Source organism: Malus domestica, chromosome 03 (genome assembly GCF_042453785.1).
Source record: "Malus domestica chromosome 03, GDT2T_hap1".
NCBI lineage: Eukaryota > Viridiplantae > Streptophyta > Magnoliopsida > Rosales > Rosaceae > Malus > Malus domestica.
In genome coordinates, this window is record NC_091663.1 from 27,723,889 (window position 1) to 27,795,977 (window position 72,089).

Consider the following 72,089-nt stretch of genomic DNA (forward strand, 5'->3'; position numbering starts at 1 on the left):
CGCCCTAGCTTTAGCGCGATTTTGTTCTGGATTCATTTTCATAAGGATTCGACGTGATCATGGAGTGCCGGCTGTCGACTACCTGACGCCCTCCCCCTCCTCCTTTATCCGGGCTTGGGACCGGCCATGTAAGACATAGGCGGAGTTAACCAAACCATATCAATGATTCTTAATAATTAACAGAGAAAACCAAACTGTTTATCCAGGTGCCTCAAAATAAAATATAAATTCCTAGCAGTCTTAAGCTCTTCATCCGCTGAAAGGATGAAATAAATAACCACCAATAATTCAATGACCAAAACTAAGAGTCATATACTACTCTGAAAATTGCATTGTCCAATCAAGTATTTAACATCAGCATCTAACAATGCCATGGAAAAATATAGAGCCACTTAGAAGTTTTAGAACTCTAATTATCTACACAAACTTAGGCTACAACACATTCAAATTCAGCAATGTTCTTCAAGTGTAGGACAAATGTGGCATACAAAATATTCAAATGTATCTGGCCTCGATTAGGGAATAACATTGATACTTATAAAACAAACCCAACTCTTACATTTCTAAAGAGAACCAAATTGAGGTTAGGATTTCAAGGTTCTTCCCTAAATATGCAACTAATCCTTCTTGCCCAGTTCCGATTCAACTCCTAAACAATACAATGAGTATTATCTTAAATATTCATGCAGAATACCAAATTAAAATTCAAAATCAATAACTAATCCCAAAACTGAAAGTTAACACCTTGGAAAAAGAACTTACGCTAGAGGAGAGCCCACGGTGAAAGAATCATTACTTTCACTTGGGTCGAGGCCAGGTTCCAACGGGGTTGGCTGAAATCGGGGGAGAGTCGCCGGAAAACGTCAATATGTTTGGACCTTCTTTTCTTTGTGCACCAGTTTTCAAAGTGTGGGTATGGTATCAGATTGAAGACGGCTTTGCTACGAAAGTATAGCTTCCAGCCTCATGTGATTTCATTATCGTATAAGGAAGTTAAGTTGAAAATAGTTTGCAAGGGGTGAAGTGGGTAAAAGAGGAAGAGGAAAATGGCCTCTCCCTCTCATTTTCCCAAGCCCAAAATCCCCCTTTCTCCCGTTTCCCTTTCTTTTTCTCGATGGTTCTCCGCCCTTCCTCTCTTTCTTATTTTATTATTATTTTATTCTATCATTAATATTTTATATCTAGTGATATTTTCTTTTCCCTCTACTTTGAATAAAATGATTGATACTTGTTTTGTAAAATCTTTCTTGTTCCAAGTTCCAATTTTTACTATGCCTGTACTCAATCGTTTGTAATAACGAGATATGTAATGAATAGTGAAATTTCGAGGACGAGATTTCACACTAGACCAACAGGTTAAGATCGAGGGCAGCCAAGAGCTTCGTTACCTTAACAAAGACAAATTTAGGAAGAAGTAGAGAGGTTATTGACTGAGCGGTTATATGATTTCCAACGCAATGAGTTCACTGATAAGGCGTTATGACGGGACATGACCAACATGATTAGGTCACCTTTCACGGATGAGATCGAGCAGGCAGAGCCTCCACACAAGTTCAGCATGCCACATTTCACATCCTTCAAAGGAAATGCAGATCCGGAGAGACACTTAAAGCACTACCGGAGCACAATGGTCCTTTATTGGAACAACGACGCTCTTATGTGCAAGATATTCGCCACCACTTTGCAAGGCAAGACACCTTCCCGCCACGATCCATCCAGAGTTTCGATGATCTTTCTTTGGTTTTCACCAAGGATATTCATCCTATCGCTCGATCAAAAAGAAGTTCGACCATTTGTTTAATGTGAAGAAAAATCCAAATGAGTCGCTCCGTGACTATGTAAAGAGGTTCAAAGTAGAGAAGGCAAAGATAGAATGCGATGACTCGATAGCAAGTGCAGCCTTCCAAAAATGACTCCCAGCAGACCACCCGCTGTTTGGAGAATTGATCATGAAAGAAGATCTAACTTTGGCAAACTCTTTCGTAGTGGCTCAAAAGAAGGAAGACGGGAAGCAGTACAACAAAAACAGGCAGGAGGCCAAACATAGGGATCAACCTACGACCAAAGAAGGCCTAACGTCCAAGAACTACCACCAAATCCTTTGCAACATCAAGAACGAACCATTCTTCAAGCTGTCGAAACAATCAAATGGACATATTTCCAAGTTGGACCATACTAAGTACTGCGCATTCCATCGAGGTTCTGGTCACACGACTGACGGCTGTTACACTTGGAAGAACTACCTAGAAGAGCTCGTGAAAGAAGGCAAGGTTGATAGATACTTGGACAAGCTAGTTGCACAGCCTAGGAGGAACGTAGATGTCTACAAAGAGCCACCGATTAAGACGATTAGGATTAATGGTATCTTCGTCGAATTCAAACACTTGGGGGCCACCAACAATTTTAAGAAAATGAATATCCAGCTGACCCAATTAATCTCACAAGTCCAGGCAGTTAACACTCAACCTGGACCCATCGTTGGCTTCACCGAGCAGGATGTTGAAGGCGTCGATTTCCCACACAACGACGCACTAGTGGTATCTGTTAAATTAGTCAATGCCATAGTCGACAGAATGATGGTTGACAATGGAAGTGCGGTTAACCTACTTCAACTCTCAGTAATTCAGAAGATGTGCTTGGAAAGCATAATAGTACGTGAAATAGAGGTATTCACCGGATTCAACGGACACACCTCGACTGCCATTGACAACATCACACTTGACGTGAGAACACCACCAGTTGTCTCAAAATAAACATTCACGATAGTAAACGACCCGTCTCCCTACAATGGGATTCTAGGGTAACCTTGGCTGATAAAGATGGACGTCATATCCTCTGTCAAGTATCAAGAAATCTGATTCTGCATCCCCTGAAAGAGAAGTTGGAGAAATCAAGTTTGACTAGGCCACATCTCGACTATGCACTGTGCAAGTATTAAAGGAATCAAAGAAGAAAACCTTTACCCCCCGTAAAGACTACTGAGGTCTAAAGGGACGAAGAAGCTGCCAAATAGCAATTACAGCAGACAGATCAAGAAGATGATGTCCAAATCAACACGACAGCAAACGAAACATGATGGAAACCTGAAAAGGACGCTGAGCACATTATTCTTGATCCTCAGTAGCCGGAGAAGACTGCTAGAATCGGCTCACACCTTAGCCCAAAAGACAAGGAGGAACTCACGTCTTTCCTTATGGTTGTGACGTTTTCGCATGGTCACTTTTTGACATACCCGGCATCGACCCCAAGATAACTTGCCACAAGTTGCATGTCGACCCTGCTACTAAATCAGTGATCTAAAAGAGAAGACATTTCGCACCTGAGCGAGTGAGGATCATTGAAGCGAAAATTGACAAGCAATTGAAGGCTAGATTTATAGAAGATGTAGTACACTCTGTATGGCTTGCTAACGTCGTGCTAGTGATGAAGAAAGAGAATGACAAATAGAGGGTTTGGGTAGACTACACCAACCTCAACAAAGCATGCCCACAAGATCTTTATCCAATTCCCTGAATCGATCTATTAGTAGATTCAACTTCTGGAAACCAGCTGCTCAGTTTCTTGGACGCATACTCCGGCTACAACCAAATAGCCATGTATGAGCTCGACAAGGAGAAAACTGCATTCGTGATCGAGCGAGGCACATACTACTACAAGGTCATGCCCTTTAGCCTCAAGAATGTGGGAGCCATTTACCAACGATTGGTAAACATGATGTTCAAGAAGCAAATCAGAGTAACCATGGAGGTCTACATCGACAACATTATGGTGAAAGCCAAGCATCGATCAAACCACATTGGCTACTTGGCGGAAACTTTCGATATCCTTAGAAAGTACAAGATAAAGCTTAATCCTGCCAAATGCACATTTGGAGTATCTTCAGGTAGATTCTTAGAGTACCAAGTAACCAAACAAGGAATCGAAGCACATCCCAAGCAAATCCGAGCAATCTTAGAGATGAAATCTCCAACTACCTTGAAGGAGATCCAAAGCTTGATCGAACGAGAAGCTACCCTCAACCGTTTTCTCTCACGGTCCATTGATTGATGCAAGTTTTTTTTCAACGTGATCAAGAGGGCACAACGAGACAAATGGGATGACGAGTGTGAAAGAGTTTTCCAAGACCTGAAGAAGTATCTTACATCACCTCACTTACTATCCAAGCCGGAAGCTGTAGAGGATTTATACATCTACTTGGCAGTCTCGGAAGTAGCAATGAGCTCTGCTCTCATACGAGAAAAGTTAGGGGCCTAATTACCGGTATTCTACACTTCTAAAGCTCTTCTCAATGAGGAAACTAGATATCCAAAGATCGAGAAATTAATTTTGGCGCTAGTTGCTGCGGCTCGGAAGCTCAGACCATATTTTTAATCTCATACAATCATCGTCATGACTCAATATCCTCTATATTCAATCTTACATGGTCTAGATGCTTCTCAACGAGTGATGAAATGGGCGTTGAAACTTGGCCAACACAATTTAGTTTTTCGAGCCCGCACGGCTATAAAGGCCTAAACATTGGCGAACTTCATATCAGAATTCACGCCTAGCCTAGGCAACATAACAGAGTGGCCCAACGACTCCTCAGAGACAGCAGGCTATGCGCGCCTGCTCCACCCGATGGAGACTTCTAGCATTTGCATGTCGATGCCGTATCCAACTACAAAGGCTCGAGAGCAGGCTTGGTCTTTGTCACCCCAGAAGGCTCAATGCTCGAGCAGGCGATCACTCTAAGCTTCAAAGCATCCAACAACGAAGCAGAGTATGAGGCCCTACTAGTAGGCTTCTAAATGGCAAAAGACTTGGCAATGAAAAAGCTCGCAATTCATTCTGACTCCCAGCTAATCACTAGCCAGACTACTGGGGAGTACACGGTAAAACATCCGAGGATGATGTAATACCTAGAGAAGGTACGAAAGCAACTTGAGGCATTTCGGACTTACATCCCCACTCAAGTTTCACGGGCAGACAATGCTCGCGCACTAGCCGGCCTAGGCTTCGCCCTTAACCACCAACTCAAATGCTCTATTTCGGTGGAGTATCTAGACAAGCCAAGCATAGAGGCAAAGCCAGCAATCAAGGTGTCACAGGTTAGTACAACTCTAAACTGGTAAGATTCCATTATAGACTACCTGGTCAATGACACAGTCCCCATAGAAAGATTAGAGTCTAGAAAGCTCTAAACATAGGCAGCACACTATTACATATGGAACGACATTTTCGTCCGAAGATCCTACACTGGACCACATCTCCGCTACCTAGCACCTCCCGACGAACTAAAGGTTCTAAGTTCAATCCATAAAGGTGTCTGTGGACAGTTGTTAGATTTCCATTAAGCCTGTTTCCGAGAAGGCTACTGAGATTTATGCGCTATTGAAACCAGATCTGCTTGAAGACATGAACGCGTGTGCCAAACTTGTTGATGGCGTTGAATGGGTTGTCTGCCTAAGTTCCTTTGTGAAGCATACGAACTAGTATAGGAGGACTGATGTGCTCACTATGATGCAGAAAACGACGATTCTGGCAGCCGAGTCTATGTTTCTTGACCAAGAGGATACCAAGGCTACCAAGGAGGTGGCAAAGACTATGGCAGCTGAAGCTTACTCTTTGGCCGAGAAAGTCAAAAGGTTGGAGTTTGAGCTCATCGCTTTGAAGGGGTCTAACATCTTTACCCCTAGTTCTCTGCAACTTGAGATCATTCGTCAAAAGATCATTGACTTTAAGACTAGGCTTAACGCGATCCAAGTTAAGTATGAAAGTATAGAGAAGGAGATTGGATGTTACATACCTCAGATTTACGACCTTGAACGTGTCGTCTCTAAGCTTCGTTCTGCTGCTTTTGCGAAGGATGAAGAGTTGATTGCTGCTTATAATTAAGTGATCCACTTCAAGAAGGTCATTGATAGGCTTGAACCCCAAGTGTTGGAGCTCTAAGGTGCACTATAGATCAACAAAAATATGAAGAAGGAAGTGGATGAGCTGCAGCGCGTCCGTGTTGGTTTGATCAAAGAAAACAAGCAGCTGAAAGGTGAGAAGCTAGGCTCGAGATTTCACTTGTTCAGAGTCAGGCTGATTTCTACAAGCTGGGTCATGTAGATCATCTTTTTGGGAGGCCGTCTAACTTTGAATTTGCTGGGAAAGACTTCAAGACCTTTTTTATTTGTTAGGAAGACTTGCTTGTCTTTACTTTTGAGGCTTCCCTTGGTGAAGTAGTCAAAGAAGTTGGTGCCCAGGTTAGAGCAGCCGGGGGTGAAGCGTTGGATGATGCTATTGCTAAGAGCATCGCGGCAGCTGAAGGTGTGACAACCAAGTAGCCGTGGGATGTTCAAGCTGCTGAAGAGTAGTATTCTAGGTAGCCTTTAAGATTTCTTTGTTTTCCTTGATGCTTTTTGCTTTGCTTAAACTCCTTTAGCCTTTGCTAGTTGTTTATCAATTTTGCTAGAAAATTTAATAAATTTGCTTCCTTCGTTTTGCTTCATCTTTGCTTTTTTTGTTCACACCCAACCTTTGACTTTTAGACTAGTGGCAGGCGTGCTACTTTTTTTTATAAGTAGACAGGCCCGCGTAACTTATGCAACCGTGGGTGTTGGTGTAGAACTTTGCAACTTAGCCATAGGGTCGGCAGTCGGATGCCTTACTTACAGAAGCAGACGAGTCCGCGTGACCACCTGGCTGTTAACATTAACTTTCTTCAATCCTTTGAGCTATGTGGCCTACATCACAAAGTACTAAAGATTTTTGGGTTATGAAATTTGCTAACCTTTCATATCAAAAGTATGCAGTTGTATGGAATTTTGTAACAAAGGTTTTAGAGAACTCCTTGCTTTTATGTAACCAATTTTGTGGGTTGCGTAGCAAGTAGATCGTATGCGATCATTCTGCGCTTTGACAGAGGTGAAGCTTATTGGCTGCATAGCATGTCAGCAGCAAATAAAGCTTCGTATGTGCACGCTAACTTGTTTAACCTTTCACAAAACGTGCAGTTGTATAAGTTTAACGAGGCCCCCTGCCCGGCGGGTAAGTCGTAGGTAGTTTTTTGAAAACCGTAAGCTACCTTAGTGTAATCGGTAGCAGCTTTAAGGTTCCAAGGTAGCCGTCCATAGGGGTAATGTGCCTCATCCGTCTCTGAGGCCCGGTTCCTTACGGATTAAGCCAAGAAACCCAAAATCCTTCAGTTAGCTAAGGCTTGAAAAAGACCATTATGGTTACTTCTAGGAATCTTGGCGCAAGCCATCGTGCACCTAGTTATACCAGGGCAGCCTGGATATTCACAGTGTACAGTTTATCCTCTCTCATTGGAGAACAGACCCTTGCGGATGTCAGTGAATTGGCTTATCCACTCGCATTGAAGAGCATGGTTGGTCTCCAGGGAAGAGCGCAGTATTCTTTTGAAATGCAGGAGTGATCAGTTATTGTAAACATGTAGTCGAGCCAAGTTGTAAATTACTTACTTGTGAATTCCTCATTGAAAAACAAGTGAAGTGAACGAAATAGTTCTCGGCTAGCGGGGTGGTGCCCATTTAGCTGCTCGAGTCTTCGGGCTTTGATGTAGCGAGAGGTCACACGTCGTACTTCCTCATATTGTAGGAGTTCCACTGCTTTTCGATTTCTTTATCGTTCATGGTGGTGAGGATGTAGCTACCTTTGCCGCCTACTTTGCTGATCTTGTATGGACCGTCCCAGATGGGATCCATCTTTTTGGAGCCTTCTCTTAGGAAAATGACGAAAGCTTTTCTTAGGACTAGATCTTCGGGCTGGAATTGCCGGATCTTAGCCTTTTTGTTGTAGCTGGAGAAAAGTTGCTACTAATAGGCTGCGAAACTAAAACACCACATTACTTCTGGATCCATACTGGTTATCAAACAGAGACAAAAAACTATACTATTTATCAAACTATAATGTTTGTTGAATGTACAAATTATTAACAGAGAATCACACTAGTTCGTGTAATAGCATAATATATTTTGTACTAGTTCATGAATGCATCCCAGATTATACTATTTCCGTACATTTCAATTCTATTTACAAATGAAGCAAATTGTAAACTATTTCGTAAACACTTTTTATTAAACTTAAAATTGTGAATTATTTCGTAAACACTGTTTATTAAACTAAAAACCATTGGAATGGAATGTTGATTATATTTAAGTTATTTAAGCAAAGCAACCAACATATGAGGGCAAGAAAATACTATTTAAAGGTTATAGCAGTTATCAAAGTGAAGTAAAAATATACCATTTTGCAGAAACATTGCTCATTCAACAAATTCGAAGCATGCAAACTTACATATTACTGTAAAATCACCGAGAATATCAAAAATTTTGTGGTACGTACCTTTGTTTCTTCTTTGTTGCTTTTATTTCCCAATTTTTTTTGTGCGTTTTCGTCTAAATGCAAATTAGAATTAGAATACTCTGAACTGGAAACATAATTCATTTTTTAGAATCTCAAACATGCAAATGTACATATTTAGTAAATTAAAGTAAGAAATCATCAAGAATAACAAAATTTTATAGGTTCGTACTTGTGTTTGTTCGATTTCGACTCTGCAACTATCCAGTTCGAATTTTCAGTTTTTCGTCTTCAAATGGAGTTTTTGGGTTGAGAAATTCCGGATTTGATGTGTAGATTATTGTTTAAAAACTTGAATCGAACTTGAAAATGCTTTGAGATCTTGACGTTTTGAGCAATGGAGGTTTCGATTTTTTGGTACGGTGTGAAGGGGTTGGTGAACATTAATGGCGTTGGAGGGATGATGAATTTTAGTAACTGCAACTTTGGCTAACGAGCCTGGTTTAGGCTCCGTTAGGGGCAATTTTGGAATATTAATTGTTATGCGGTTTGGCTTTTTGTTGAGCCCGTGTGCCTTAGTTTTTGTAGATCCTGAGATAAAAGTTTTATGTCCTTATGATTAAAATTTAAGCCCTTTTTATTAAATAATAGTTTAGGGTGATTTTTCATTAAATAAAACTTAACCCAAGCCCTTTTCGTTAAAGCTCCCTAGTTTTGAATGGGCAAGTACTCAACAGCCTTTTGAGCAGCCCAATGTGCCACAAAGTTCAAAGGACGGTTGGGCTATTAGTACATTAGAATGTGTGGAGAGCTCTAATAACATGATATATTGAGATTGAAGAGCCATCAATGTTTGACTAATGCACAACAGAGGAAATAGATCATGCTGATCCTAACATATCCCCATAACCCATTCCTACCCAGACCTATACGCCACACATACAATATCCCGAGGCTACAATGCAACCAACAAAGTTGCATGAAGGCATTGAAACTGACATGTTCGAAGGGGTTATTCATACAAATTCAAAATCTGATCCAACACATGACCAGCACTTGACAAATCTACCAGATTTCGATACAGGGCAAATAGCTAAAGATAAAATAATTTTATTGCTATAACAGACAGTACACCTGCATAGCAAATCAAACTCAAAGAAATTGAAGATGAGTCCTACCAACAGGATAAGTTCTATGTGGGAATGAAAAGAAAAAAATTAATTCCAACCCTATTCTTCGTCAAGAAACTCAGCCAGTGCAAAAATTGTGGGTGCTAAATACAAGGTTTAAGTCAGTTCAACAGAGACACAACCCTCGCTTGAAGGGACTCTCTTTGGTTACAAGAATTCATTCACATAGCAGAGCAGACATTAAGGACTCAACCACAACATTTAAATACTCGGCCAATAAACATCAAGTCACTCATTACCTAATAGTGTTTGATGATGCTATTAAAGATTGGTTGACTCTACAAGAACAGGTGACATGATCACCAACCTTCCACTCCGTCTAGCTATAGACATTAACTAAAACGCTAATTGGGAGGCAACCCAATTTTTTCTTAACTCTTTTCTTTTTAATTTTGTTCAATTTAATTTTCTTGCTTTTATTTCAATAACAAAAATCACAACAAAAAAAATGAAAAATGAAAAACACAAAAACAGCCATATTTTTAGTTAATCAGTGTTTTATTTTGGGTTTATTCTAATTAGATTTTTATTGTGTGATCATTGCAAGTTGCATTTGGAAACAATTCAGCCCAAAATATCCAATAAATCCACACATTCGACTGAATCATGCATTCAGCAGCATTCAACATACATTCACTCAGAGAATTCATCGTAAATTCATCAACATTAATGAGATCCAGCATTACAGAAACCAAAGGAATGCAGAAAGATGCACGGGCAGAGTTCCGGACATACTCACAGTGGGGTTGGTGATGAAGCCCCTTGCATTGCTTGGCACCCCCTCTCACTCAATCACTCCCTTGCATTTTATTTAAAAGATCACTACATACAAGTTTGGGGGTGGGATCCAAGCAACACAGAAGGGAGCACATTCATCAAACCAATACGCGGATTGATCTAATGCACAGATTTTTGGGCTCATGCGTTCATCAACGAAGACATGCAAAATACATAACACATTCATGAGCTTGCAGATAGTAGACTAAAACCATTGATACATGAATGGACTAAAATCAGAAAGCACTACTTTACACAGATTTATGCGACATATCCCAAGTCATATTTTAGGCATGCACAAGCAGCACATTTATAGATCTGGCAAGTTCAGGCTCAAATAATTGCAGTGATGAACTTTACCTTCGAGGGCGTGAGGATCTATGAATTTTTGGGCCTCTGCATCACTTCTGGGTTGAACTTTCAAGCACAGCATACACAAATATCAGATCAGAGAATTTTGTCATATCAATGAGCCCATGCATCAAGATCAGAATGGAGTTTATATGACTTTTGGTCATGAAATCCGTAAGAAAAAGGGAGGTATTTACCTTGGTGTGCACTGGGAAATTGACTTGACGGAGTGGAGCTTCGATTTGCAAAGACATGGAGATTTAGGAAGAAACGACAGATATCCAGCTATGGAGGCACGGCTGGGTATTTGCTTTGGGTTTGACAAATCCAGGACCATTGGAAGATTTTGAATGACTAGAGAGCTAGGTGGAGATGGTTTTGGCTTTTGGTTACAGATGAAAGGAGAGACATAAGACCAGCGACTCTATATTTTTTTTTACATAAGGGCTGAGGGTTTCGAAGCTTAAAATAAGAAATGGGAATGATAACCAAGTGTGCTCTAGGTTTTTTATGGTGCACGTGTGCACTTGCAGCCAAAGCCCGTTGGGTTAATCCATCTTTCGCTGGATTGAGCTCATTCATAGCCGACTGCATTACCTCAAATTGTTAAGCACATGGGCTCCATGATTTCCATGCATCAGTACACCATGTCCAACCAAGGTACCATCTTTCCTTTTAAGTTCTGTTTTATTAAGACTTGTATCTGCTGTCTTTATATTATCTTCTTAATTTCAGTTTTTATTTAATAGCTAGTTGTTAGTTTTTTTATGAGTTTATTTTCACGTTTTTTGTTTATTTTTCCACACCTTGAGGACAATGCGTGATTTAAATTTGGAGGTGGGAAATAAGAAATTTTAGAATTTTAATTTGTGAGTCAAATAAAAATTTTCATTCTTTTGAAGTTAATATCCATAGTTTATATTAAACGTTAGAACAAATGGACATCATGAAGGTTAATTCCATAATAGAGTATTTTCTATTTATCATTGCTTAGACACTAATTCATGAGTTATATTTTGAAAATTTGCACATTCACACCAACATGGTTTGTGGGGAGTGAGATTGAAACACTTGCTTTTCGCCTGGCTAATTTTTAATTTTTTATGTTCTAAATAAAGTAAAGTTTAGTATGTGTTACAAATAAAATAACAATTGTTCCACCCAAGGCTTTACTTAGTAACCGGATCAGTCATGCCTAATCAGCAGTGATTCTCGCATCAAACGTTAGAGTTTTGGCATGGGGCATGGTGGTTAGTTGGTTATGTAGCCTTTTCAGCTTGAGTTAGTTAGTACTTAGGGGTGTTCTACACCTAGTGCCCTAAAGCCTTTATGGTTTGGGAGTCACTGACCTAAAGCTCGTTACATGGGTTGGATTGAAAGCTTAAGGGAACTGGCATTGCACGACCAACACTGTTACTAGGAAGAGAAGAAAAAAAAGAGAAAAATCGAAAAGAGAAAAAAAAAACATATATAAAGTTAGTATGTGTGTAATAAAAAGGACGAGAGGTAAGGGTTTTAGTCGAGTTTCTTTAACCATGTTGGTTCACTTTACACCAAAGGAAGTTCATGAATTCTTTTCTAATTGATTCTAAATGGCTTAGACTTTGTGGTGGGTTTAGTTAGAACTTTTGGAAAGATATTCTAATTTTTAATGTTTTCTATGGATTGCAACTTGCAAATGAAAATTTTGGCTTAGTTAAGTTCTATTTAAGTTCATAGTCTGTCAGTTATTTTTGTTTTTGAGTTTTGTTTTGCTCTAGGACACGCCAAAAGTTAAGTTTGGGGGTATTTGATGACTCGATATTATATCATATATTTTACCCTATTCTTAGTATTAGTTTATTAGTTATTTTGTTATGTATTTTCAATGTAGGACATTCGACTTCCTCTGGAGCAAAAAGTGATCAAATGCATGAATTTTGGAGTGATTCCAATTGGATGATGTTTGTGACTGTTTCAAGATAATTGTTTCAAAATTCCAGATATTTCTACGAAGCCGTTTGACCACGGCGAAGAAATAAAGGCCCAGCGCGCAACTTTCCCAGATTGACGTTTCTAGATGTTTTAGGTATTTTGAAGGTCAAGGTGGCATATTTTGAGGAAGAATCCTTATAAGGATTTGTAGGGGACGTCTTCAGTTTTCAAAAGTGATATTTTGGGACCAAATCGGAGTTGATTTAGTCAGTCAAAAGTTTGATTTTCTGAGAAGTCCGAATTTCAATTTAAATAGGAAACCTTTTATTTTCTGTTTTATTATTCTATTATGTTTCCTAGTTTTTAGAAGACATTTTCTAGTAAGGATTTTATTTTGTAGTAGTATAGATTAGGCTTGGCAAACGGGTCGTGTCTGTCGTGTTCGTATAACACCTATTATCTTAACGGGTTGTGTCATGTCACACCTGTTATCTTAACGGGTCCTTAACAGGTCGGGTCACTTTACCCAATGGGTAAAGTGACCCGACCCGTTATGACCCGTTATGACCTGTTAAGAAAAATATTTTTTTTCTTAAATTTGCACATACCACATTGCCACATAAATATTACTTCAAAACATTAAAATACATTTGTCGTTTAAGTACTACATCGACACTCGAAAATAAGAGCCTAAAAAAATACATCCATACACTATTAGTCTATTACAAAATATTAAATGTGCAAGGATATGCAAAATGAAAGAGTTTTTGTTTTCAATGTTGTGAAGCCTTTCTCAAAAGTTTAAACCTTGCCAATGGAACTCAAAGTTTGCATGTTATTCCTTTTACAAAATCCTCAATTTTCATCGATCATCATGGAGAAATATTTACCTAATCCCCCATGCTGAATTGTAATCATTTAACTACTTTGATTCATGCATATGTGCTGCAATAAGAGAAATTCATGTAATATTTGTTCAATTCAATATAAATTCCCCACAATAAATCTGAGGCGTCATTGTATTAATCTTTATAATAATGACTACAAGAGTTATGCACATGTATAATATTAAAACGACAATCCTACACCCCATAATAAACAGTGTTTGTGTCAGTTTTTTTTTTTTTTTTTTTTTTGAAGCTCATCAGAAAAACCGAGCTAAGAAGCGAGTCAGCCATGGCGATGGAGGTGAGTTCATAGTACGATGATGATTCCCATGTCGTTTTTTGATACGAAGAAGAAATGGGTTGGTGTTAAATTGCTAATTTTAATTAAGTTAAATGGATTAATGGAAGCTGTTGCAGCATATCCCCTAACATAGAATAAATATGAGGGAATTCATACTTGAAAGAGGGTGAGGAGGAAGGTTGTGAAGTTCACAGAGTGAGACCAAGAGGCTACAACTGCTACACATAACCACAATCAGGCACTATAAAATACAAAATACAGATCGAACCTTGAACGGAGATGCATAGCTGAAGTTCACAGAGAGGGCCGCTACACGGAAGAGGATGAGGAGGAAGGTTGCGACTTGCGAAGGCGAGGGAGATTCAGACCTGAGCGGCAGAGATTCGAGAAGTCTGTTTAAGAAGAGAAGAGGATCCAAAGTCCAACCTAATGCCCCATGGACAGTTGAGATTAAATCTCAGCCAATCCAATGGTCACCAATTTTTTAAATTTAATTTAATATATAAATTCACTAACACTTTTCATATAACATAAGATTTTGTGGTATCCACTAGTGTAAATATTTTAAATGGAAGATTGAGTTCATTCATTGTATTCATATAAGGTCAAGGAGTCTAACTGTAAAAAATCATCAAAATCGGAGTTAAAATAACCGTTAAATCGTGATTTTTCATTTATAACCGTCGAAAAGTATTGTCCCATTACTTGATCTCTGAATGTTTGTTTTTTGCGATTTTTGGCGTATGTGATCTCGAAGCATATACAAACAAGTTTGACGGTTTGGACCATTGAAATTAGTTTCGTAGGATGCGTATCCCGTAAAAACGATAGATTCGCTAACACTTAGAGTTTATTTGTACTTTCATTAAGTATAACATAAGATTTTGTGGTATCCACTAGTGTAAATATTTTAAATTGAAGATCGAATTCATTCATTGTATTCATATAAGGTTAAGGAGTGTAGCTGTAAAAAATCATAAAAATCAGAGTTAAAATAACCGTTAAATTGTTATTTTCATTTATAACCGTCGAAAAGTTTTGTCCCGTTACTTGATCTCTGAATTTTTTTTTTTTTGCAATTTTTTTGCTGATGAGATCTCGAAGCATATACAAACAAGTTTGACGGTTAGATCATTGAAATTAGTTTCATATAATTCATATCTCATCTAGTTCAATGGTATATAACTATATATATATATATATATATATATATATATATATATATATATATATATATTAAGTAGATTTAAATCTATTTATTTTGTACGTATAATTGACCGATACACGAAGTAGTACATCACGTGTCATTATAAAAATAGTGGGATATGTGTGATAAAAAGTTAATAACTTAAAAAATAAAATTTCTCACCGCTTCTATTAAAACACATGGTGTACTATTTGTGTTCCCATTACAATGAAAAATTTCTCAAGAAAAAAAAGGAGAGATAGAAAGAGGTAAATGATGTACACGTGTCAGGAACACAGTTGTCGAATCTTATCCTAACAAGTGAACACTTGAGAGACCACGGTGGAAAAACCCACCCTACTAGTAGCAAGCAAAATACCACTACACCCATCTTTCCCTCTCTTTTTTATTTCCTTTTCTTATAATTTTCTATTTTCCCTCCCTTTTTTTTTTTTTGGAAACTTTTTCCCTCCCTTTTTCTTCAAAGGGCGGATACATATTAACTATTATAGTTTTTAGGGGTATAAAATTTAATTTAAAATTTAATATATATATATATATATATATATAATTATTATAGTTAATATGTTGGGGGTATAATTATTATAGTTTTTAGGGGTATAAAATTGTTAAATTAATATATATATATATAATTATTATAGTATTTTTTTATGGTTATAAAATTATAAAATTAATATTTTGCTTATCGTGTATCGTGTTACCTACATGTATACCTGAACCAACTCGTTATCTTAACATGTGCTTATTGGGTTACCCGATAACGACCCGATTCGCTATCGTGTCGACCCGAACACCTGTTAATTTCGTGTCATGTCGTGTCGGGTTATTGGGTCGTGTCAGGAATTGCCAGGCCTAGTATAAATAAGGCCTTTTAGCAATTTGTGTTAAAAAGGAGGGGAGAACGCATAAAATTTAGGGACGCACTACTTCGGAGCTTTTGATGATTCAAGTTTATTTTCAAGGTGTTTTCTATCCATGTTCTTAATAATATTTTTTTTTATGATTGTTAGTAACTAGTTTCGTTTGCTAGGGCGAGGCCACGAGCCTTAATAAGAGTATGTAGTTTCTTTTTAATTTACTTATGATATTATGCATGCAAGTTTTGAATTATTAATCATCGGTTTAACCTATCTAATTGTCTTGATGATTGGCCACCATTAGGATATTTAGAAAAGTAATTTGATGCAATTTTGGCGAAGGGCTGTCCCTGGAATTGACTAATGCTTCTTGTGGTTATTATGTATAACTTCTTAGAATGGACGACACATCTTAAGGGTTATATGGTTTTTTTTCAAAAGGATTTCACAAAACTTAATGAGTCTTGCATGTTCACATTCGATCTAGATACCACGGATGGGTTGCATGTTAGATATACATTCTATGTTGGAGGTTCCAAGTAAGGCATACTTTAGGAAAATCTAACCTTCAAATATGCATGTGTAAGTCTTAAGTAATTGGAAGAACTACATAGAATTGTTAAGGTGACGGGGGAACCTTAGTGCTCAAATTTATTTTCACAACTATTTTTTTTTTTTTTATACTTTGTCAATTTATTTAATTGTTTTTAATAAAATTCGTTTTTAATATTTGAGGTCATAAAATCAACATCTTCCAAACTTTGTTTTCAAATAATTAATTAAGATTTGGTATTTATATAAGGCTTTTTATATTAGCACCCCACAAAATGTTGAATGCACCCCACATTAAAATTTAATATTAAATAACTTATTTATCCTACTATGCAATGGCAATTTTGACCTTATAGGTTCAAAAAAATTAAAAAATTCTATATACACCCCAAATCACTTTTAAGGTATTATTTATCTTCTTCAACTATCAAAATCCCTCCGACCCTCCATTGTTGAACAAAACCCTAACCAATAAAACTACAAATATGTTGATTGAGAAAAATTATTTTTGATGAATGAAACACGAAATCGATGTTTCGAAAGTTTCACATGAGGTAAGGCTTCATATTATTTATTGTTTTAGTGACTTTGACGACATCGATAATTATTTAATCTTTATTTTGATGCATTATTCAAGCTTCTATGTTCGTATTCATCTTTTAGGGATCACAAAGATTACATGAAGAATTAAACATCTAAAATTACCACCAAATATTAAAAACAGACAACATGGGTTTTAATGGTGGAATTGAAAACAACCCACATATGCTTTAAATCCCAAGCGGCATTTTTTGTCAAAATTTTAGTCGGTATTATTTGTCCAAATTAAAAGCTTTATAAGATTTGAGAAATGTTGGTGTATAGAAAATATGGGGTGCATATAGAAAATGTAAGGTGTATATTAAGAATATGGGGTATGAGGGTATAGGGAAGTATGTGGGGTGTATTAAGATAATTTTTAATTGAAAAAAAACAAATGTGGGGTGTATTAAGTTTGTGGGGTTTATTCAACAATTTGTGGGGTGTTAATATAATAAGCCTTTACATAAATTATTCATTCAATCCGTGTGGAGAACGACCTTACTTGAGTTGCTATACTACGACAACCTTGTACTCTTGGAAATATTTTTAAGTATTTGTATCCCTACTTTTGTAGGCGGTAAAAATCTCTATCAGGAGGCTTAATACAGGTCCACCAGATATTTTGGGGTACTACAGGTACGAGCCCAGTGCCCATTGCCACCACACCTATGGCAAACTCCTTCAGGATTTCTAGGAGTCTTATTCATGTGAGTTTTTCCTTTGTGGCGATTTACATTTTTAAAGCTCAGGCCTGAATTATGCCTTGGAACCTGGTTGTGAAACTGGACACCATGATTCTTGGCTTTCCCGTTCCATCAGCCTCGATTGTGGCCACATCTTTGTTTGTAATTATTGCCATGAGAAGATGTGGTGTTCACTTCGAGGGAAGTAACATTCCCTTCTGAGAATGATGCCTATCCAGTAGGTTGAGATTGATGATTCTTCATCATAAGCGTATTGTTTTGTTCAGCCATAAGGAGCACATATATCAGCTGGTTGTACTCAATAAAGCCTCGCTCTCTATACTGCTGCTGCAAGAGCACGTTGGAGGCGTGAAAGGTGCTGAAAGTCTTTTGCAGCATATCTTCCTTAGTGATGATTTCCCCACAAAGCTTCATTTGGGAGTTAATTATGAACATTGCAGAATTGTACGCAGCCATTGAAATCCTAGATCCATAGGTGTGTCCACTCATAACGAGCCCTTAGAAGAATCATCGTTTTCTAGTGATTATATCTATTTCTCAGTGCCTTCCAGAGGTCTAATGGATCATCAACCATTAAGTACTCGCTCTTCAGTCCTTCGTCAAGGTGGCGACAGATAAAGATCATGGCCTTCGCCCAGTCTTGAGAGGATGCATTGTTTTCCTCCTTAATGGTTTCTTTAAGATTCCCTGCCTCTAGATGGATCTTGGTATCCACTACCTAGGTAAGGTAGTTTTTCCCAGTAATGTCTAAGGCAACAAAATCAAGATTTGCCAAGTTTCGCCATTTTCTTTTTTGAAAGAAAAATGAGATGTGTAAGAACTTGCAATAATATGTATTTTGGAGGAATGTATTGTTAGAACTTATGGTTCTTATGAATTTTTCATTTTGATCTTCAAGCCAAAATGATAAGCACTCGAAACTTTAGGCTCGAGACTTACATGATTAATGAGGAGGGCGATTGTACTGTAACACTCTCATTGAAACATAATAGCATAGGATGGACGATTATACCGCACCACTCAAGCAGCAGGAAAATTTAAATATGCAGAGCAGGGTGGGTGATTATACCGCACCACCTAAAATTGTAGTAAAATTAAATCTGCAGCTCAAGATGGGTGATGATACCACATCGATCATAGTAAAATTAACATAAATAAACAATGGGTTAGTAATTAGGAACTACACCAAACAAGAAATCAAAGATATAAGTAATTGTTATGTTGAGAACTAGAAGCAAGCATGGTGCAAGTAGTTCTTCGCGAAGGTACATCAGACAGGTGTGGCAGAAGAGGAAGAAGAATAGGAAAATCCTTGGAGGAAGCATTTTTCGATGAAGGGAGATGAGAACTGGTTGAGGTTAGAGCGTCGTGCTGATAGGCAAAAGTTAGAGAGATAACCCTTGCTAGGGACATGAGCGAAGAAAGTACAAAATATCACACTGTTTAGTTTCGTAACATAAAAGGATTGCAGGTAAAAAGAGGAAGGGAGGGATACTTATATTATTGCTTTCAGTTCTTTTCTTTCGCAGTGTTATGTGTATTGTGATCACACAGAGTGCTCTTTATATAGAGCAACAACCGTGACTAACCAAACAGACAAAATGATTACACTTTTGAAAGCACCACACAACAACTATTCCCTACTATTCCCAAGTCTCCTTCATTGTGGGCATTCATTCATCCTCACAATTTTACAACATGCAAGATATTATTTGACATAATATCTTGCAATAAGAGCAAAAATTCCACCATAAGTGGCCGGTCCCTATTTTTCCAAATAGGGCCGGCCACACCCCTATATATAGCCCCACATTTCTCTAAAAACCTAAGTTCATTTTCCTCCTAATATTCTCTAAACATTTTCTCTCCCAAATTCTAATTTTGGATGTTATTATTTTAGGTGTTATTATTTTACTGGTGCATTTTCGTCAAAGAAGACGGAAATTTGCATCCACAATTACTAACTTGTTTCACATGTTTAACACGCTTTTAGCATGTCCATCCCATCAGGAGACAATTTTGAGTCCACACTGAAAATCATTGTACTCAATCTACTTTTAGCATGTTCTCATTTCTGTTTCTCAATGCATAGTTCAAATCAAGGATGACCCCCCACGCACATGACGGGTTCTACCATCAACGAACCTAATTATGAGAATGTCTGGACATATGCATCACGATGAACATTGATAAATTTTATCCACCGCCAACCTTTCTGATATTATTGTTTCAATTTAATCATTTCTTATAAGATGAGATTTTATCACAAAATGTTTCGGTGATATTAGAGGTAAAAATTTCTAAAGATTAATTATATATTATTTTATCATATGATCCATGTGGAAAAACAAAATAAAACCAAATTACTATAGGATGGTGCTCTCGACACATATTCATTTATTACCTCTCACACACCCTTTTAAATTTTCGACCATCAAAGAAAATTAATGAATTAAAAAAGATTAGTGGACAGTTCGACTAAACCCCGGGTTGATCTTATATATGGAGCACCCTAGCACCAAAAAAAAAAAAAAAGCATGGCATAAGGAAGAAGAAGAAAAAAAATGTTTAATCTCCTGAGTAAAATCTTGTCAAGCTTGTTGGAAAATTTTTCCTTCAAGTACTTAGTATTTTTGTCCATATTCCTCATACTGATATACAGATGGTTCTCCATATCCACAAACTCATCACCACCTTCTCCACCAAAGCTCCCTGTCATTGGAAACCTCCACCAACTAGGCCCGCACATTCATCGCTCACTGAACACCTTAGCTCAACGCCATGGACCTATTATGCTGCTGCATTTCGGAAGCATGCCAGTCCTTGTTGTCTCTTCGGATGATACTGCCTGCGAGATCATGAAAACCCATGACATCACATTCGCCAACAGACCCAAGAGCATTTTCTTTAAGAAGGTTTGCTACAATTTCAAAGACGTGGCCTCGGCACCTTATGGTGAGTATTGGAGGCAGGTGAAAAGTATATGTGTTTTAAATCTCTTAAGTAACAAAAGGGTTCGTTCTTTTCGTGCTGTGAGAGAAGAAGAAACCGAATCCTTGATCACCAGGATAAGGCAGTCGTCAACATCAACATCATCAGTTGTGAATTTAAGCGAAATGCTTGAGACGCTTACTAATGATGTGTTGTGTAGAGTAGCACTGGGGGCGAAGAACAGTGATCGAGGCGAAGGTGGAAAGATGTTTAAGGAGTTTTCTGGGGAGATAGTGGCCTTGATGTCATGCATCCACATTGGAGACTATATCCCATGGCTTAGTTGGGTTGGCCGTCTCAATGGTTTGGAAGCAAAGTTTGACAATCTGGCTAAACGGGTCAATGAATTTCTAGAAATGGTTGTTCAAGAACATATGGATGATGCTCTTATCAAGAACGAGGACCAAAAGGATCTTGTGGACGTTTTACTTTGCCTTCAGAAAGAAGGAGTGCACATAGCTGATTCTCCTATTGATGGAGTTAGCATAAAGGCTATTATCTTGGTAGTTATTTCTTACTCTTTAGTTACATATGCGTAGTTTTTTATTGAATATATACATTATATATTGTCATTAACATAATGCTAGAATTACAAAGCTTTCTGGGGCTGATATTATAGAACGTTTGCTGTGATCATATATTATTTTCTAGAAGTTAGTAAAATAAGATCGAATCATATTTATGTCAATCAAAAGTTTAAGAAAATAAGTCAATATCGAATTTTCACCTGCTCTACTCTGGTAAGAAAATATGATAAACATTGTTTTATTGCTTCATCCGCACCCTTAGTAAATTAGCACATGAGGAAAAAGATCATCCTCACTATAAATACTTATTTGAACACTTTTAAATGTTAATTCAATCACATGAGATTGACACGTAAATTTTAATTTAATCGACTTTGGATTATTAACATTCTTGTAGGATATGTTTGTTGCTGGCACCGATACCTCATTTACACTCCTAGAATGGACGATGTCTGAGTTGTTCAGACATCCAATGATCATGGAAAAACTGCAGAATGAGGTAAGGGGAATAGTCGGCAACAAAAGGGACATAATTAAAGAGGATGATTTGGTAGGGATGCACTACTTGAAAGCCGTGATCAAGGAAACTCTTCGTCTGCATCCTCCAGTACCATTACTAGTTCCCAGGATGTCGTCTCAAGATGCAACGATAAACGGTTACATCATTAAAGCCAACACACAAGTTATAGTGAATGCCTGGCAGATTGGAAGAGACCCAAAGTCATACAACAACCCGGAGGCGTACGAACCAGAAAGGTTCTTGAATAGTACACTAGATTATAAAGGGAATGACTTCCAGTACATTCCATTTGGAGCTGGCCGACGGGGTTGCCCAGGAATTCAGTTTGCCATGGCCGTCCAAGAGATTGCTTTGGCAAATTTAATGCACAAGTTTGATTGGGCACTGCCTAATGGTGCAGGAGGGGAGGACTTAGACATGACTGAGTCCACTGGAGCAAGCGTTCGTAGAGCATATCCTCTTAAAGTCGCCGCTATTCCATATTCGGGTTAATGTAGTATTGAAGGAACCAACACTATCATATGTACTGGAATATTCCATATTTCATTTAATAATATATCATCTCTCGTTTTCGTATTTCATTGAAACCTCATTCATTTTCAATTTTTAATCAAGTGTTCTTTCTTTTTTATCCACGTAGTTATTTCTATAATAAAAAATTTACACGTTAGTATATTTAAATTTTATAATGAGTTGTTTTATTAACACCCAACAATTTGGAGAGCTACTAGACTCATTCCAAAATCCTATTTCTCCACCCACCTTATTTTCCCACCCCACTCAAAAAGTTAAAAAGAAAGAATGCTCTTTTCCTGAGACTTGATATTCTGTACTTAAAATGGGTGTGGTCTCTTTGTAGCCCCAATAAGTGTTTGACACGTATTAAATTTATAACAACGAAATTAAGATAAGATAACATAATAAATACATGTTAGTCACTTATTGGGACCACAGAGAGGTCACATCCATTTTGGGTGAAGAAGATCTAGTCTTTCTTTTCCCACCCATTGGTATTCCTAAACTATCCCTTACAAAGAAAATTAGCCACCCCCACACATCCACCCACCCAACCCCATAACCACTCGACGGCAAGCAACCCACTTCTCACCGTCAGCCAACTTTGTCTCTAATTTTATCAAGACTATGAGGATGAGCGAGATCCTCGGTCGACCTCGTAGTCGCTCCATGCAATTATAACTCAAGTAGAGGATTAATTGAAGAAGAGGGGCATCAAAACCATGTCAATTAGATGACCTGAGCACAATTCCACGCGGATTGCCGAAACTATTAATGGGTATGAGAGAAAAAGAAAAAGAGTAAGGTTTCTTAAGGTAATTGAAATTGGTCTATGGTGTCTGATGAAGAGTTGGAATGGGTAGGAAGGAATTGACATAAGAGATGAGGAAAATGATTTCAACTTGGTTGGTGCCATTGCAATGGTTTCAACTTGCTGGGCTCATGTTTTCGTTCATTTTATTTAATCGAAAGTTAAAGTTTACATTGTTTTAATTTTCAGAATAAATCTAAATAATCAGAAGAATTTAACACAAAAACAAAAACGAAAGAATAAAAGGTTAAAGATGGTCTTATTAGTCATTTTGCAAAAGGTTAGAGAGGTCATTAAAATTATGGTTAAAAAGTGGGTGGAGAAATAGTGTTGGTGGGTGGGTATACAATGGCGTAGTTAGGATTTTCAAATAATGGGGTCATCATATCAACCAAAAAAGCTTCATTGAGCCATTTCGTCGAGCATCTAGTAGGCATATGCCAATTCTTATCGATATATGCCGAAAGTTTATGCTAACATATGTCGACAACTACTATTATTTATATAGCCTTGTCGAGGGTGAATGCAATATATTGTAGAGTAATGTTGAAGGATGTCAAAGCTTTTCAACTAAAGTATTTCATACATGAAGAGAGAAAAGGAAGACAAATACGATAGAAGAAAATAGAAGAAGTATGAAGTGGAGGTTGTAATTTAGTTTGTCTTAGGTGTTTATTGGGTCAAATACAATATACAAAACAAATATACATGGGGCTTCTGAAGTTGTTGGGGTCAAGGACAACCAATGACTCTATGTTGGCTCTACCACTGTAGGTATATCATCCAACAGGATTCTCACTAGATCCTCTATGTGAGAATCCTGGGAATTAGTGAATCGTGTTCGTTCATCTTACATCGTACGATTAGTTTTTGTCAGGTACTATTTATGTTTAATTTTAAATAAATTTTTTTAAATGATTTCTAACCGCACGATATACGATGAACGAACACGATTGATGAATCATCGGATACTCACAAAGAAGACCCGGCGAGAATCCGGATTCGCATATCATCACCCACAATTTATTATGGGGTTATTCAATAAATTGTGGGGTACAGTTTTTCTCTGTTCCAAAAAGAAGAAGATTTTCATTTATTTTCAAGATATTCTATGTAATACATTATACATGTTAATTAGCAAGAAGTCGATTTTCTTCATCCTAATTAATAGTAAGGGCTACAGTTTTGCTTGGATATTTGATTCTCTAAGGTTGAAACTTGAAGGCGATGCTCAGGTGGTAATCGATCCAGCAAATTGTTTTAAGTGATGAAGGCCTAGTGTTGCAGAGTTGGAGGTTCTGATCCTGAAGTGGGATTCAAGGAAGGGGGATGGAAAAACACCGAGAGACGTATCCATTAGAGGAGTGAAAGAGGTGGGGATACCGTAACATTACAATAAAAACAAAAAAACATGAAGACAGAACACCATCAGAAGCCCAAACACCAACTTACAGAAACAGAAAAGATACCTCGGCCGACAGCAAGCAGAAATAGTGAAGAACACCCACTCCTATATACGAACTTAAAATACAATTGGCAAACTCAAGTTGGGCATCGCAGACATAGTAGAGAATTGAGTAGCACAATTTTGACGCCCAGCAATTTGCCGGAATACTCAGAAAACAGCCAAAGCCTAGCCGGAAACCATCGAAATCTCCGTGAAGGAGGAGAAAAACTTGTGTGGAGCTCAGTTTGCCACTGGATTTTGCTGAATGGCACTACTGATAATATTTTAATTTCTGGATTGAGTTTCTTCAATGGAATAGTAAAAACAGAAAATGTATAGAGAGAAAGTGATTAGGGAGCCATGGAAGCTTCAAGGTTCATTGGATTCCTCTCTGCCAAGCAAGAAGCTCGGAGAGTATATATTACTGTTAGAGGAGTGAGTAACAACCTCACTCTCTCACATCATTATAAATCAATCACAACCATCCATTCTTAAGTGATCATGTAAGATGCTTACACTTGCCATGAGCTATGACTCATTTCAATCTAATCTAGATGCCATATGGAATGTGATCCAAAGGCTCACATTAAATCTTACAACTTGCATATAATAAAATCGACACAGCAAATACATTTATACATTTATACACCAATACTCCCTTCTAAATGTTTTGTTGATTTCACTCCAAGTGCAGCTCTTAAATACTCAAATTGATCCTTAGGAAGAGCCTTGGTAAAAATGTCTGCCAATTGCTTCTTTGTTCTGCAGTAGTTCAATTCAATGGTGCCATCTTGAATAGCATCCCTTATAAAGTGATACCTCATGTTGATATGCTTTGTTTTCTGGTGGAACACTGGGTTCTTCGACATGGCTATGGCAGAGGTGTTGTCACACAACAAAGGTGTAGCCTCCACTTGTTCTTCTCCAAAATCAGATAACACAAACCTCAACCACATTGGTTGTGTTGTAGCTTTTGCAACACTTACATATTCATCTTCTGTAATGGATAAAGCCACATTGCATTGCTTAACTGAAGCCCAAGAATTGCATAGCCCCGAAGTACTCTTCATATCATCCAAGCTTCCTGACCAGTCACTATCACAATAACCTATCAACACAGCAGCTTTACCCTTCACATACTCAATCCCAAAGTCCAGTGTCCTTTGTACATATCTCAAGACCCTTTTAGCTACCCCTATGTGCTTCCTGGTAGGCTTATCATAAATCTTGCCAATAAACATGATGCATACATCAAATCTGGTCTAGTATATGTTAGGTATAACAAACTACCAACCATTTTTCTATACAAGCCTTCACCAGCATCCTCATTTCCATCAACCTTATATAGCCTCTCATTGATTGCAAGTGGAGTCTTCACAGCTTTACAATCTTTTAACCCAAACTTCTCAAGTAAAGACTCGACATATTTCTTGTGATGAATAAATATACCCTTATCAGTTTGAATTATGCCTAAACCAAGGAAATGATGTAACAATCCCAAGTTTGACATTTCATATTGTTTCATCATATCCGTCTTAAATTCTTGAATCATTTCATCAAAACTCCCTGTGTAGATAATGTCATCTACTTACAGAGACACAATAAGCACACCTGCATCATTGAATTTAGTATACAAAGTAGCTTCACTTTGACTTTTCTTAACCCCAGACTTGTTGAAGTATGTATCTATCTCATCATATCAAGCTCTAGGAGCTTGTTTCAGATCATATAAGGCATTTTTCAGTCTGTAAACTTTGTCTTTTTGCCCTTGGACTTCAAATCCTTGTGGTTGATCAACATATACTTCCTCACGTAGTGTACCATTTAGAAATGCAGATTTGACATCTAATTGGAACAATTTCCATTCCTTTTGAGATGCCAATGCAATTAAGGTTCTAATGGTATTAAGCTTTGCCATTGGTGCAAAGGTCTCATTGAAATCAACCTCAGGCTTCTGAGAGTAGCTCTTTGCCACTAACCTTGCCTTGTTCTTCTGCACTGAGCCATCCGGATTAAGCTTTGTCTTATAGACCCATTTGACACCAATTATTGGTTTATCAAATGGCATATTAACTAACTCACATGTGTCATTATTTTCTATCATTTCTATCTCTGTGGACATAGCTCTTCTCCAAGCTTCATCCCCTGATCAAAACACTTGGGAACATTACACAGAAATTGCACCTCTCACACACTTCATTTAAGCTCCTGAACCTGAGAGGTGTGTGATCATACTCTTGTGGTCTAGTGTGACTCACTTGTTCCCCTTGACTTGGAGGAGAAACAATAACTTGTTCTTGTTGCTCCTGTAATGGTTCTGTGCATTCCAATTCTTCATCATTCTCTGCAATTTCAACATCACTCTCTTCATCTTCATATACTTCATTTAAGACTGAGATGGGCAAATTCTTCTCATCACAAGATTTCCAATCCCAACAAGAGTTCTCATCAAAGATTACATCTCTAGAGATAACAATCTTATTAGTTTTAGGATTGAATAACTTATAACCCTTCTCACAGGTTCCATAACCAAGAAAAATGCATTTGACACTTGTTGCATCCAGTTTCTGTCTCATATGTGACGGAACTTGTGCATAGCATAGAGATCCAAACACTCTTAAGTGTTTCACTCCAGGCTTCCTTCCACTATAAGTTTCAAATGGAGTCTTCTTATTCGGGGCTTTGGTAGGACATCTATTGAGAATATAGACTGCAGTGTTAACTGCTTCTGCCTAAAACTTAAATGGAATACCCTTCTCCAACAACATGCACTTAGCCATTTCTACAATGGTCCTATTTCTTCTTTCTGCAACACCATTCTGTTGAGGAGAGTAGGCCACTGTGAGCTGTCTTTCCAAACCAAGATCTTCACAAAACTAAGAAAATTCAAGGGAAGTGTACTCTCCTCCCCTGTCACTTCTTAATTTTTTTTAGTTTGTACCCACTTTGTAGTTCAACAGTTGATTTGAATCACTTTGAAGTTCAACAGTTGCTTTGAATTTCTTGAACACACCAAATGCCTCATATTTACATCTCAGAAAATAGACCCATCCCATTCTAGTGCAATCATTTGTGAAGGTGATGAAATACTTGTTTCCAGCTTTGGTAGGTGTTTGCATTGGTTCACATATGTAAGTGTGAATCAATTCCAATGATAAAACAGCTTTCCACTTTGTTTCTTTAGGAAAAGCATCTCTGGAATGCTCTCCACTTCTTACCCTTTGTCTTCCAATTCTTTGTGGGTTTAAAGTTTTGATTGACATTATAATTGTTCTTCCTGTGAGCTATACTTAAGCTAGCAAAAGCTTTCTCAGTACTAGTTTCAGAATGCCTCTCAATTCTTTGTTCATACCCTTTTAGAGTAGCAACTACATCCTGCACATCAACTATCTCCAAATCCCTAGTATTTTCAATCATAGCTACAATACTATCATAGGATTTAGGAAGGCTAATTAATAACTTATGCACAATTCTTTGATTTCCAATATCTTCACAATAACTTTTCATTTGTGTAATAAGATCAAGTAATCGCACAAGATACATAGAGAATGCTTCATGCTCACCCATCCGAGTATATTCAAAATCACGCCTTAAACATTGAAGTTTGACAGATCTTACATGTTTATCTCCAATAAACTCTTGTTTCAGTATATCCCAGGCCTCTTTTGTTTCAGTTCCTTGAATGATGCCGAGAGCCTTAGCATCTTTGACTGTGTTCTCCTTCAGAAGCTTAAGCTCAGTTGTAGTGATCTTTTCTTCTCTCTTCGCCGGATGACTGTACCCCTTCTCAACCATATCCCACAGATCGTGAGATCTAAATATGGTTTTCATCTTTATCTGCTAGAAATCAAAGTTTTCTCCATTGAAAACCGGTGCTCGAAGATCAGCACCCCTCGATCCAGCCATATTAGACTTGTTATCAAGTAACCTAGAAATTTTCAAAGCTTTCTTTGGTCGTAGCAAAACCCGATTCTCCTTCAAGTTTCGTCGCTGTCAACCAAGTCACAGTTTCATGCCCAGATCGAGATCGAACCTGGCTCTGAGGCTATGATAGTGTTTTAATTTCTGGATTGAGTTTCTTCAATGGAATAGTAAAAACAGAAAATGTACAGAGAGAAAGAGATTAGAGAGCCATGGAAGCTTCAAGGTTCATTGGATTCCTCTCTGCCAAGCAAGAAGCTCGGAGAGTATATATTACTGTTAGAGGAGTGAGTAACAACCTCACTCTCTCACATCATTACAAATCAATCACAACCATCCATTCTTAAGTCATCATGTAAGATGCTTACACTTGTCATGAGCTATACCCATTTCAATCTAATCTAGATGCCATATGGAATGTGATCCAAAGGCTCACATTAAATCTTACAACTTGCATATAATAAAACCGACACAACAAATACATTTATACACCAATAACTACAAACCATTCAAAATTTGTCACGTGGTAAGCTTGAGTGTATTTTTTTTATACCCTGTATTTATCTTTAAAACATTATAATTAATTTTTCACCTAATTAATATACACCGTCAAGTTCATCTAATAACCCATGATTTTCCTCTTTTCTTCCCGCTCTTTTTTCCTTATTAGATTTTCCCTTATTCCCCAACGAGGTTTCTTGTTGTTCTTCCCAATAAATCTGTAGAAAAATATTAAGAAAAGAAAAACCAATCAATATTAGACTTGACCTAGTAATCGTTCCGTTCTTCCCAACAACCCTCAAGTCTAAACATATACCAAATTTTCTCCACCACTTAAATCGTCATTCGTTCATGGAAAATTTGAGGGCAAGATGTGATTGATGAAATAATGGATTGGGAATTGCAATGAAGTCTGTGTTGGTTTATGGCAGAGAACCCAGAAGCAAACAATTACAACTTCTCTTATATCCTATCTAACAAACTTTCAACCAAATGTCGCTCTCACATAGCTTTTTTCAAAAATGAAATTTGTTGATGCACAAAATCAGTGAGGACTTTGGTACAACAGAAAGTGTTAAGTTTGTGACCTTCGCTAGATTGTTCCGGTCACTAGTGTGGATACGTATGTAAATGGATATAGGCAGGGAAGCAAACACAAGATGTACGTGGTTCACCCAGATTGGCTACGTCCACGGAGTAGAGGAGTTCTCATTAATTGTAAAGGGTTTACACAAGTACATAGGTTCAAGCTCTCCTTTAGTTAGTACAAGTGAATGATTTAGTACAAATGACATTCAGAAATATTGTGAGAGAATGATCTCTATTTATAGAAGAGAGTTTCTAGTTTCATTCTGACATTGACACGTGTCGTGTTGTGATTGGCTTCTGATGTTGACATGTATCGCGCTATGATTGGCTTCTGATGTTGACACGTGTCGCGCTGTGATTGGCCTCTTGGTTTGAGGGAAACTCTTCTGGGTCCTTGACGGTATAACGTTGACCGGTGCTCAGTAGTTTCGGGATTGGTCAAGTATGGTACAAACAGTGCTCCCCCTAAGTTCCCGAGTGGGGGAAGCTCCTCGGTTGGGGACTTATTATCTATCTCATACGTAGATGTGGCATCTTCTCTGGAAGTACTTTTTCTCCATCAAGGGGTGGTATCTTTAACCGATGAAGATGCACAAGGTAATGTATCAATTTCACTTGAAGCTTACTTGTAGTTTCGGGCTTGGTCAAGTATGATACAAAACCCTATAGTATGAGTCCCCCAAGTCGCCGAGCTAGGAGATTTGCCGAAAGAGGTAACAGACAAGGTAAGCAATCAAACTTCCAAGCAAGCAACCTGGATCGGAGATTCGACTTCGGCTTCCGGTTGATTGTTATCCTGCTCCTTGTGTCGTAAACAGCAACAAGGATAAGAGAAGCAAATGGAGAAGAGATGATATGAGACACTTTTGTTTTTGAAGAAGTAACTTTCCACAGGCTTATTCTTGAACTGGGCTGGAGGGTTTTCTAGTTTCCTCCAGAGTATAAGGCCGACTCAAGAATTTAAGGGTCAAAACAAGTCCATCAAATCAATAGTGCGTTTGACCTTGATGATATGGGATACTTTTGCTGTTGACGAAGTAATAGATGAATCGGCACGTATTCTGTTACGCTTGTCTCCACATGCTTCCTTGTATCCTTCTCACTTACTCTATCTGTTCCTCAGGCAGATGTGGTATCTTTTCTGGAAGCATAAGATGTTGAAGATGAGTACTCGAGAGCAATGCCAAGTAAGTAATCAGGCAAGGGGTTCCAGGCAGTCAATTCCTGACTGGAAGCATGATTCCAAGTGTTGACTGATTGCTCTATTTGTCCTTGTCTTGCAGGTAGTAACAAGGGCAAAGGAAAAGACAGGGAAAAAACATGATATGAGATACTCTTGCTTTTGACCCTGATGATATGAGATACTCTTGCTCTGGTGTGGCTGGTTTGCATAGGTATTATTGGGGGGAAGAAAGCTGAGTATTTCAAGAGGCTTCGTTGGGAGTACCCTCTCAGATATGAGGAAGGGTTGAGCATTTTTGCAGGTCTGCCTGTCCGTGGAGAATGGAGGTCGACATATATAGGAGTCTCCCTAACAACAAGTAGTAATGTTATTCCTTTACCCTTCTTGGTCGTAGCAATGTAATGGGAACTGCAAGCTTCACGTGTTTTAACTTTGTCAGAGCACTTTGAAAAAGTGGTATGTGGTATCTGGAAAGCTGATGTTGCGTGTGAAGATTGCAGACAAGCTTTATCCAAGGAAATTTGGCTCTCGAAGTTCGAAGGGTGATGCCTCTTCGGTTTTTGAACAAGCAATCCTGTTGGGGATCTGACTCTCGAGATTCGGAGAACGGTGCCTCTTTGATTTTTGAGAAAGCAATCCTGTTGGGAGTCTAGCTCTTGAGATTCGGAGAGCAGTGCCTCTTCGATTTTTGAGAAAGTAATCCTGTTGGGAGTCTGGCTCTCAAGATTCGGAGGGCGGTGCTTCTTCGATTTTTGAGCAAGTAATCCTATTGGAAGTCTGGCTCTCGAGATTCGGCGAGCGGTGCCTCTTTGATTTTTTAGCAAACAATCTTGTAGGCAGTGTTTTCTCGAATATGAGTAAAGGTTGGGTATTTTTGCCAGTCTACCTTGCCACGGAGCATGGAGGTTGACACACATAGGGACTTTTCAGTTATCAAGTAGTGGTGCTGTTCCTTTACCCTTGTGGGTAATAGTAGGGTAGTTGGACCTTCAAAATTTATGTGTCTAAACTTTGTCAGAGATCTTTGGCAAAGTTATCTATGGTACCCGAGGAGCTGATGTTGCATGTGGAAAGTGGTGCCTCTTCGAAATCTGAATAGTGGTGCCTCTTCGATTTTTAAACCAACGGCCCTGTTACCCTTTCTTTTATAAGGGCACTAATTGTGTGGAAGAAGTACATTCAGAGAGTTATTGCTTGTAGGAATTTTCCCTTTATTTTTGTACTTAAGAGATTTATTGCACCTCATTTCTCCTTCATCATTTTCGAGAATGTCTGGCCCATCCGATCATCGTTTTGACTTGAACTTTGGTGAAGAGGCAGCCATACCTTCTCAAGATAACATATGGCGCCCATCCTTCTTATCCCCTACTGGTCCTCTTACCGTTGGGGACTCTGTGATGAAGAATGATATGACCGCTGCGGTGGTGGCCAGGAACCTTCTCACTCCTAAAGATAACAGATTACTTTCCAAACGGTCTGATGAGTCGGTTGTTAAGGATTTTTTGGCTCTCGGTGTTCAGTGTGCAGGTTCTGTGTCTAATATGGCCCAACGCCTATTTGCTCAAACCCGCCAAGTTGAATCATTGGCGGCTGAAGTGATAAGTCTCAAACAGGATTTCAGAGGGCTCAAGCATGAGAATAAATAATTGCACAGGCTTGCACATGACTATGCTACAAACATGAAGAGGAAGCTCGACCAGCTGCAGAAATCTGATGGTCAGATTTTACTTGATCATCAAAGGTTTGTGGGTTTGTTCCAAAGGCATTTATTGCCTTCGTCTTCTGGGGCTGTACCGCGTAATGAAGCTCCAAATGATCAACCTTCGATGCCTCCTCCTTCTGGGGTTCTGCCTAGTACTAAGGCTCCGAATAATCACCCTCTGGTGCCTCCTCTTTCTGGGGCTCTGCCGACTGCTGAGACTTCTCCTGAGCAACCTTTGTGAAAGCTTCCTCTTGTTTGTTTAATTTGATTCATGTATATGTACATATTTGTAACTTATCAGAGATATCAATAAACAAGCTTTGCTTCATTTCAACGTATTGTTCCCTAAGTTCTTTGAATTTTTCCTTTTGTTGAAGCTTGTATGTTGAAGCTTTGTGAGTGAAGAATGTAGGTTGAGGTAGTGCTCCCTTAATTTCCCGAGTGAGGAAAACTTCTCGTTTGGAGACTTGAAAAATCCAAGTCATTGAGTGGTCGTGAGACTTCCGAGTATCAAGGTACAGTAGCATATGGTAGGAGTCCCCCAAGTCTCCGGTCGAGGGAGTTGACGAATGAGGCATTTCCTTTCTAAGTGGTAGCCCAAAACTCCTTCATAAATATTTGTTATGAAAGTTGTTAGGCCCAAATAAGAGGAGGCCTAGGCAATTTTGTTTTTAATTTTTATTTTTATTTTTTCGAATTTCCGAAAAAAAAAAAAAAATATATATATATATATATATATATATATATATATATATATATATTAAAGCTTTGGTGTTGAAGCTTTGTTGGGTACCATGAATTAATTTTGCTTCACACTATCTTGATCAAGATAGTGTGAAGCTTTTGTAGGTGAAGCTTTTATGTTGAAGCTTTGTAGGTGAAGCTTTTGTGGGTAAAGCTTTTTTGGTGGGTGAAGCTTTTGTGGGTGAAGCTTTTGTTGGTGAAGCTTTTATGGGTGAAGCTTTTGTAGGTGATGCCTTAGGGGCCCGACGTCCTGATTTGCACACTACAGGCCAGAGATTGGCTCTGATACCAAATTGTCACATCCCGGCCCGACCCTGGCCCCTACCACATCCTGGGCTCAACTGCACTGTAGCACGATATTGTCCGCTTTAGGCCCCGACCACGTCCTCACAGTTTTGTTTCTAGGAACTCACACGAGAACTTCCCAGTGGGTCATCCATCATGGGATTGCTCTCGCGCGAACTCGCTTAACTTCGGAGTTCCGATGGAATCTGAAGCCAGTGAGCTTCCAAAAGGCCTTATGCTAGGTAGAGATGAGAATATACATATAAGGCTTACAAGATTCACTCCCTTGGGCGATTGGGATGTAATAGAGTTTATCCACATCGTATGAAAAATCTAGCAATATTCTCGTTAAGTAGATGAGTTGGCTTGACAAAAATACCTTAAAAAGGTATGATTGTTCATGTGACAATTTAACGAGAATATTGTGGTTTGCATTTAATATTATAAGCATGGTTGGCTCTGATATCAAACTGACACACCTCAAACTCAATAACACAAATTACAAGGTCGTGATGTGCTGACCATCACCAAATTAATCATATGACCCCATCAAAGGATGACGCCATGATTATTATTGTTATTGAAGTTTCTCCTATTTAAATTCATTTCACCAAAAAAAAAAAAAAGTTTTATTTTATACTTTCAGTGATTGCTTGCTCCAACAATTTAACAACAATAAGTTTATGGGGAGAACTAAAAAATATGAATTTGAGAAATTATTATGCAATTGAGGCGTGTTCTTCTACTTTTGCATGGAGATTTACTTTTGATAATTGCCTAGATAATGGTTTCTATTGTAAATCATACGAATTTTTTTTGGGTCTGTAACATTGATGTTAACTACATTGCAATATTTAAGAATTGAAGGAAAAATTAAGAAAAAAGGATGAACAGAAGGATGAACATTAGAGAGAGAGAGAGAGTTTAGATAGAGAAATATGATTTGTATTAACTGACCAAATGAATATTACATACTCTATTTTTATAAGAGAAATACTAACTACTTTAACCAAATACTAACAAACTTACTAACTATATTACTGACTTGTACCCTTAATACTCCCCCTCAATCTCAACTGAGGTATCCCAGTTTGAGATTGCAGTAGAATCTCAAATAGCAAACACTAAAATATGGACAAATGGACACACTGCGGAGTGTTCTTGTTCCAATTTGACTTTGGTGATGCTTTCTGATCGGAAAAAGTTTTGTTGCCTTGAGATTGCAGCAATTTGAGCTTGCTAATCTCCTTTCATCGTATAATAGAAAACAATTTATTCAGTAACTGTAGCTGAAGGAATGAGATGCTTATCAATCACTGCCATGATATCACTACAAATGGTTGAGAGCTCTGATTCAACCTTTTGTCTATACTCTTTGAGTTGCTTCACATGAATCTCATTTCCTTTTGCTTCCTTTTTCTGTTCAATTGATGATAGGATCTTTCATGATGCGCAATGAGCACCAACAACATTCTTGTACCCAACAGTGAGCAAGTTTCTCATTTCAACCGTCAATTGAACATCAAGATTTGCGACCTTCTTCATTGCATCAACCATCTCATCCTATCGCTTTGCCTGCTCAGCAAGCTTGGCAAGGTAAGCGAAGTTCTCACGTTCAGTAGCGAGACCCCAACGGATACAACAAAACAAACAGCAACCCGATCCTCCAACAGACACAACAAACTCTGCAATCTTCTATCCACGTTTTCCACCTCATCTTCCAACCATGAACTGAAACAAATAACGCCCAGAAAAACCCAATCCTTCAAGCTTCAAGCTTTCAGCAATGGAGAATTTTATAATCCCCTGCAAATGAAGCCTTTCAACTACCATCATTCCCTCCAAATTTAGCTACCCATCTGAATTTTCACCACGCCAAACCAAACCCACAAAGTTCTACTCACTAATAACACTTGTTGATAAAATGCACAGATGCTATTTACTCATATAAAAATCCAATATTCCCATCCAAAACATCCAATATTCCACAGCCTCTTATAAAATTGTAACACACCCTCATGCCGATTAACAATTTCTTGCGGGATTACCCTTCGTGGGATTTACCATCAACAATCTCATTCAACTTGGCTACGGCCTTTATTATTTACAAAAGCAGAAAATTAACCAACTATAGTGTGGCATCGGCCTTAACTATAGCACCATGGGATTGCCCTTTGGGGATTTTACCAAAACACAACTTCTTTGAATAATGGCATTGGCCTTCACAATTTCAACAACTGAAAATCAACATCTATGTAGGATTACCCTTCGTGGGATTTACCTACTCACATCACGGAATTACCCTTCGTGGGATTTACCGTTAACAACTTCTTCTAACTTCATCGTATAACCGGACTTACTGTAGATTCATGCTAACAATTGAGTTGGTTAGACTTGACATTATAGGCTGAGATAAGAGAAAATTACTACACAAACTCCTTAATGGAATTGCAAGAGACAAGAATTGGATACTGCAAAAAGTAATTCGACAATGAACACCCTAAAGATATCAGTAGTAATCAAACCCAAGAATTCATACCCATTTCACCATACATATCAAGATTTGCAGAAAAATCAAACCCAACAAAAGAAACAGAGCAGAAAGTCCCCTACCACACTATAGAAGGTGCAAAAGAAGGTGCCAACGGGCATGTGGTGAAAGTAGCATCCCCTGGAACAAGGATCATTGAGCAGAGCAACAGAGAGTACAAATATGAACAATCAATCAAGTCGCTCACATGCCATCTTCACAGTACAAATCACCTTGTTGAATACCCAAAGAAAACTCAAACTCAAACTGGTAGTGCCATTTTCCATAATCCAACAATATTCTTGAAATTGGGAGCACACAGAAACACAAATACCCAAATCTTGAACAAATATACTTCCAAAAGACAACACAAGCCACAACCAAGTAGTAGAACTGTAATTCTTAACCAGCAACAAAAAACTTGAAAAACCCAGAAAAGATCCATTCTAATTGTTCAAGAATTCAGAGAAAAGGGACTGAAAAACATAACCTTCACATGAAACTTTTGAGTTTGGCATTTCGGCAAACACCCGGAGTGCACCCATGTTTGATCTTTCTTCCATACCAGAGAACAGAGTAAAGATCAAAGAATTCATTGACCCATTTCTTCAAACAGTTGGAGGGGCATAGAATTAGAACATGAAGTGCTCCCAAAACCAGAATCCACCTTCAGCCACCAGAAAATCGTCAACTCGAGGAAATAGAATTAGAGCAACTCGATCTTTCTTGCTCCAACCTTCCACTTTTGACCACACAAGATCTGAAGAAGAAAACTTCAGTGCAGGTCAATATGGGCTTTTCTGCAAATAGCAAAGGCAAACTCCTAAAGCCAGCTCGAATGACCTCTCTGTTTGCAATCCGGTGTCGAAACGAGAGAGGATTCATCGAGATCAATGGTGAAATCTCAATTCATATCCTAGAAAAATAAACCAAGAACAATCAATGAAGCACTGAAAATCTAATGAAAATTCGAAGAGAAACTAAACTAGGAAAAAAAAAATTAAACTATTAAGAAGTGAAACCACCAGAATCCATGGCGTGAGCATAGTGGCTCTGATACCATGTTAACTACAGTGCAATATTTAGGAATTAAAGGGGAAATTAAGAAGAAAGGATGAACATTAGAGAGAGAGAGTTTATCCATGGCGTAAGCCTAGTGGCTCTGATACCATGTTAACTACATTGCAATATTTAGGAATTGAAGGGAAAATTAAGAAGAAAGGATGAACATTAAAGAGAGAGAGAGTTTAGAGAGAGAAATATGATTTGTATTAACTGACCAAATGAATATTATACACTCTGTTTTTATAAGAGAAATACTAACTACTTTAATCAAATACTAACAAACTTATTAACTGCATTTCTAACTGTATTACTGACTTGTACCCTTAATAATTGAAGCACATAACTAGCCTAAGGAGGAGCTGAAGAAAGTTTTGTTTTTGACATAAATATCTAATAACTCTAAAAATAGTAACACTAAAAAAAACAGCAATACTAGAGATGTGGAGCGGCGACATGATTTTATCATTTTATTTTGTTTCTATTTAATAATTTTAAGAAGTTGTCCTAGAATTTGGTTTGATTTCTCTATAGGAGAGCTTGTTGGTTTGATTGCTCTCTATAGGAGAGTGCATGATTTTAATTTTCATTTTGGTATGCTACCTCTTTTGGATCTATGTGTGAAGGGTGGTACTGTTTGATTTGCCGAATCTACTTCATTTAGTGTTCTAGGATCGTGATTGATTGATTTGACTATTGCAATCAATCCTTTCAAAATAATCAAACTAAACACGTCCTATCTATTACTCTACTGTGCAACAAGTAGACAACAAAATAGTGGCTCAAACATGCACGCCATGAAAATAAGCTTCGACTTAAGCAACTTGATTTCGAGACAAAAATTAAGTTATGGACACAACTGAGATGTGTGATGGGGAATGACTATAATATTCCCAACTTAGAATGAAAATCCTTAGAGGTGATGATAATTGAGTTGGATTTTTATTTCTTCTATTTTCGATTAATAGGTTGTCTTTTGTTAGATTATTTGTACTTGCATTCCATTGTTAATTAATATGAACTATTTATATATGCAGAATTTAATATATAAAATAGAAATTATGAAATAATAATAATAATAGTTTAACAAAAATGCTATTCTTATCGTATATTTGTGATATTATTTGTACCATTTTTCTAATAGAGATAAAACTCACATGCGTTGGCGGACCTACCTCTATTAGAGAGATGGTATGGTATAACTAGATGGTAAGTGTAGCACTACTCATAGTTTAATTTGACATATCAAGTGGAGAGCAAAACTTTAAAAGATGTCAAAGTGCTACGCATATCGCTTTCTATTTCCTTGATAAATTTGAATAGTAAGGAAGAATAACGAATACATAGGTCTTTTTTATTACTTCAAATCGTCACACCATACAGCCATACGGCATCTATAAGCAAATACATATCGGAAATACAACATACACAATTGAAAACTCAAACAGGCTCACTAAGGTACTCTATCACTCCTCCCCTGTTAAAACAACATTGTCCTCAGTTGAGCAGCAATAACAAGAAAGAAGATGTTCGCTCCCTAAATCCGCCATGGTGCCTTGCGGGCAAGCCAGGGATTTACTTCACATACGAGATTGGTGGGTGCGGGCGTGCCACTTCTAGATGCCGCTAGTAGACGGGATTTGAATGATTGAGGTTGCGCCTTTTGACTTCAAATCAAGAGATTGTGCCATTTGAGTGGGAGTTGCTCAAATTAAGGTTCTTTGTTTGCCTTAAAAATAAGGACTTTACTTATATGGAGAGATAGAACAATATGTAAATGACAAGGTTGCTTGGAAATATAAATGACAGAGGAAAGTGACTAATATTGCAGATTGCTTGTAATTTATATGACTGGAAATGAGTACATAAAAGCTACAAATGAGATCGATACCGCAAGTGAGCAGCAGAGCTAATAAACTAGATAAAAGAAGGCTTTTGGCAAATCTGGTTTGAGCAGAGTTTATGCTTTTGTTTGTTTGTTTGAGTGGCCATAATCCTTCTCCATCTGTTTCTTTATATAGAGGTCTGGAAGAAACCACCTGCTAAGGTTTTTGTACTTGCCCGAAAGAAGCTTGGGCAGCTTGTATTCCATTGCTTGGGCAGCTTGTAGTTCACTTGCCAACTTGCATGGAGAAATAATATTAAAAGGGGAACTTGTATTTCCACCACATGCTTTCATCACATGTTTTCCCACTTGTAATAAACTAACATTAAAAAGAAGCAAGTTGGCTTCTTTCACATGTTCCTTGCCCGAAAGCTTGCTGATGCCTTTCCATCTACTTGCAATACATGCATGTATCTTGATTAAACAAAGGCTAGACAAACCTCCACCACCCAAACAAATAGGAGAAACAATATTATAGTGTAAAACCTATCCCACTTGCACCAAATATCTCTCCAGATTAGTCTTCTTGCTCATTAATCCTTTAAATACCATATTTTACCCAAATTGCCCAAATAAGTAAAAATGGGTATATTTTGAATGCAAACAGTGCCCCCCAAGTTTTACAAATTTGAGCAAAATTTGTGAAACTTACAACTCCAATGCTGCCAGGAATGATATCAAAGGAAGAGGCACGTCTACCCCTTCGGTTCTTTTGTCATTGATAAACTTGGCAAAATGAGCAAGGCAATTTGGTAGTGCAGGTGGCATTGAAAAGAATGTTGTCTGACTTGTGTTTCTTCTTGTTGATACCAAAAAACATAGGAGCATCCTCACTGGTTACTGAGATAGTAAACTAGAAAAATGCCCGAAGTCGGGCAAACTGAAAAAGAGAGTTAAGAGAGAAATAAACTTGGGCAACTATTCTATTTTGTCCTTTTCTTTTGGCCTCTTTTCATATGTAATATAATATAATATAATACATACATATATATATATATATATATATATATATATATATATATAATAGCCCACTCGGCAAAGTACTTTTAATTGCCTCACTTTATATAATATAATATAGCATAAATATAATACATATACATATATAGGTAGAAGGCCCATTCGGGCAAGTATAATATATATATATATATATATATGGAGCCCTTTCGGGCAAAGTGAAGGACAAGACAGGGAGAAAGAGAAAAAGAGGAACAGGAAAAAAGAAAAGGAAAGAGGGAGAGAGAGAGAGAAATAAGAAAAAGAAAGAAAGAAAGATCCTCTTTCGGGCAAAAGAGGGGACCGAAGAGAGTAAGAAAAAGAAAAAAGAACAAGAGAGAGAAAGAGAGAGAGAAGTAGTGATAAATAAATAAGAAAAAGGGAAAAAGTAAGAGAGTCTTAACTTGAAGTCACCAAACCCAAACAAACCCAGACTATTTTTCTCTCCAGTCAGTGTGTTTTCTGTTTGCTTTATTTCTGGGTTCTCCGTAGAGACTGGGTTTTTATTTCCCTATTTATAGAATCCTCCTCAGGATCTCCAGCAGCTGGAGGAGTTCTGCAGAATCCAAAAGTCAAATATTCCAAGGAATTGCCTCTCCGAAGCTTCGATGGTAGCGGATTATGACCTGGAAGGAGAATGGGATTTATTCAGAACTCCAGAGCCTATCATTGAAGAACTGGCCATTGGCCTTGATCCCATGACACCCATTGCAGCAACCATTTCCATTGATATCTTGCGGCAAAGATATCACATTCTCGCAAGGACTCAGGGTTGGTTGCAGATCTTAAATCACCTCAAAGTGAGCAGCTTTCGATTGATGTCTTCTATGACAAGGATATCTTAAGGAAAGGCACGATAAGAGCACCGCTTTCTGAGGCTATGTTGTTGGTTGAATGATGTCTGCCATTGTTCCCTCACTCCGACTCCTGCGCATCGAGAAATCCTGCTTGAGGTTCAGAATTCTGCTTCCCAAATCAAGGTAGTGCTGTCTACTTTGCGCTGTTGCTTTTGTTCCGCTCGGAGGGAGGTGGTCATGTTTGACCGATCTGCAGAATTATTCGGAGAGCTAGACTTGATTGCCGGTTGTAGTACGCTATGTGGGGAAGAAGTCCTTCCAGATTGACGGCGCACCGGGAGTTGTAGTTCACCGCAAGTTAACCAAGATATTTTGCCGTTGATATTTTGTTGAAGTGCAGATCCAAAATAGTCAGTGGTATTATTTCAAGTGACCGGGAGTGGCAACCACCACATCTGCTCCTCGATCAGTATCTCTCAGTTGTGGACCCTTTGGAGCTTCTTCATACAAACGTACAAGACATCTTTGACGACTTCCCAAACTTGACTGCCTCCTTTTGAATCTGTTTTGCCAGCTCCTTAGTTGATGATAACATCAATACAGTTGGAAATGGAAAGAATGAGCGGGGGCTGTGCTGGAGTGGTATTCTTAAAACCAGCAAGGGGAGGATCAGTAATTGTGACAAGAATACATCAAATATATTTGCTAGATCAAACGTGGGGCCCCACATCTGATTGTCAACATCTAACCAAATTGCAGCAGAGAAGATGTCCTGCCCATCGGGCAAGATTATAGCTCATTCGGGCAACAGCAACATTAATTTTCTGCTATCTTTCTCCAGCTTTCACAGTTCATATTGAAATGCAGCTTCATTGTTCTATTTTCTCACCCTGAAAGCTGGTCCCCAATAATAAATAGTAACCAAATCAGAAGCTCTTCAAGTAGCCGTCAATGGTAGTCGTCGAAGTAGCCCACCCTTGGTTGTAGGAGCTGGTGAGAGTTATGGAGACATGCAGAGTCTGTTGGTGGTGAGCAGGGAAGATGTCACTTCCGTCAGGCATGATTATGGTTCTATTGGGCACCACCAGTCGGGCAAGATAGCCCCATGTTCTTCTTGCAATAGCCATTGAGAGGCTCTCTGATATAATTTTGCACAGGAAAGCCATGATTTTGGTTTTTATAAGGCCTCCATTTCCATGAATCTGGTGAAATTTGTGGAAGGTATAGCTATTGGACAAGAGAAAAGTGGAAATGAGGGTAAAAGTGGCTACTCCCAAACTGCTCAGATTTTGATATTTTTTGTAAAGCTCCCCGGCAAGAAAACAAAAAGGAAAAGAAAGCAAGAAAGAAAAACAAAAGCAAAAGCAAAAGCAAAGTGTTTTTGTGTTTTTTTTAAATTTTAAATTTTTATATCTTTTTCTTTGTAACAGCACAAGACAACACACAAAAAAACAGAGCCCTTTTGGGCAAACAAAAAAAGGAAATTAAAGGCCCTGTTGGGTTGGCTGGAAAAAGTGAAAGAACAAATAAAAGGGAAGACTGTTAGGCAACCAAAGCAAGAGAAACAAAAAGGGACAAAGCCCTTTCGAGCAATTCAAACAAAGGAAAAGAAAGCCCAAGTCGGGCAAACTGATACACAGTTTATTCGGGCAAACTGCCCAGATTTTTTTTTTCTCTTTGCTTTTTTTCAAAACTATAATACAATATAATATATATATATATATATAAAAGTTATAAAAATAAAAGCCTATTTGGGCAAGCGCCCAGATTCCCTTTCCACATAATATACTATAATAATAATAAAAAATAAAATATATATATATATATATAGACAAAAATATATAAGCCCGCACGGGCAAAGTATATACAATACTATATATATATATATATAGCCCTTTCGGGCAACACTTTTAAAATATATTATAATACCGTATTCTATATATATATATATACAAGGTTCTAAAAAACGTTAGGCGCTAGTCGGGCGGCGGGCTAGCGCCTAGCGCCTAGGCGGCTAGGCGGGGTCTAGGCGGGCGCCTAGGCGGCCTAGGCGGATTTAGGTAAATTTCTTATATATTTTATGAATTAATTAAATTTACTATATCAAATATAAATAATTATTGATTAATATGTTATTTCTTATTAAAGAACATATATATGTGAATGTTTTATGTACATATATGATATGCTTTCTTAGAAAAAAAATTATCTAAATAATTTATAATTTATATAAAATTTATATACACACACAATATATATAACAAATTTTTAAAAATATAAAAAACCCACGTGGTGGTTTTTATTATTAAAACCATCAACCTTTTCGCATCACATGTCCACATGTCCACATGTCCACCTTGGGTGGTTTTCATTATTAAAACCACTACAGTCCATGGTTTTCTTCATTAAAACCATCAGCTTTTGGCTGTAAACTTGGATTTGAGATCCACTCCCCGCACCACTACATTTGAAATCTCTCTCTCTCTCTCTCTCTCTTTTCGCACTCTCTCCTCTCATCTTCACAGATGAGCTCCACTTCTCTGATTGCTCTGCCAGCAACATTTTTTCTTCCTTCATCTTCAGTTCACAGAGACGAGCTCCACTTCTTCGATTGCTCCGCCCAATTCTCCATCGTCTTCTCCGCCTAATTCCCCATCTTCTTGCCCTGCAAAATTTCCCAAAACATATTCTAGCACAGCGAAGATCCTTGAAAACGTTGCTGGCTCCGGTGAAGAAATCCGAAGAGTCCAGGTCAAATTTTTCGTTTTTTTTTTCCAGCAATTGCCTAGTTCACCGCCGAGACCGCCTAGCTCGCCGCCGCGACCGCCCAGCCCGCCCAGCCCGCCCAGTCGGCATCCTAGACACCGCCTAATACCCTTGCCGATTTATTGAACGTTTCTGGAAAAATCGCGGCGGCGGTCCGACGCCCAGCGCCTAGGCGGCCGCCTTGACCGCGTTTTAGAACACTGTATATATATAGCCCACACGGGCAAAGTTCTATAAATAATATATATAAAGCCCTTTCTGGTAGAGTGGAGCTTTTTAGAAAATGAAGGGAATGAGAGAAATAAATTGGAAAAGGAAAGAGGGAGAAACAAAAACGAGCCTTATTCGGGCATATTGGATGAAACTCCTTCATTGCCCATATGTTATTTTTCTCTTAACACTCAAATCTTTTTCTCTTTTTAAAATTGAGTGTAGAGAGATCAAACCCATCATTTAAATTGGTCATGCTATGTAGCTTGGGAACCATAGGAGGTGGCCATTCATGTTTGATCCCAAGCTTTGTCCTCCTTGAGATCTCGATGTGGACAACATGCTTGTGTTGGCGGGGAAGAGTGTAAGAGCTATTTTTTTCTTTTTAGGGCTTCACATGAGGTGTGGGTTCGTGCCCCCCGAGCGTTGGTGTTTAGCCTATACTAGCCATCATCTCCATCTTAGCTTGGTCTCCTACAACCATATCCATTTTCATGGATTTTTCATTGGGTGGGGCCATTGTTTGGCCTTCATCAATGTGTATGATTTGTTCTTCCTTGGTTGTAGTAGGGTGAGTGTGCTTTGTAGAGGGGATTTGACACATTTGATCTATCAACTTTCTCAAAGTTTCTCCAAAAGTTGTATAGCTTTCCTCCACCCTTTTAAAACACTTAGTCACCTCTTCACCATATTCGATGCTTGCCATATGGAGTTTGGACACCTTCTCCAATTTGCCCATATCCTCTTTGTAGAGCTTTTCATCCGGATGATCATGAGTTGGCATCTCATATATTGGCTCTATGTACTCATTGGAAGCATTTTGATACTCAAAGCCATTTGTTGGCCTATCATAGTATTCATGAATGCGATTGTCTTCAAAAGAATAATAACCTTCATCATAGCCATAAGTTGGCCAATCTTCAAGATTATTATTTATTTGATGGCCATGAGTTGGCCGACAATCATATTCCATGGGACTTGAGTATTCTTTAGCCATGTACCCATAAGTTGGCAACTCATAGGTTGGCTCTATGTGATAGCCATAGCTTGGGCGCTCTTCCACACCGTCATCCTCCAAAAAATCATGAACATAAGGATTGTTCATGATCTAACTTCATATAAGGATCCCACCGAGCGTGCCAAAATATGTTCGCTCCCTAAATCCGCCATGGCGCCTTGCGGGCAAGCCGGGGATTTACTTCACATACGAGATTGGTGGGTGCGGGCGTGCCACTACTAGATGCCGCTAGTAGACGGGATTTGAATGATTGAGGTTGCGCCTTTTGACTTCAAATCAAGAGATTGTGCCATTTGAGTGGGAGTTGCTCAAATTAAGGTTCTTTGTTTGCCTTAAAAATAAGGACTTTACTTATATGGAGAGATAGAACAATATGTAAATGACAAGGTTGCTTGGAAATATAAATGACAGAGGAAAGTGACTAATATTGCAGATTGCTTGTAATTTATATGACTGGAAATGAGTACATAAAAGCTACAAATGAGATCGATACTGCAAGTGAGCAGCAGAGCTAATAAACTAGATAAAAGAAGGTTTTTGGCAAATCTGGTTTGAGCAGAGTTTATACTTTTGTTTGTTTGTTTGAGTGTCCATAATCCTTCTCCATCTGTTTCTTTATATAGAGGTCTGGAAGAAACCCCCTGCTGAGGTTTTTGTACTTGCCCGAAAAAAGCTTGGGCAACTTGTATTCCATTGCTTGGGCAGCTTGTAGTTCACTTGCCAACTTGCATGGAGAAATAATATTAAAAGGGGAACTTGTATTTCCACCACATGCTTTCATCACATGTTTTCCCACTTGTAATAAACTAATATTAAAAAGAAGCAAGTTGGCTTCTTTCACATGTTCCTTGCCCGAAAGCTTGCTGATGCCTTTCCATCTACTTGCAATACATGCATCTTGATTAAACAAAGGCTAGACAAACCTCCACCACCCAAACAAATAGGAGAAACAATATTATAGTGTAAAACCTATCCCACTTGCACCAAATATCTCTCCAGATTAGTCTTCTTGCTCATTAATCCTTTAAATACCATATTTTACCCAAATTGCCCAAATAAGTAAAAATGGGTATATTTTGAGTGCAAACAGAAGAGGAGGTGTTCGTCCATGAAAATCAAACCCCGCAATACTCCTTGATAGAACCCAGAACTCCACTAATACGATACTGTTCCAGAAAATATTTCAAATAATCCAACTGATGGAATGGCTTATACTGTATGGGGTGATCCTTATCGATAACCTCGTTCGGAATGGTTATCAGCCCTTCAATATAGCAAAATAGCCCAACCGAGAATCTTACACTACTTTGCTTTATAATGACTCTGTTTACAAGATCGTATTCTGTCATTGCTCCAAACCCAGGCCAAACAAACCATATGCAAGCGTCATCCCTAAGATTTATTAATACATGAGTGGGTATTATCATTAGTATGGTATAGCCGCTTATATATGTTATATATATAGCCGCCTGTCCTAAGCCTATATATGTTTTAAAATCTATACAACCTACATGCTATGCAATATCCATTTACATACATTCATGCAAGCAAGATTATTGAAAGTGATGGAGGCATACCTGAAATCCATCACATGCCATGAATATGAAGGATGAAGGCAGCTGAGGATCAAACTCAATCCATTTGTCATCTTTTGTAAGTATCTCAAGACCTTTTACATGATTTTGATGAAGCATGGTGGAAAAGGTTGCATCTGCGTGAGCGAATTTTTCCATTCCCATTTCTACTTCCTTGAGTTCCTTATATTTTGTGAATCGGAGAGAATAAATAGTCGATTGAATGTGATCACCATGATATTTCTCTGCAGTGTAGTTTTCGAATACCATTCTAGTCACAACTTGATTTAGGTCTGTCATCACCTTCGTATACAGATCAGCACTCTCACTACATAAGAAATACAAATAGTTTCAAAGGTAAATTAATTAAAGTTTCAAACCTACTAGGTAATAAGGTATAGAAAACAAGTCAACAATATTTTGGATAACATGTCAATACAGCAAATATATATCGACATGTTATAGACATGCTGTCGCAAATCCATCCTTGAACTAGAAAGAGAAAACATGTCAAACGTAGTTACGCATATAACATTGAAAAGTGTATAAAAATTGAACAATCCATAATAAATTGTTAACTATTTGCCATAAATTATACCGATATTGATCATTGTCGCTAGGCCAAAAATGATGTTCGAATTGGTGCCATCTTTCAGTGTCTGTACCAGTTACCAAGCTTCCATTGAATGGCCCTACATGATGGCCATCAAGTCAAGGCATTTCTTGTGGGGTTTGGGATTTAATTTCGACTGGGAAATCAAATAGCTCTCTTATCGACCCAAAAAAGGTGTCATGAAGTTCAGGTGAAACTTTGTTAGGCATGACTGCCACGAAACAGCTAAACTCTTCAAGAGCACGGCAAACTTCCGCTCGTACTGAGAGCCAAGAACTTGACCCTGCCTTGAAGCAGTCCTCCCTGGAGAAATCGACAACTGGAATTTTGGGAACTGTTTGGGTTGCAATGATAGTGGTCATCTTTTCTTCTCACTAGTTAAGAGTTTTTGAACTGCAAGCTGTATATTCTCAACCGATCAAAAATGATATTTATAGAGTACGTACGTGGTTATGTATGTATTTTATACTTCCAAATAATTGCCCCAAACGACGGAAGCTAAACAATGAACACGAAACTCATAATATATCGAAATGAAGCTAGGAAAGTGTAGAACAAGATTGTATCTGTTTGGAGTTCAAAAAGTGGCCGGATATGGCTGGAAAATGCCTGAAAGCCTCGGAGGTCACGGGAAAACTGGGGAAAAGAGTATAAACATGCATGCAGGGGTTAGAGCTCGGGATTGAGTTCAACGCTCTACCCAATCTATCAAAGAGACATAGAGGGAGATATTTGATGTGTTCGGAACACCCACCAACTTCGACTGGATTTCGCCGGAGTTCCTCGTCAGGGTCGAGTTCAAAGCACAGGTGATGATAGAGAGTAAACCCTCAATTTAAACATATAATTCAACATCACAGAGTTTAAAATATCATCCATAAACCCAGAAATGTAGAGAAGAAGGCATAGTTCACCTGGGTTCGAGCTTTGAGAGCTACGAAGCTCTCGGCTTCAATGGTGGATCACTCCACGATGACCAAATGATGCATGCAAACACATATTCATGTTCCTTGAGTCACAAGGATTCCAAAAATAATATTTTTGAGCTTGATTTGTTGAAGCTTTGAAGAGGAAGGAGAAGGAGAGTTCACGGAGCTCTAAAGAGAGAGTGACGGGGGAGAGCTGGAAAAGAGAGGGAGAGAGAGGGAGAGAAAGAAAGAGAGAGACAGAGGGAGAAGAGGTGAACCGGGTAAAAAGGAAAAAGAAGGTCAGAGAGAGAGAGAGAGAGAGAGAAAAAGAACTATTTAAAAAAAAATGATGTTTGATGGATGTTATTGACAAGAGTGGGTTTTAAAATAATAATAATAATAATAATTATTATTATTATTATTATTATTATTTGAGCAAAGATAACATACATTACCAACAACAAACAAAACAAACACAACAATACAAAGGCCCAAAATTTACAACATAGAGGCCTAGGAACGAAAAAAACAAACAACCAACAGAGGTCCAACCAAAAGTTGAGCCCAAAACAAAGAACACACAGAAACAACCAAAGTTGCTGCAACATCCGCCAAAACCGTCGTTGCAACCACCAAAATAGCAGCCGTGCATGTCGATCCAGTCAAATTCAATCCCCAAACAAAGCCACGCCTTACCAACACCAACAGCCAATTCCAAGCTTCGCGCCCAACATAGCTACAGACCCCAGGGAACCTACAGCCAAGTGAAAGAAACTCATGGCAGTCCATGAGCAACACTGCCAACAAGGGCAGACAGCAAATAGAAGGTGGGGGGTGCAAGGAACACATGACCCAGTGCCAGCACCATATCAAAGCACACCAACTCGAAAAGATAGTGACAAATCGCGGTAAAGGGTGATGGAAGCTGGGAAATTGGATGAAAATGAATGAGAGACAGCATAGGGGAGAGAATATGGCAGATTGGCCAAAAAACCCAAGGAAGAAAACATGGGAGAAAAGAGGAGAAAGAGACGGAGAAAGAAACAAAAGCAAACCCACCAATCCTAGCCGGAGCTAGGATTGGCGCACCGGAAATGGACTCGATCGGGAACTACTCACACAGATCAGTGAGATTAACCCTCACACAGAGGGAAGGTCTCTTTAAAATAATTATTTGTTTAAAACCATTTGCATGGCCAAGCAATGATACACACTGTATGAGGTGGAATTGGATCCTCTCCTGAGCCTAAGGAGAGGATCCTCCTGATCAAGGAACGGGGGCCGTTGGATTTTCATTCAACGACTATAATTATTATAATTTTAAAAGGACCTCCTATTTGTAGCTATTGGATAAAAATCCAATGGCCCACGTTCCTTGGTCAGGAGGACCCTCTCCTTGGGCTCACGAGAAGATCGAAATCTGTATGAGGTCCGTTCTTATAATTTGAAATTATCTCAGGTAAATTTATATTATTTTGAACATAACTTATTCGTTATAACTCCAAATTGAGTTTTGTTTGAGGCCACGTGTTTGTAAAAATGAGTACTATTCAAAAATAGTAAAATAAGACTAGAAAAGTGAAAGGAAAAATTGAGGTCCACATGGAAGGCCTACATGGCACATCTCAGGAGTATTTTGATAATTTCACTACTACTAGGAATAAAATACGATAAATTTCGGGACGGAATGTCACATATTGGATACAAGTGATGATAGGATTGGAAGAAAATAAGAATAATGATAGGGATACTAAATTTGTAGACAAAATTTTGCAATCAAATAACATGGAAGTTGATAATTGAATTACTATTTGAGTGTTGACAAATGTGCTCATTTCCTATTGGATACAAATTATTTAGTTTACAAATTTGCTAGAGAGACCAAAATTTAGTTTGCACATTTGATTTAAAAAATTTGCTCTCCCTAACATTTGGTTTAAAAAATTTAGTTATTGATGATTGAATTATTATTTAATTATCGATTAATGTGTGTATTTACTATTAGTGACACTTAGGCTTGGTTTGGTACTGAGGTGATTCTGAAAAAAACTAGTATAAAAAAAAGTTGGGAGCTGTTTTTGTGTTTGTAAACATTCAGCTTCAGTTTTTTTTCACAGTTTTGGGTGAAAAAAAAGCCAAAAACAAGAAGCTGCAAAACCCGGTTTTGAAAAACCGGTTTTTTTTTCACATTTGTTTTACATAAAAGTTTACCAAACACTATAATATTGCTCTTTTTTTTTTTCAAAATCACTTTTACAAAAAAGTTTACCAAACACTCTACTGTTTTATTTCATAGTTGTTTATTCTCACAGCACAGCAGAAGCAGTTTTTTTTCAAAGCACAACAATACCAAACCAGCCCTTAACTTAGTTTACAAATATAATTTAAAAATTTAACCTCCTTAACATTACTCTTTTAAATTATGCATGTTTGAAGAGTTGACTTTTGACATAGCATAGTTGACTTTTTGGAGTAGTTTATCTTGTTTTTGTTTATAATGCAGTGCAGTGCAGTATATGATACAAGTTCCATATTTTTGTTTATAATGCAGTGCAGTATAAACGTGATAGAAACAGTGGTTGCTTTCACAATAGGCCGCCACTATTAGACGTGTCTCGGAGCCGAGTTTTTAGATCACTTGGGTCTTAAAAGTTAGGATATAATTAGAGTAATCAAATTTTTTATACCATATTAAAAACAAAATTATGAAAACTTGTACACATATATGAGACTAGCTTTCATGCATGCGCTCATGCACGTGCAGAAAACATTTTTTGAATCACGACGTATTATACACGACTTACACGTTTTAAATGTATTTATATGCGTAAATTGACAAAAGGAAAGTCAAATATTTGAAGTAAATGAATAATTTTAGATCATGTTACAAGAAACTCCTCATAAACTAATTGAAGCAACTGAATTCACATAATAAAATCGGTTTCAATAGCATTTACATTAAGAATAGAGAAAATAATATTTAATAAACAATTGATTGAATCACATTGTTGCTAGCTCATTGTGAGGCTAAGCCCATCTCCTCCCCCTTAGTGTAGATAATACTATTTGTTTAAAAAAAAAACAAAAACAATCATTTGACAATTAATTTAATCACATTATTATCTGCGTGTGAAAGATTTTTTTTATAACAGACATTACACGCCTCTTAAGATGTTTTGAACGTGTTTAAAAATAGAGAAAATAATATTTAATAAACAACTGATTGAATCACATTATTGCTAGCCCATTGTGAAGCTAAGCCCACCCTATCCCCCTTAGTGTAGATAATATCGTTTGTTAAAAAAAAACAATCATTTGACAACTTATTTAATCACATTATTATCTGCATACGAAAGGTTAAAAAAAACAATCATTTGACATTTAATTTAATCACATTATTATCCGTGTGCGAAATACCTTTTTTATAACTGGCATTACACTCATCTTAAGATGTTTTGAACCTGTTTAAAAATAGAGAACATAATATTTAATAAACAACCGATCGAATCATATTATTGCTAGCCCATTGTGAGGCTAAACCCACCCCCTCCCCCTTAGTGTAGATAATATTGTTTGTTAAAACAAAAATCATTTGACAACTTATTTAATCAAATTATTATCCACGTGTGAAAAACTTTTTTTATAACTGGCATTACACACCTCTTAAGATGTTTTCAACGTGTTTAAAAATAGAGAAATTGAATCACATTATTACTAACATATTGTGAGGTACTAATTAAAAAAATGTAACAAAAAATTAATTATTAAAAAAACATTATCAAAATGACGAAAATGCCCATGTCTTATTTGGGATGCCTTTGAAGTTTTTTGTCTTGGGGGTATTTTTGTCCAAATATTTTTGTTGAAACTTGGTGACGCCAAAATCACTATTCACTTTTCCGTTGGCTTTATATATAAGATATGCTATGAAACAAGATAAACTTGCTCCCAAAGGTCAACTATTTAAAAGTCCACTATGCTATGTCAAAAGTCAACTATTCAAACATGCATGATTTAAAATAGTAATGTTAAAGAGATTAAAATATTAAACTAAATTATTTGTCACCAATAGTAAATAAGCATGTTAATCGATACGTACATAATAATTCAATTATCAACAACCACATCATTTAGTTTACAAAATTTTAGTTTAGAAATTTAGCTTTCCTAACATTACCCAATTTAAAAACCCATGCTATGCAATAGCTTACATTTGCATTATCAATTCACGTGGAGATAAAATATGTGAAATTGCAGATAATTATGTTTCTTCAGGATTGCTACAAAGAGAATAATTTACTTGGGAGCTAAGAAACACAAGTGCTTTCTAGACAGGTCAATGGAAACCAGTTAATTAAGGTTGAAGCATATGAATTACAGTTGTTGGCACAATGCTGATTATGATAATATTGTGTGAATCAAAGGAGAAAAAATGAGCTGGAGACAGAGAATTTGAATTGATGAGGGAGTTGAAGAAGATGAAGAACATTGCTCAAAGAATGTGCCTCTGAGAATACAAATTCATTCAACACAGTGAGCTTGTGAGCTCATGCCAATACAAGAAGAGTAATTATATTCATACCATGTTTTTATACCACATTTTTATACCATCTTAGGTGACATCTGATGTGGACAGCCACATCATTTGAAAAATTTGCAAAACCCAAGGAAAGGAAGGAGAAAGACTCATCGTATACCACAATCATCATTTAATTAACTAGTTTTTCTTAACTATTAGTTTATTAAATAATGAACTAAATTTAAAAATCTGATTAATTCAAATGATGCGGCTGTCCACATCAAATGTCACCTAAGATGGTATGAAAATATGATACAAAAACACGGTATGAATAGTATTACTCATACAAGAAATAACCGTTACAATCAAATGATCTCAGCCTTTTATTCTTTTAGCGTATGAGCTAGAGACAGATGGCACATCCAAGGCTTGTAAATCATTCTAACTTGTTACCTAAAAATAAAGAGTGATGTTATTTCCACCCCCAATGTCTTATCTTCCCACCCACCTTTTAATGAATTTTTTAATTACAAATTTGTCCATTTACAAAAAGACTAATAAGGACATTAATGATCTTGTTTTGCTTAATTTAAAAATTAAAAAAAAAGGTTGGGCATGGGAGACAATTTGTCTACCTTAAACCCTAACTCATATTTTCATATCCTTTCATTCAGAGAAATTAAAAACATAGCAATGGACTTAGAAGATGACTTTTTCATTAAACAGGTAGAAGATGACGATTCTACGGAAGAGATAGAAGATTATGTTTCCATTGAAATGGTAGAAGAATAATTTGTGTGTAGGTCATTTGAATTTGTCCATCGTATTTTTAAAATTGTTGTTGTTGAATTTTTTTGAATTTGGATACCTATGCCGTTTCCATTTGAACTTGCAGACCTTAGTGGTTTTCATTTACATATTATTTGTTATATTTTTTAAGAGACAATTTTATAATTTCATATATATGTATATATTAAAGGTTATTTTGGGAATAGTAGTGGGTGGGGAAATAGCTTTTTAATTTTTTAACTTTTTAAGATGGGTGTGATTATAATGTGGGTGGGAAAATAAGACAATGGGATGGGTCTAGTAGCTCTCAAAATAAATTGACACTGGTAGTATGAATCAATGTATAAATTTACATTTCAACCCTCTCCTTTAAGTTGCGCACTGATTCACTCCAAGAATTTCCATCATATAGTTGAATTAGTCTTTGGCTAAGGCTTTTGTGAAGATATCTGCTAGCTGCTCCTTCATTGGACAATATACCACGTCAATTACACCCTTTTGCAATGCTTCCTTAATGAAGTGGCATCTCCTGTCAGTCCATTGATTTTTTAGGCCCAGGGCAAGGCCAATAATAATGCCCTTGTATAAGTCCACATAAGAAAGATAATTTGTTTTTTATTCAAACATATGAAAAAATGGTCCCTGTCACTGAACTCTTAACAACTATACAGTCAATGTTAGACATTTTTTCAAACTAACAATTCAACCCGCCCATGACGAACATATTGGGTCGGTTTAAAAACTAATGTGTTGAAATTCGGGTTTTAACACACCTGCCTGTTTACAAGTTTGCTAAAATAGAGCTTCTAAAAGTTCAAACCGAAGTGAGCCAAAACTGATCGAGATATATAAAAGAAAGTGTTATTTACACATCAATTTTTACCTTTTACACACCCTTATTAACTTTTAGTAACTGATCATCTTAATTCATTTGATCCGATGACCAAAAATTTAAAAAGTTGTGTGAGAAGTAAAAATAAGTGTATAGATAGCATTACCCTCCATTAAACGCAGGAAAACACCACACTCCCAATGTAAACGCATATCCACTTGTGCTTCTCATGTCCTCCATTATCGCAATATTCAACCAGCACTGCATTCTTACCTTTCACATATTCTAGACCAAAATTCAGAATCCCTTGGATATACCTCAACACTCTTTTGGCAGTTCCGAAGTGTTTATTTGATGGACAATGCATGAAGCTAAACATTATGTCTGGTCTAGTTGCAATAAGGTATAACAAGTTGCCAACAATTTTCCTATACTGGGATTCATTTGCTTGTCCGCTTCCATCTTCCTTTCTTAGCTTATCACTAGGAACAAAAGGTATACTCATTGCTTTGCAGTTTTGCAAGCCAAATTTGTTGAGCAAAGATGAAGCATATTTCTTCTGGTGAATGAAAATGTTTGTCTCAGTTTGCATAACCATCCCAAGGAATTGATGTAGAAAACCAAAATCAATCATCTAATATTTACTCATCATATCAGCTTTAAATTCTTCAATTAACTCTTGACTACTTCTAGTGTACACTATATCATCCACATAGATGGATACAATAAGAATTTCTCCACTTTCCTTGCTCTTAGTGTATAAGGTTGCTTTACTGGTACTTTTCTAGAATCCACACTAAGCAAAGTAAGAGTTTATTTCTCCATACCATGCTCTTGGTACTTTTTTTAAGTCATACAAAACTTTGTGAAGCTTATAGACTTTATCTTCCTCTCCTTGAACAAAAAAGCCTTTCGGTTGGTCTACAAACACTTCCTCCTCCAGTAACCCATTTAAGAAGTAGACTTTACATCTAGTTGGAACAATTTCCATCTCTTTTGTGCAACAATGGCAATGAGTGTTCAAATTGTGTCAAGTCTTACAACTAGAGCAAATACTTCATTGCAGTCAATCCCTGGTTTATGTGCATATCCATTTGCCAAGCCTTGTCTTGTTCTTTTGCACAGAACATCAAGATTTTAACTTAATCTTGTACACCCATGTAACCCCAATCAAAGGTTTATTAGTTGGCCTACTCACAAGCTCTCAATTATTGTTCTTCTCCATCATAGAGAGCTTTCTTCCAGGATTCATCTAGTGATGCATCATTATGGTTTTCAAGCTCAACAAAATAGAGATTTCGTTCATATACTTCACTCAAGTTTCTCCACCTCAATGGAGTTGAATCATGGGATTCCAAGTCTAAATGACTAGTCTGTGAACTAGGTGTGATCCTTTGTGGACTTGAAGCTTCACTAGGACTGAACTGAGATGTAGGAGACTCAGTGGTTGCCTGACTTTGTTGCCTGGATTCAGTGGCTTCCTCATTCTCACCGAATTCATAAAATTGTTGGAAATGAATGACACATAGATCTACTTCACTTTGTTTTCCTCCCAATCCCACTTTCCATTTTCATCAAATATCACATCTCTAAAAATTGTCACTTTCAGTGTTGTAGGACTAAAGACTTTCCTCCCAATCCCACTTTCCATTTTCATCAAATATCACATCTCTAAAAATTGTCACTTTCAGTGTTGTAGGACTAAAGATTATGTAGCCCTTTTCACATGTACCATAGCCAATAAAGATACCTTTAGTACTTGTTTCCTCCAGCTTGTGTCTCCAATTGCTTGGTATGTATGAGTAGCACATTGACCTAAAAGCTTTGAGGTGTTTTATCCCTGATGACTTTCTCTCACTGAATACTTCAAATGGTGTGACATTATCTAATGCTCATGTAGGGCATCTATTTAGCAGTAGACTGTAGTGTTTATAAAACTTCATTCCATTGTTATCTTTTCCATTTCAACTATTGTTCTATTATTTCTCTTTGCAACTTCATTCTCATGTGTCCATGTGGGAGAATATAAGAATCCAATGTGAGCTCAACTAGTTGTGATAAAGGTTAAGGTATATGTTGATAATGCACATTCATTAAGAGTTGTATACGTCATACGTGGAATACTTGCTTCCTATATTCGTGGAAACACATTCAACGTGCTTTGAATAAAATGCTCCTACTACCCCATCTCTTCTTGGATATGATACAACGGGTCAATAACCAACTCACCCACAATAGATGGGAGTTGGCTGCCATTGTTATCTATAAATAAAAGGATTCCTTGCTCACTAAGTATCGGTTCTACGACTAGGGTTCTATCACCACAAGAATAAAAAGAACTAAAGTGAGCAAAAGAATCTCTTGTGCCATTGACAATGTCTTCTTCAAGTAATGCCTTTCGACTCTCTGTCTCTTTAGTATTGTGATTAGGTTTTCAGTTAATGTTGAACCTTGCTCCAACGCTAGGAGCAATAGGATCACGAGGCATTTGGTGTGGCATATTTGTGCAATATCACGTAAATATCGCGCAATACAACGTAAAAATTCAACCCTTTTTTTTTATTATTGTGATATTTTTGCATTATATCGCAAAATCTCTTTCATGGTGCGATATAGCGCACTATATTTTGCAATATCGCTCGTGTTTTAACTATGATTTTAACTACTTTTCGGGTTGAAATTACTTGGTTGGAGATGTGATAGGTGCATTATTTATCATATTTTCATATCATTTATCCCTATGTTTTGTTAAGGAATTGATTATAAAAGAGCCTTATTACTTTCATTTTCTTAGTTTCAGCCATTCTGCGCACGCAGGACATTTTTGGTGATAATTTGACTTTCCAGAGGAGTTTTGATGCAAGACCAATTGGAGAAGGAAGCTAAGAGGCTGAAGCTCGTTGTGCCCGAATTTCATAACTTTCCATGAAGCTATTCATTCCAATTTCATAAATCAATCCCGCAGAAGTTGTTTTCCCATCAGAATTTTTCAGCTGTGGGAGAATGAAGATTTGGAGACTTTTCCGATTTTTCCTAGTAGCGTGCGATATATGCTTGGAAAGATAAGAGTTAAATCTACGTTTCCCATATTTTTACAGAATTTTCCAGAAGATAAATCAACTCCAAAACTGGTGTGCAAGACAGTTGACTTGTTTCCCAAGCCAAGAATGATTCTGTCCTAGTTTGTGTCATTAATTGTTTAGGAGTTTGTTTTATTTAGGAGAGTTTCTCCCAGACCTTTTAGGGTTTTTCTAGTATAAATAAGGTCCCTAAGATCTCTCTACATACCCCCCCCGCATCCCGACATCACCCCACACCATACTACCATTCACCGTCTCTGCAATTTGTGAAGAAGAGCTTAGGGATGTGCTTTGCCATGGACTCCGTGTTCTATCTTTCTTTTATTTTTGTTTCTATGTAACTAAGTTATTTTCTAAGGTTTATGATGAAGCCATAACATGAATATTTGCAAAGTACTTTGTTAATTATTATCCGATTATATGCCATGTATTATTCTTAATCTTTGTGGGTATTTTATTCTAAATTCGGATTTCTAATGACTAATCACCTTTAGGAATTTTGCATCTAGATAGTTAGATAAATCTATGAGGATGACCAATCAATTAGGTTTATTGGAACTAAGACTAAGAAGAGTAGACAAACTAGTGAGGATGACCAATATCAAGCTAGTCCTACTTGGTTGACATGATTCTTCTACGCTTAATGGGTTTTTATGTGTTTAATTGTATGCCTAACCAATAGGATATAATTATCATTTAGAGATACAAGAGTTGATGTCTGACCATGGATTAATTCATATCTTAGAAAGAAAAACCTTTAACATTGGCATGGTAATTGGATATTAGTTGGCCCTAGGAAAAGTAAATAGGATTGTTGTTGGTGGATTCATAACCTAAGACTTCCATTGTTTCTCAATTTCTTCTTGTGTGGTGTGTAATTTTAATTAATTGTCTTATATTTTTTTTGTTAATTATAGTCTTAATCAATTATTCAATTCAATCTATTCTTTGTTTGTTTAATATAGTCTAGCGGTTAAATGGGTGTAAAAGCAATCCATGTAGGATCGACCTCGTATTTACATATATTATTACAATTGATTCGTGCTCTTGCGAGTTTGATTTGGTTTAAATTAATCTATTCTTTAGGTTAGTTTAAATATACATCAAAATGCATAGACAGTGATCTCACTCATACCACTCAATACTCTGCCTTATCCACTCATGCTTATGTACCGAAATTTTGCAGTTGAATTCGTTTCTTAAACATCTCAAGATTTCTACTACTAAAAATAGACCATAAATTTGTTGACAAACTCTACTTACAGTCTGATTTAAAGCTACTGTTCAAATACACCGTTCATATCCAGAACCGCATTGGCTAATGCTGTTGCAGGAACGGCTCTTGAACTGAGTTGGTTGTAACATCTCTCTCAACAAGATTCTGTTCACTAAGAAATTCCCTGCCAAAAGGTGTCTGCTCAAACCTTAGATTAAGACGAGAAGAAACATGGTTCAGACGCTGGAACAAAGGGTGGTGGAGGATCCATCAGAGTCGGGACCACTGGGACGGTCAGTTCCCTAAAGACGAGAATTAGAGTCCATCAAAGTCGTATCTCCGACGTGTGCATCTTCCAGAAATTAATAAACATCAAACAGCTTCTTTTTCTGTTCCCTGTGGTGCTAGCAGCAGTGGAAGCAGCAATGGCATTAATCCGAGAAACCCTGAAGTTTCCCAAAAAACAAAAACCATACTGAAAAATACTAGTCAAATCCCGATGCTGAGCTCTGATCATGCTGGTCTGGATAAAACTCCTATAGGCAGAAAAATAGTGAAAAAGGAACTTACATTGTTGAAGTTGTGGACATAAAAATGTGGGAGCTCGGACAGAGCATGGGCTGGCCCTATAACAAACCGACTGAAGAAGTTGGGTTTCTCAAAGCTATCTGAAAGCATTGTCTAACCTGGCAATTTCTTCCCATCAGATCTTAGATTCCTGTAACTGTATGCAGAAATAGTAGTTGGTCGATTGTTCTCCGAGACTTCCACCATAGAACATACACTTGCTAGGAGCTTTCTGCCTCTCTTTTTCTTCTTTTGTGGTTTTATAACTGATTCAAAAGTCGGTTTCAAATATGAAACCGGGTCTTTGAGTTGGGGCTGAGCCTTTTGCGAGCTACACTGGCTGCTTAGTTCGAGCTGGCTGAAGTGCTCGATTTCTCTCATTATGAGGGATCCAACAGTTCCCTTGGTGCCTATTTCCACAGGAGCATATGCCGCCATCTTTGCAGTGTCTCTGGTGACAACAGTGCCGGATTTATACATGTTCGGTTCTGTTGAAGTTGAAGGGGTGGCTTGTGGATGACGAGAGGTGGTTTTGGATTCAGTACTGGTGAGGAAATTGCTTGGCTTTCGGGACATCTGGTGTTTAGCCTTTGGTATTTAACAAGGATTATTTACCTTATGTTCTTTAAGTGAACAGCATTTGTTGGTTGGCTGGTGATATAGTCACCTCATTCATGTGCTTGCAGATAAAAAAATTAGAATCACTTACTTTTGCACTCTCTTCTTTTTAACCATTTGGGTCTCATTTACTGATCTAAATGTAGTTTTCGACACTTGGATTATGTCATGGATTTATTATGACCGTCCGATCATGTGGAACAATTTTAGGTACGTAGTATGTAGTATTACTGGTAATGCTAAACAGACTAAGTTTTTAAACTAAATTTGTAAAAAAAAATGATGTGTTACCAATAGGAAATAAGCATGTTAATCAAGAATCGTCAACAATCACACCATTTAATTTATTGAATTTAGTATAAAAACTTTGTCTCCCTAGCATTATCCATAGTATTACTGATCAAGTAGTAAGAGTAGTGACGATGTTGGTTATTCTATTTTCTTCTTAAGCAAGTTATGAATTTCACACAACCATTTGGTGTAGCACCATCCAGTCTCCCTTGTTGCGGAAAGTCGTGAGTTCAAATATCACGGACAATAGTTCCAATTAAAAAATAAAAAAAAGTTGTTCATTTCTTTCCATGTCTTGAATGGCAAGGGAATAAAAAAGGATGGTGTTAGTTTTGGTGAAGCAACTTGAGTGCTTTGTAGATGTGGGGGATGCTGGTCCAATCCTATTTTTATTCTTTTTCTATTTACATCGCATTTGAAGAGGTCATGGGAAAGGCATGATAGAATTTCTCAACACACACCATATGAATTTTCCCTTTCTCCTAATTTGAGAAAGGGCATTCATCCTCTCCATTTCTTTTAAAATCTGATTGGTTAGAATAAATGGAAATAAATTACAATCAGAATATGGTTTGCTATGCCGAGAACATATAATTAAGGTGGCAGGTGGTTCAATTGAAGTTTTGTACTGATAACATAATTTTGTAAGAAGAGAGAATTAAAGAGAAGGGTTGGAAGGCAATAGATTTTCAGCCATTTTTTCTGCAGAAGAGTTAAGAATCTGTCACGAGCAGAGGTGTAGCTGTGACAATTTCTGTTTCCTTTTCTTTGGCCAATCTCAACTCATTTCAGATACTTTTAGGTGAGGGATTTTCAAGTTCCAAGAGATTAAGGTGAAGTTAGTAAAAAACGATTCACAAGAAGTTGATAGATAGAAATGCCCTTCTTAAGCATTACAAATGCATGTAAGAGGGAGTTGTAAAAGACGCCTTTCAAGTAGGGATTTGTAAAATCATCTCACATGCTTTTGTAATGATCAAGAAGGGCATTTATAATCTCCATTATCTAACATTTTGTACTCTAATACTAAGGTCTAATGATATTCCTCTCACTTGTAAGTGAGAGATCTTAGATTCGATTTTTGCCAAAGACAAATTTAAACCACATTATTGCTAACCTATTGTGAGGTTTAGCCTACTCTCCCACCCTCTAGTGTAGATAATATCGTTTGTTTAAAAAAAAAAAAAAAAAATCCCTTTTGTACTCTATTTTGTACTTAATTGGCTTCAATCGCTGGGATTTGGAAATCGGTCATCCAAAACATAGCCTAAATTACATCTCAGAATTTTGATATTGGGTATCAGTGTAAATTGTTCGGGTTAGATGATGGGATGCAATTGAACGGAGAGATAGAAATCAACTTCCACCATTCTTATTTATTTCTCTTTTCATCCTACATATCCTCTATCTATAGCACAAAAATAAAAACTAAACTGGAAATGATATATGAATATTTGGAAACCTTTCCAGACGCATCCTGTATTTTATATTAGCTGTTCGAATCATCTGTTTTCAAGTTTTCATTCATTGATTATTCTTGCAAACAAAATTAGATAAATGTGAAACAATTAAGGCATCTAACTGCAATAAAGAAGACAGACTGATAGAGTGCCTTTAAGAGTCACCATTTAATCAAGTGGTCATACAATAAAACTTTGGGTGACGTTTTTGTTGAGTAGATATTCGATTGATGATCTAAAATATGAAAGATGATCCTCTTTGGATTCACTTTGTGGGATCCTAGCCGTTAATCGTACATCGTGTAATCAGTTTTCATCAGGTACTATTTGTGTTTAATTTTAAATAAAAATAATCAAATGATTTTTTACCACACAATGCACAATGAATAACTAAAATATGAGGATCCTTAGGATCCCACAATTTGGATCCGGATGGAATCCAAATCCCTAAAATATAGACGATTTTGATCTGAATGCCCCACTCCATTTCTACAATTTTTTTTATTAAACATCTGTGCCTTTTAAAAATTTGATTAAGACGCCTTGACTAGTCACCACCTAAGCATTTTTTAAATTTATTTTAGTTAGTTTTTTTTCTAAATGAAAAATGTTATATGTTAATTTCCCATTGAATCTTTTTAGTTAATAGAGGTTTTTTTGGCTTGTCAGAATTATGCCCCTTTTTAAGGGGGATGCTGGATAATTAATAGATATTAACTATTAAATCATCAATATTATCTCTTAATTTTTGAATATTTAACATTTTTTTTATAATAAAACTTCATTGACCACGGAAAAAACTTACATCAACAGAAATAATGGAGATGCCCAATCCAACATGATGAAAACACCATGGACGCTACATTTATCTTGTTGAGTTCTAGTTTGATTGCATGGTTGTGTAGTATGCAACAGAAAACAAGTGATTTTAAATATTGTAGCACAATATAATTTGCATAAAAGTTGTTGACAAAAGGTATTAGTTGGAATTTACCAAAAAAAAAAAGGATTAGTTGGAATGAGATTAATGTCATTCGGCATGAGATATATGAGTATGAATTTTAAATTGAAACCAAATTTAAATATATTAATTTCTAATTTGAATTGTACTCATGCCATGTTGAAATGTACTAATATGACTTGAAATGTATCGATGTCAAATTGAAACGTACCAATGCTGATAGGATATGTACCCATGCCAACATGAAAACGTACCAACATACGTTTAGAAATGTACTCATGCCAAATTGAAACGTACCGATGCTAATATAAAATGTACCCACGGCAACTTAAAGCGTACCAACATATTGGCTAGAAACGTACCAATACTAAATGGAAACATACCCCATATCATCTACCACTGGAATCTATTTTCCAAATGTACCATGATACGAATACTCAAATCAAGAGGTTTGCATAAAATGAAAATAAAAAGGGAATGAACATGACTCACAAAGGAGGATGGAAGGGTATCGACTCACAGAAAATAAATGGCACGAAAAATTGTAGATTGGTCGTGAAAGAAGAACATAAATATATATCACGTTAGAAGCATAAATAAATCCAATTTGATATGTTTTTAGATTTTTAAAACATACGTCTACCAGATTGTAGAAGTTTTGGATAATTATTAGCTAATTGGTACATTATATATATGGCAACTTGTGTAATTTTGCATTAAAAATGCTACTTATAATATATTTGGTACCTAAAATGTAGAAAAATGTTTAATAAATTTTCTAAAAGGTATGAATGTTTAATTTAACAAATAGAACAGCGAAACATTTAAATCTAAACGTCCCCATAAATACAGAGTAAATCCTAAAAAGGTGTCGCTCAAACAAGATTTCTCATTGAAGCTATCCTTCAAGTTTCTTTTTGTTTTCAAAACAAACAATTTTAGCTGAATAAGTGAATTAGGTCAATTGGTTAAAATAGTGTGTTCACCCAACTACAATTGAGTTCCGTCCATTTTCCTATAGATTTTAGTAGTTGAAAATTTGTTCTCAACCTCTTTCGAACACAAATTCAAACCTGAAGGGTGCAGAATCCTACAATGATCAAAAGAAAAATAAGAGGAAAGTATTGACTACGTTTTTTTCTTCGTAATCTGGTCGGGCCACAAAAGTCAACAAATTTAGTATTCCAAAAGAACGGCTACGATCGCTTCTCCAGGAGAACCGTGAAAGATGAAGGCACAGTTTATCATTCTCCACCTTTAGACATGAGTGGATAGGAGGGAGTGATCGAACTGAGAACTCCCAGAGTTCACAGAAACTCAGCAATGGCTTCAATTCCTTGTACTACAGCTGCTACCCACTTATTCTTCACCAAGAACTCCTTCAATTCTCCAACCAAATTCAGTACCCGGTTTCTGGGTACTCGGAATAGGCTCGGGTGGGTCCGACCCGTTGGTATTGGAGCCTCCAACGGGTCCAGAGCCAAGTGCTGGTTCAAATTTGGTAAAAACGGTGTGGGTGCTGAAGATGCTGGCATATATGGAAGCCAATCCCGTGATGATTATGATAAGGATGACGTTGAACAGGTTCTTTTACTTTCTCTCTCCTCTCTCTCTCTCTCTCTCCACAACAATTTTAATTTTCTGTTTAATATTCTGTTGAACATATATGATGACGTTTCATGACTAGCTAATTATATACACTTATATTTTGGATTTTTAATGGATGAGGTGAATTTTATATCGATATTAGTACTCTAAGATAGACTAAGAGGACAGAGGGAGAGTTTGGACTCGGGACGCAGTGTCTGTAAGAGAAAGGCTCTATCCACCAGGATGACTGAGATTGAGAAATTTGTTCATCAAAAGCACATGGTCCTAGTAAGTAAGAATGGCTTTGTTCTGCGAATATTTTAGGAAAAGTATCGAATTCTTTGGTCCGCTTTAGTTCCAAATATTCAAGAGGGAAGGATGAATGTAAGACTCTAATATTTGTGCTCGTTGGCAAATGCACATCGAATTCTTTTTCTTCGTAAGTTTTGAGTTCTAGTTGTCTACCAAAAGGGAATTTGCTCAAGTAAATCTCAGGGCAGCAACGATATTTTGCTGACATATAAACCAAACAAAAACTTGCCTTGGGACTGTTAAAAGCTTGAATTGATCTATCAACACTATAGCATTGGAGGCAATCTTTAAACTTGGTGCTAGCATCAACTGGATCTGAAATCTCAGACCTGAGTTTCAAATGTATCACATCTGTATGGAAGCATAAGTTCTAGATGTCGGGAACAAGTTATATAGTATTAACCTGTATATGTGCATCTATTGCACAGATAGAAAACTAAAGGTTGAGGGTTGAGTATGATTTTGCTCGGTGAACATTCCTTCTGTATATTCATCTTTATATAGAGATTACAAAGGAGAGTTTGATGTAGAACAAACTCTTGTATAATAAACAGATAATACAAGTGATAATTACAAGTGATGATTGCGTTAATCCAAAATACAAAATTCAGATAAGTTCACAGCTAGGATTGATCAGCATCTTTTAAAGATTCTTGCGTTTGTTGCGGCTTCTGTTGGCCAGAGGAAATATTTGAATTTCCTTGTGGCAGGCTGGATGGTTCATCATGCACTACTTTGTAAAAGAAAAATTGCAGGACAAGGATTTTCTTGCGGTCATGTTGTCGTTGATGACTCTTTAATTGTGTATAATTCCCAGGAGAATCTTATTTTTTTAATCAGCGCCGCGATAGTATCTTGATTGTGTAATGCACTCATTTAGTTTTTGAAAAACAAGTAAATCTAGACGAGGGGGAGAGGTAAGTGTGGGTTACAAAGGGTTCATTTTATTGTTTATATGTTACGTCTGCAACCAGAAACATGAAATTGTTGCATACTCAAACTTCTCTAATACGAACGCAGTGAAAAACTTATGGTTATGTCTTTTGATGACAGTATTTCAACTACATGGGCATGCTTGCTGTGGAAGGTACATATGACAAGATGAATGCTCTTCTAAGCCAAAACATCCACCCAGTCGACATTTTGTTGTTGATGGCTGCCTCCGAAGGTGACCAGCCAAAAATTGAAGAACTTTTAAGAGCCGGTGCTAGTTACTCTGTCGAGGACGCTGATGGGCGAACAGCTCTTGATAGGGCTGCCAGTGACGAAATCAAAAACTTGATTCTTGGTTTTTCAGTTCAGAAAGCATGATTTCGATAATCCATTAGCTCATGTTTCCTTTTTTGGTTGAGTTTCTCATCGTGTAATATTTTCAATAGATGATTTACTGCATCAATGGCTAGAGGATTTGTCAATTTATCGACTTGCTTTGATTTATTAGTTCTTTGTCGTTGCGGATGTCAAGGCTGCAGGGTATCTATCTACTTTGAAGAACAAATGAATTGTTTATGAGAGACTATTAATTGAAATATAATGTTTACCATACGAGTAAAATGGCTTTATAAGTTATAACTATGGTTTTAGGGTTCATCTAGAAGTGTTTTTAAAATGACTGAAAGCATTTTTGGTGAAAATGTTTTTGAAATCAATCCTTATTAAAAATCGTATTAAGGTCTGGTGGTATTCCTCTTCACTTGCAAGTAAGAGATTTGAGGTTCAAATCTCGTGAATGACGAATTCGATACCAAATTAGGTTGCTCTTTGTGTGGCTTAATTGAACTGCCCCCTTCCCTTAATGTGAACTGCCCCCTTCCCTTAATGTAAAATATATCGTTGTACTAAAATAAAAAAAAAACGTGAAACACATATCTGATGCTTCTTCCAAAAATCACTTAAAAGGTCTTTTAGAACCCAAAATCCATTTCACCAAAAGAACTTTCAATCATTTTAAAAGCATTGTGACACATGAGGAAGACAATTAAAGGATATGGATGAAGTTGTTGACTCAAAGGAGCCCAACAATGATTTTATTGTTACAATTTTGTTTTCTTGGTAACCTGATGATGAAGGATTGTTGCCCACTCACCTTTAGATTTGATATCAAGGGTTGAGATTAAGACATAATCGTACCATTTAATCTTCACCCTTGATCCAAGGGTGGGTGACCATGCTTTTCTTAGGGTTGGTTTGGTATTGTTGTGCTTTGAAAAAAAGTTGCTTCTAATGTGCTGTAAGAATAAGCGGCTGTAAAATAAAGTTGTAGAGTGTTTGGTAAACTTTTTTGTAAAAATGCTTTTGAAAAAAAAAAAAAAACAGATTATAGTGTTTGGTAAACTTTTATGTAAAACAGATGTGAAAAAAAAAGCCGGTTTTTCAAAGCTGGGTTTTGCAGCTTCTTGTTTTTGGCTTTTTTTCACCCAAAACTGTGAAAAAAAGTTGAAGCTGAATGTTTACCAAACACAAAAAAGCTCTCAGCTTTTTTTTATACCAGTTTTTTTCAGAATCACCTCAGTACCAAACCAGGCCTTAGTCACTTGTAACCAAGAAAAAAATCCTTGATTAGGATAAGCTAGGGTAAACACATGTGTATCACCTCTTTATTAGAGGTATGGCTTACCTATACAAGTAGGTCCACAATAATTAGAAAAATAATATAAATGTTGTCTACCAATAGTGTTGTTTTGTGCTTTGCCTGACTTTTTATTAATTTGATTAAATCAGAAAAACTACAATATTTAATGCGACAAAGAAATTTTGAAATTTGATTCAGAATAATACCATGTTATCTCTCCGTCTCACCCCCTTCCCTCCGCCTTTGTACATGTGTGTATGTGACTTTTCCGTCTGTATCATATATACTAATTTCTGATATTTATGCAGGTGTTTGTCCTCCGAACAAAAACTGCTAAAGCAACTACTTTAGATATTCTTGCTACACAATGCATACTCTTAACAATGTCTGATGATCTGAAGATTTCAGGTCGGACAAAACGCTGGCGGATTACATATTCCATTTTTTGTATTCTCGCTTCTGCAATATCTCAAATAGCAATTGGAAGACTCTAGGCATGCTAGCTATATTCAAATATTATTTCTTGGCAGGGTGTTGGGAGCTGTGGACTGTGATAGGATTTTTAACATCTAAGCAAATAGAGTCAAAATCACATGAAATATTTGCAAGAATACAAAGATATTGTAGTATAGATGCTCATGCAAGGTCGTTCTCCTCAAAGACTATTTGGATAATTTATGCAAAAACAATTCCTAATCAACTATTTAGAATTAAAAATTTAGAAAAGAGATTTTGATTTTAGATAATAAAAAAAACGAATTTTAATTAAAAATGAATATGACAAAAGAAAATAATTTTAAATACCAATTTATAAAAGACTAGGGTTTCACCATCACCTAGCAATCCTATGTATTTTTACCAATTACTTACGATCTATACATGCTACTTTGAAGGTTAGGTTTTCCTAATTTATATTCTACTTGGAACCTTCAACATAGAATATATACCTAACATGTAACCCGTCTGGACGTTCGGATCAAATCTGAACATGAGAGACTCATTATGCTTTATAAAAACCCTTTGAAATACCGTGCAACCCTTAAGATGTGATGTTCATCTTAATTGAAATTACAATTATTAATCACAAGAAACCAGCGTTAATTTCAGGGAACCTTCCGACCAAAATTACATCAAATTATTTTTCTAAACTCCTAATGGTGATAAGGCATTAAGACAATTAGATAGTTTTAATCACGGTGATTAATAATTCAAAGTGTGCATGCAATCAATCATAAGCAATTAAATAAAAATTACATATTCATGTTAAGCTTAAGGCTTCGTCCTAGCAAAACGGATTAGTTACACATATTCATAATTAAAATCATAAAAAAAATTATTAAGAATAAAAGGAATGAAAACACCTTAACGTAGAAAATCTTCATGAACCCTAGCAATTAATTACTCTGTCTCCAAAGTTGCATAAAAGAAAGCATAGAAAGAAAACTAAAAACGGCAAAAGCCTTAAAATCCCCCCTAACTATCGTACAAACCCTAGAAACCAGGTCTTTTCCAACTAGGAAACTAAGAATAATAATAAAATATCTTAGAATATAAAATCCTAATTAAGCTAGGAGAATCTGCCAAATACTTGTCTAGCCACGTTTTAGTCTCAAATATCCTCCAAATCCGGCCCATGATAGCTTGTTTTGAAGATCGGAACGTTCTGAACACATCTCTAGAAGGCCACGAACCCATCTGAGGTCATCTTGGGCTCCAAAAAAACAAGTCAAGCCCAAAACGTCACTATTCCAGCACCGCGCATTGCTCCTTTATTTTATTGCCAGAAAATCATCGCTTGGTAGAAAAATCTGATATTTTGGTACGGTTAAGCTAACTGACTCATAAACGTCCTCCAACTGGAATTACTCCAAAATTCGTCCATTTGGTTATGTTTTGCTCCAGAGGAAGTCGAAAGTCCTATATTGAAAATACAATTCAAAGTACCAAAATTCTTCCAAAATAATAACCAAAATATACTAAGAATAGGATTAAATATATAATATAAAATCTACTCATCAGATTGTGTCTGAGAAAAAAATTTGGGAGGTGCTCCTCGTTGAGGTTTGTCGCATTTTCTTTGAAGGGATTGATATGAGCGTATGATGCTTTGATAAGATGTTGTTGTGGTGAGTTTACACGGGTAACTTTTTAGTATACTCCAATATCTTAATTCGCTTTGGTGAAATATGGCAACTTCAGTTAGGTATCATGCTGATGGTGATTTACCACAATGGTAGAAAACAATTATACCTATATCTATAGCGTGGAGTAGGCCGGCAATTCTTGACACGACCTGATAATCCGACAAGATACGACATGAAATTAATAGGTGTTCGGGTCGACACGATAACGAATCGGGTTTTTATCGAGTAACCCGATAAGCACCTGTTAAGATAACGAGTTGATTCGGGGTATACACGTGGGTAACACGATACACGATAAGCAAAATATTAATTTCATAATTTTATAACCCTAAAAAATGCTACAATAATTATATATATATATATATATATATATATTAATTTAACAATTATATACCCCTACAAACTATAATAATTATATATATATATATATATATATATATTAAATTAAATATTAAAATTTGGTGACCATTGGATCAGCTTAAATATACATACCATTCGATTTCTTAAGTGTTATTTGTACAAAATAAATAAATTTAAACTACTTAATAAATATACATATATATACCATTAAACTTGATGGGATACGAATTTTACGAAACTAATTTCAATGATCCAACCGTCAAACTTGTTTGTATATGGTTCTAGATCGCATAAGCAAAAAATCGCAAAAAACAAACATTCAAAGATCAAGTAACGTGACAAAACTTTTCGATGCTATCAATGAAAAATCACGATTTAACGGTTATTTTAACTTTGATTTTGATGATTTTTTACAGCTACACTCCTTGATCCTATATGAATACAATGAATGTACTTGATCTTCAATTTAAAATATTTACACTAGTGGATACCACAAAATTTTATGTTATACTTAATGAAAGTATGAATAAACTCTTAAGTGTTAGTGAATCTATTGTTTTGATGAGATACGCATTCTACGAAACTAGTTTCAATGATCCAACTATCAAACATGTTTATATATAGTTGGAGATCGCATATGCCAAAATTGCAAAAAACAAACATTCAGAGATCAAGTAACGGGACAAAACTTTTCAACGGTTATCAACGAAAAATCACGATTTGATGGTTATTTTAACTCCGATTTTGATGATTTTTTACGGCTACACTCCTTGACCCTATATGAATACAATGAATGAATTCGATCTTCAAATTTAAAATATTTATACTAGTGGATACCACAAATTCTTATGTTATACTTAATGAAAGTATAAGTAAATTCAAGTGTTAGTAAATCTATCGTTTTGATGGGATACGCATTCTACGAAACTAATTTCAACAATCCAACCGTCAAACTTGTTTGTATATGCTTCATGATCGCATATGCAAAAAATTGCAAACAATAAACATTCAAAGATCAAGTAACGGGACAAAGCTTTTTGACGGTTATCAACGAAAAATCACGATTCAATGGTTATTTTAACTTCGATTTTGATGATTTTTTATAGCTACACTCATTGACCCTATATAAATACAATGAATGAATTCGATCTTCAATTTAAAATATTTACATTAGTGGATACCACAAAATCTTATGTTATGATGATCAATGAAAATTGAGGATTTTGTAAAAGGAATAACATGCAAGCTTTGAGTTCCATTGGCAAGGTTTAAACTTTTGAGAAAGGCTTCACAACCTTGAAAACAAAAACTCTTTCATTTTGCAAATCCTTACCCATTTAATATTTTGTAATAGAATAGTAGTGTATAGATGTTTGTTTATTAGGCTCTTATTTTCGAGTGTAGATGTAGTACTTAAACGACAAATGTGTTTTAATGTTTTGAAGTAATATTTATGTGGCAATGCGTGGTATGTGCAAATTTAAGAAAAAAAAAATATTTTTCTTAACGGGTCATAACAGTTGGGTCACTTTACCTGTTGGGTAAAGTGATCCAACTTATTAAGGACCCATTAAGATAACGGGTGTGACACGACACGACCTGTTAAAATTATAGGTGTTACACGAAAATGACAGACACGACCCGTTTGCCAGGCCAAGCGTAGAGTCATTGATATATTTTATATCACACGTGTGGCATTGAACTAGAGTGATTGGTAAGTTGTGAGGAAGGGGTTCAGCATGGCTGCTTCATTTTGTTACTTGGATAGCCTAATAGGCTACAATGAAGTGGACTGGGGTCTCGGGTGTCTATAGTTGTAAATGCGCGTCTCGCATCAAATGAGTGACAATGGTGGCGGCGGTGGTGCGGGGTTGCTGGTGGGTGGGGCATCAACCAGTTGGGCGATTTTTGGTGGTGGTGGTTGTGGTCGTTTTGATGCCAGCCTAACTAATGGATTCTATCTCAGTTCTCTAATAAGTGAAAAAAAGTCGAACAATTTCATCGAATATTTTTCTTATTTATAACAGTAATTTCTAAATTTCTGAACTATGATTATTGTCTTAGTAGCCAACTTTAATATCGGTAAACGCTTTGCACAAATGTTGCCACTGCGGGAATCTATGTATCATAAATCCTTCGTTGAAGTTAATGAAGAAGGCACAAAAGTTGCGGCGGTTTCTAGGTATGTGGGTGTATCTTTCAGTTCTGGTGGTCTTCCGATTCCTCGCGAAAAAATAAGACTTTGTGGCTGATCACCCATTCATGTCTTTTTCATCAAAGATGAAAGGACCGGAACTATATTGTTTATTGGTCCCGTTTTCAATCTGCTCGAAAATAGTAATTGTCCGTCTCTCTCCGTAAATGAATTGTTCGTCCGGTTGATATTAAAAAAATTAATAAAAAGATGGCCCACTTGACTCTCTCTCACGCTTCATCACATGCAATCTCTCTCTCTCCACTCTCCCCTTCTTTTCCAACTTAAAAAACCTGCACCTCCCAGCAACCCACCACCATACCTCCAGGCTCCAACTCCTCCGCCTACACCCCCTTCTCCTTCTCCACCCCTCCCAACCCCTCTCATACGATATCCGCTGCCATACAGAGACCCACACTATGGCGGCTCGCCTTCGATACTATCAAACACTAGGCACACTGAGTGATCCAAAACTAAACAAGCATAACTAAATTTTGATCATGTTTTCCTCCTTTTTTTACTCCTATTAGTCACTAAACTCCAGAATGCAATTGAAGTTCGTCTGAATTCCACAAAACCCCAACCAATTACAGAAATTAGGCTTCGAACTAAGTATGCAAACAAGGTGAATCAAACCCAAAAGGGAAAACAGAGGAGGGAGTACCTGAGAGAGCTCTCGGAGAACGGAGTCGGAGTTGGCGTAGTTGAGCGTCTGGAGGTGTTTGGGTTAAAACTTGAACTTTGGGCTAAAAAAGGAGTTGGCCCAACAAGAAGACTAGGAGGAAAGGAGCCCGAAGCTCAGCCAAAGCCCAGAAGGCAGAAAAGGGCTTTTCCCGACTAGGTGCAGATCATTTGAACCACTTGTTCACCAACCTAGA

At 37.0% G+C, this 72,089-nt stretch overlaps 2 protein-coding genes, 3 long non-coding RNA genes and 1 pseudogene across 5 annotated transcripts; 4 read left to right on the forward strand and 2 right to left on the reverse strand.

Annotated features, from left to right (window-relative positions):
* Positions 1-427: 427 nt before the first annotated feature.
* Positions 428-8,419, reverse strand: LOC139194503 (uncharacterized). Its single transcript, XR_011579432.1, has 2 exons — positions 8,335-8,419; positions 428-7,813 (listed from the first exon to the last, which is right to left on the reverse strand). It is a non-coding gene; the product is annotated as an uncharacterized lncRNA (long non-coding RNA).
* A 1,708-nt stretch (positions 8,420-10,127) lies between these two features.
* Positions 10,128-11,093, reverse strand: LOC108172740 (uncharacterized). Its single transcript, XR_001789318.3, has 2 exons — positions 10,808-11,093; positions 10,128-10,676 (listed from the first exon to the last, which is right to left on the reverse strand). It is a non-coding gene; the product is annotated as an uncharacterized lncRNA (long non-coding RNA).
* Positions 11,094-20,120: 9,027 nt separating this feature from the next.
* LOC103407958 (cytochrome P450 736A117-like) lies at positions 20,121-22,233 on the forward strand. Its single transcript, XM_008346832.4, has 2 exons — positions 20,121-21,108; positions 21,530-22,233. Exons 1-2 carry the CDS (start codon positions 20,179-20,181, stop codon positions 22,142-22,144), a joined length of 1,545 nt encoding a protein of 514 aa, XP_008345054.1. The 5' UTR covers positions 20,121-20,178; the 3' UTR covers positions 22,145-22,233.
* Positions 22,234-44,741: 22,508 nt separating this feature from the next.
* LOC139194258 (uncharacterized) lies at positions 44,742-45,103 on the forward strand. The gene is made up of 2 exons (XR_011579018.1): positions 44,742-44,929; positions 45,045-45,103. It is a non-coding gene; the product is annotated as an uncharacterized lncRNA (long non-coding RNA).
* A 12,800-nt stretch (positions 45,104-57,903) lies between these two features.
* On the forward strand, positions 57,904-58,918 carry LOC114824209 (uncharacterized; annotated as a pseudogene).
* A 3,994-nt stretch (positions 58,919-62,912) lies between these two features.
* On the forward strand, positions 62,913-65,360 carry LOC103429087 (protein LHCP TRANSLOCATION DEFECT). Its single transcript, XM_008367237.4, has 2 exons — positions 62,913-63,623; positions 64,995-65,360. Exons 1-2 carry the CDS (start codon positions 63,363-63,365, stop codon positions 65,250-65,252), a joined length of 519 nt encoding a protein of 172 aa, XP_008365459.1. The 5' UTR covers positions 62,913-63,362; the 3' UTR covers positions 65,253-65,360.
* Positions 65,361-72,089: the final 6,729 nt, after the last annotated feature.

What these genes read in the sequence shown, in the direction of transcription:
- LOC103429087 (XM_008367237.4), top strand. Translation starts at nt 63,363, where the DNA reads ATGGCTTCAATTCCTTGTACTACAGCTGCTACCCACTTATTCTTCACC. An exon ending in ATAAGGATGACGTTGAACAG is followed by an intron (nt 63,624 to 64,994) that starts GTTCTTTTACTT and finishes TTTTGATGACAG; the next exon opens with TATTTCAACTACATGGGCAT.
- LOC103407958 (XM_008346832.4), top strand. Translation starts at nt 20,179, where the DNA reads ATGTTTAATCTCCTGAGTAAAATCTTGTCAAGCTTGTTGGAAAATTTT. An exon ending in GCATAAAGGCTATTATCTTG is followed by an intron (nt 21,109 to 21,529) that starts GTAGTTATTTCT and finishes ACATTCTTGTAG; the next exon opens with GATATGTTTGTTGCTGGCAC.